Source organism: Gossypium raimondii, chromosome 9, assembly GCF_025698545.1.
Source record: "Gossypium raimondii isolate GPD5lz chromosome 9, ASM2569854v1, whole genome shotgun sequence".
NCBI classification, from domain to species: domain Eukaryota; kingdom Viridiplantae; phylum Streptophyta; class Magnoliopsida; order Malvales; family Malvaceae; genus Gossypium; species Gossypium raimondii.
The window spans coordinates 12,140,440-12,212,528 of NC_068573.1; the positions used below are offsets into that span (position 1 = coordinate 12,140,440).

General features: G+C 33.5%; 1 protein-coding gene and 2 non-coding genes across 3 annotated transcripts; 2 read left to right on the forward strand and 1 right to left on the reverse strand.

Moving 5' to 3' along the window:
• Positions 1-41,873: 41,873 nt before the first annotated feature.
• On the forward strand, positions 41,874-42,376 carry LOC128032554 (protein ALP1-like). The gene is made up of 2 exons (XM_052621163.1): positions 41,874-42,057; positions 42,150-42,376. Exons 1-2 carry the CDS (start codon positions 41,931-41,933, stop codon positions 42,374-42,376), a joined length of 354 nt encoding a protein of 117 aa, XP_052477123.1. The 5' UTR covers positions 41,874-41,930.
• A 2,571-nt stretch (positions 42,377-44,947) lies between these two features.
• LOC128032909 (small nucleolar RNA R71) lies at positions 44,948-45,054 on the reverse strand. The gene has a single exon (XR_008189250.1). It is a non-coding gene; the product is annotated as a small nucleolar RNA R71 (small nucleolar RNA).
• Positions 45,055-64,501: 19,447 nt separating this feature from the next.
• On the forward strand, positions 64,502-64,608 carry LOC128032864 (small nucleolar RNA R71). The gene has a single exon (XR_008189205.1). It is a non-coding gene; the product is annotated as a small nucleolar RNA R71 (small nucleolar RNA).
• The last annotated feature ends 7,481 nt before the right edge of the window (positions 64,609-72,089 follow it).

Sequence of the window (72,089 nt, forward strand, 5' to 3'; positions counted from 1 at the left end):
TTCACATTTCAACTCAAGAATTTTCTGTCTACAATTCACCTTGGCATCATGCAATGTCAACCAATCCATCCCCAAAATAACATCAAACTCATCAAATGGTAACAACATCAGATTAGCTGGAAAGCAATGACCTTGAATCACCAAAGGGCAATTCTTGCAAACTTTATCAACTAACACTTATTTGCCAAAAGGATTTGACACTTTAATCACAAACTCAGTAAATTCGATAGGCAAACTCTTATTAGATACTAAATTCACACAAACATAGGAATGAGTAGACCAAGGATCAATTAATGCAATAACATTTGTATCATAAAGAGAAAATATACCAGTAATCACATCGGGGGATGATACATCCTCACGAGCACGTATGGCGTAAGCTCTAGCAGGTGTTCTAGTTCCTTGTCTCATAGCTAAATCTTTCTTCACACTTTTACTTCTAACTTCACTTCTGGTATTTCTCGGTATCTTTCTTCACACTTTTACTGCTAACTTCACTTCTGGTATTTCTCGGTGGTCTACCTCTGCTGACAGTATTACCCGATCTAACTCTCTGAAATCTTTCTTCTTCCCTCTTCTCAGGGCAATCTTTAATATAGTGTTCTTAAGAAGCGCACCTGAAACAAGCTCGTTTAATCCTCCAACACTCACCAAAATGTCGCCTACAAAACTGTTGACACTCGGGTCTGTTATGTCCCACATTGCCCACACTTGCCATTGAAGTAGCTTGAGCTTGAGCACCTGAATATGACTTCCTACGGTCTCTATGTGAATACCCAGCTGAAACAGTTAATCGTGGATTCATCTCTTTAAACTTCTTTGATTAGGATTGAAATGTCTTACTCATTGGCCTTTTTCTTACATCTCGAGCCTCAATCTTAGCTTTTCTTTTTTCTTTGTTCAGTTCTTCAGCCTTGCAAGCTCGATCAACCAGTACCACAAATTCTTTCAATTCTAAAATCCCAATGAACAATCTGATATCTTCGTTTAACCCATCTTCAAATCTTTTACACATGATAGCCTCCATGGACATACACTCTTGAGCATATTTACTGAGTCTAACAAACTCTCTTTCATATTCTACCACAGACATTTGGCCCTGCTTCAAATTGAGAAACTTTTTACGTTTTTAATCAATAAACCATTGGCTTATGTACTTTCTGAATTCTTCCTGGAAGAAATCCCATGTAACTCTTTCTTTTGAAACCACATATACTAGTGTTTTCCACCAACGATATGCTGAATCCTTCAATAAAGATATAGCTCATTTCAAACACTCTTTGGGAGTACAAGATAACTCATCAAATACCCGGATAGAATTTTCAAGCCAAAACTCTGCCTTTTCGGGATCATCATCTATATTAGCCCTGAAATCTTCAGCCCCTTGCATTCAGATTTTATCAACTGGAGGTTTACTCAATCTTACCAAATCAACACCTTGTGGAGCTACGGGAACTGGTTGGGGAATAGGAGGGGGTGGAGGAGGTTGAACAATCAGATTTGCTCGAACAAATTTTGTATACCAATTATTCATCATATAAAGGAGGGCTTATCGAGCCCCATCACCCTGACTATGTGTTTCAAGTCTACTTTCCTCAGGCACGGTCCCTTGCGCGGGAGCCGATGCATTACTCTCTACATCATCTGTTACAGCTCAGTCGGGATCCATTTACTACATAAAAACACAATTTAAATTATCAAAAATCATCACACTATCACAATATATCTATGGCAAGTATAGATGGACTTTCACACACATTAAATTAATTCGAGAACTAACTAAACCATAGCTCTGATACCACTAAAATGTAACACCCCGTACCGATATTCCTCGCTGGAATAGAGTATGAGGTATTACTAGAACACAAACAGTTGTTATCATTCCAACTAAGAGTTTTTTTACGAAAATTTTGACATAATCCCCTTTATAAATATGTAACCTCACATAAAAATTTTTAGATCGTAACCAAGCCAATTCCAATGTTTCAACCAACATTTATATTTTCAAATATATTTAAATCATACTTAACATTTTAACTATCATCATTAGCATTGTATAAAATAATTTATCATACTTAACATTTTAACTATCATCATTAGCATTGTATAAAATAATTTATCAAATAACATATACAAACATTTAGGCTAAATAATTTGTAACATATAACATCAAAATCAAGTCTTGTATACATGCCATAATTTAGAAATATTGATTACAAAATACCAAAAGTTGTACATAGTGTAGATGAGTTCCCGTATATTTCTGAATTTCGAGCTCAACTGGTAACACTATAAAACAAGGGAAAGGAAAGAGGAGTAAGCATATAGCTTAGTAAGTAAGTATGTAATTAATAAACAAGTTTCTAGCATGTTTTCATAGATAATATAATCTTAATCACACATAAATTCACTATTTATTCAAGTTCTAGCAAGCTATTTATTTGCGTCATAGTCACTAAATCAGTTTTATCTAGAGGTACAAAACTCCAAATTAAGATCTGTAAATTGTCCTTGAAACTAGACTCATATATATCCTTTAGCAACACCTTTTTGATCAGAGTTTCGGGGAATCTGCACTTATCAACCTCTTTTTTATCAGTGATTCAAGGAATCTGCACTTAGCAACCCCTTTTTGATAAGTGATCCTGGGAGTCTACACTTAGCAACCCCTTACATTCAATGAATCCCAGTGTAATCCGAGTGTTCAATCGGGAACCTTATTCTACAACATTTTACCAACTTTTTCAAATTTAACCACATTTTTGTAATCTACATCAAATATTTATTCTATATTCAATCATATCTCAACAATATATTAAATAAAATTAAAAAATGCATTATTCACATACAAACTTACCTCGGTGCAAAATATAGTAATTTTGCAATTTAGTCTACGATATTTTCCTTTTCCCAATTGAAATTGATTCCATGTTCTTCTTGATATACAATATCAAATTATCTTGTTTAATATTCACATTCATCAAAACAGTCCTCGACTCAATTTTTGGAAAAATTACGATTTTACCCTTAAACATTTGCATATTTCCAGTTTTGTCCCAAAGCTCGGAAATTAAACTTCATCTCTTATTATTATGTTTTATGACATGCTGAACATTTTTTCCTTCAATGGTAACATCAAATTCCCACTCTAACACTTACTTATGAACATTAGGTATTTTTACCGATTATGACGTTTTACTCGTTTTCACTTAAAATCGCTTAGCAAAAGTTGTTTAACATAATTCCAAGCTTCATATTCTACCGTAAAACATCAAAATAAACACATTTCACCCATGCGTATTTTTCCAAATATGAACTCTAGATTAAATTATTGCTAGAATAAGCTAAATCAAGTTATCGGGATTCCAAAAACATAAAGAACATTAAAACCGGGGCTTGGGATCACTTATTATGGAGCTTGGAAGCTTGAAAACCCTAACTATGGCTTCCCCCCTTGTAAAATTTGGCCCTAGATTGAAGATGGACAAAAATTGGCTTTTAATTTTGTTTTTAATTCATTTTAATAACTAAATAACAAAAATACCCTTCACTTAAAAATATCCTATTTCACTTATCTCATGTCCATTTTTGCCCACAATTTAACCAATGGTTTAATTGCCATTTAAAGGCCTCCAATTTAAAATTTCATAACAATTGGACACCTCTAACATGTAGAACTCAACTTTTGTACTTTTTTACAATTTAGTCCTTTTGACTAAATTGAGTGCCCAAACGTCAAAATTTTCACGAAATCTTTCTGTGAAATTGTAGTCCACAAAAATATAATGATAATAAAATTCTTTCTCGTCGGATTTGTGGTCTAAAAACCATTGTTCCGACTAGGCCCTAAATCCAGCTGTTACAGTCCTACCGTTGGCTGAGGTCCTGTATTTGTTGCAGATACTCCATAGCTTGTGTGAGCAGCATCGTGTACCTTACATTCGACCCACAACTTGTGTGATCAGACTCATTTCATAGCTTGTATGAGTAATGATGTAAAGGAAAGGTTACGGTTATGTAAAGGCATACTTTGTGTGAGCTTTCTCGAGTATCCGAAGGTAATTCTAGATGGTTCAACAGGTTTGAAAAGGAAAAAATGGTAAGTGTTCAAACGAAATGTATCATGAACTTATGAAAAGGAAATGGCGATCTAAATGATGTGAGTAAATATGTACTTTACTTGTTATGGATGAATTCATTTGAACCATGTAGAAATGCAGTAACTTGTGTATTTGATGTTGCACAGGCATTAAACTTATGGTTTTAGTTGGTATTACACTTATGGTATTTACATTATGAAAATGAAATGGTAAGTTGTGTTTTAAGTTATATGAGCTTACTAAGCATTAATTACTTACGTAATTTCTTTCCTATGTTTTGTAGATTATCAGAAGCTCGATCAATTTGGAAGCTCACCAGAAATCTATCACACTATCCAACATAAATATTGGTAGTTTTTGAATGTTTTGGCCAAGGTTATAATGTCATGTATACGTTGATTTGTGATGGTATTTTTAGTTGAAGATTTGGTATGTTTAATTTGTGCAAGATAACTTTATTGGTACATTTGATGCCTTGCTAGTTTGTGTTATTGTGGCTATCTTATGATGCATGTTTTGAATGGCTCATATGGTATGTTTTGAATTGGTATGATTATGGTAAAGTTATGGTATGTTTTGGAAAGTATTGAATTATACATTGATGGTTCAAATTAGGTAAAGTTGATATGTTTAGGTAAGTTTTGATGATTGCATTTGAGGTTCCTTTGAATGGCATATTGATTAGTTGAATTAGGACTTTTCGATTGGCAAATATATGTATGTTTCGGAAGGGTTTTGCTGTGTTGAAAATGTGCACAAAAGACCTAAATGTTCATGCATGAAATGGTATAGGAAATGGCTTGATTTTTAGGCAAATTTATGTCCACACGGCTTGAGACACAAGCGTGTGGCTCAACCGTGTGTGACACATGGCCTGGCGACTTGGTCGTGTGTCATCTGAGAGTTCCTTTTTATGCAAGTCAGTGAGTTGCATGGCCTAGCACACGGCTTGGCACATGGCGTGTGGAGCAACTCAAAGATTTACACAGGTAAGGACAAGAGTTGGGACACAGCCGTGTGTCCTTAGTTCAAAGGTTACACGGCCTAAGACATGGGCATGTGTCTTAGCCGTGTGAGACACATGACCTAGCCACATGACCGTGTGACCCCTGTTTCCAAATTTTTGTGGAATTTTCCTACACTTTCCAAATGATTTCAAATTGGTCTCAAAATGTTTCTTAGGTTTTTCTAGGGCCTCGAGGCTTCAATTTAGGGACGAAATGTGTATGTATGATTAATTTATGATATGTTTATGATAGAGAATGAAATTATATTTAACTGATCTATTTGTACAATAGTACTCTGTAACCTTAATCTGGCGATGGATACTGGTTAGGGGTGTTACATTTAATGGTATTAGAGCTACGATTTAGTCGATTCTTGAACCAAACATAGCATGTATGAAGTCTAGAAATACATGTCATTATATAACCTATGATAGTGTGATAAATCCCGACTCAAATTGAACTCTATTTTTATATAGATAAGATGTCATCCAACCGAGCCGATTCTGACGAAGTGGAAAGTAATGCGCAAGCCTCCATTCACAGAGTCTGGTGGTAGTACGCCAGTATTTTAGTGCTGGGTAGGAGAGGATAATGAACCCCTCTTCTAGATGATGTCTGAGTGGTTTAATAATGGCTCAACGACCCCCACCCCCACCTGTACCCTAATTGGTCCCTATAGTTACTCAGGGTTTGGAACTAGTGGAAGTAAGCCTCCAGTTGATAAAATCTGAAAGTATGGGGCTAAATAGTTCCATGGTACAACCAAAGACGATCAAGAGAGAGGCGAGTTTTGGTTAGAAAACAAATTAGGGATTTCGATGAATTGTCTTGTACAACGATTGAATGCTTGAAATGTGTTGTTTGTTTATTGAAAGACTCGGCTTATCAGTGGTGGAATACATTGATTTCGGTAGTACTGAGGGATCAAGTAAACTGAGAATTCTTCCAGACAGAGTTCAGAAAAAATATGTTAGCCAACGATTTATCGATAAAAAGAGCAATGAATTTCTAGAGTTGAAATAGGGTTGTATGATCGTAGCCGAGTACGAGAGTGTATTTGCACGACTTAGCAAATATGCTCAAGAATGTGTACCAACGAAAGTTTCTATGTGCATTTAGTTTGAAGACGGTCTAAACGAAGATATTAAGTTGCTAGTCAGGATTCTTGAGTTGAAAGAATTCATTGTAACACCCCTAACTCGTATTCATCGCTGAAATAGGGTTACGAAGCATTAACGAAAACTTTGAACTTAAAACATTCAATTACAACCATTTATAAAATAAATTATATTCCATTCAAACACATGCCTAACGTCCTTTTTTCGAGCCCTCGAGGCCTTAGAAACCCTTTCGAAATGATTTGGGAGTAAATAAAAAATAGTTAGAACTTTATGGAAAAATATAGAAAAATTCATACTATAGGGGTCACACGGCTGAGTCATAGGAAACATGAAAATGTGCACACTTTTTCATACCCTTTTAAACTCAAATTCATTCAAATTTGTAGTAATTCTTGTCGAAAAATATATAATAATTATAAAATAATCAAATTGTACTCAAATTATTAACATGTTGAATTTTAATTAATTTTATAATAAATTTTAATAAATTTTAATCATTTTCGATAGATTCACACAAAGGGTGAAATTTGGTTTAGCAGACACTACTAGAAGCGCAAAACCGAGAAGCGATTTTTAAAGCATCGAGGCGAATTAATTTTTCAGCTGAAGACTGTCCAAATTATCAATATTAATTCATAATATAATTAATTTTAATTTTAATCTAAATTATTTTGGGTTAAATAAATTATTATTAAATAATTATGAAAAGAGGCTGAGTTGAGCTGAATCGAGAAAATCGATCCGACCGAGCATTGGATAGCCCAAAATCGTCCCACGTGTTGAGCCATTAGCTTGTTTGGCTGATTATTTGGCTTTCAAAATAGCCCTTAAAGACTCCTTGAATTTTCATTCAAACCCCTTCACTATTCATGCCTTTCTAGATTTTCCCCTACCTTAAAATAGCAAGTTTGAAACCTTCAAACTTGCCACATGTGTGGCTGGCAATGGGAGGACTCTATGGCTGCTGATTTTTGCTATTTTTAGAAGCCTACTCAACCTATAAAAACCTCCCTTGGCTTCTCATTTGAAACATATCTTAAAACCTCTTATCCTTTCACTTCTCTCTCACTTTCTCTCTTCAATCCCCTTCCGTTGTTCTTCATTTTCTTCCCTATTCCCTTTCCAATTTCACCTCTTGAAAAGAGTCCTTCAACAACCATTAGGGGCAGCATTCAAGTGTTCATGGAAGCCTTAGTTCAACAAGAATAACCAGAGAAGGAGGAGCGGAGCAACTTAGTCAAGCCTCAGAGAAACACCGGATTTGATTCTTGTTCCTTATCCTTTTAATTTTGTTGTTGTTGTTATGAACATGTCTATGAATAATTGTGATGTTGATATGTTGATATGTTTTGTTCAAGTAATATGACTTAAATTTAATTCATGTTAGGTTGATTGCATTTTGTCCACTTAATTTATTAAAATTGTGTTTGTGTTGTTCTAGGCCTTGGTAAGATGTTTGATTAAGTAAAACCATGACTAAGTTATTCTTGCATTACAATTGTAAGGTAACTAATGGATTAATTATTTAAACGGACTGAAATTGTAATTAATTGACACGATACTTAATCAGTGCATGTTTAATCATCTAAGGTAGCAGAGGGTTAAATTAACAACGGTATCTAACAATACATTAGTCTTGCATTACTTGCAAGATTATTGTGGTTAAACTGTTTCAAGGTAAGAATACATTGTTGCCTCACGTAATCTTTTGTGTGCTTATGAGATTGAATTAATTGTTATACAGATATGCGAAAGAGATTATTTTTAATTTCGTAAGTATATATGTGCATTAACGCATTTGCTTATTAAAACTTGTTTAATCGGTTGAATTGACATAGAGATATAGTCAAGAGATAAAAAGATTTTGGTAGGTGCATATGTTCATAAGTTAGCAAATTACCAAGTTGTCGTGAATTTATTCGTAACAACATGAACATAAGTTTAGTAATTCTAAGTGAAGAAATGTAATTAATCTAACACAATTATGTCATCTTGATTAAAGTCATCTTTTGAAATCGTGCATTAGAACTTTTATTTTCTCTTTATTCATTTTACTTAGTTAAAAATCTAAATTTTTAATCACCTCCTCAAATCAAAATATTTTTCTTCACCAAAGTGCTTTTAATTGCATTCATAAATAATTATTTTCACAGTCCGTGTGGGTATGATAACTCGACATTTACTTGTCACTTTATTAGTTGTTATGATTGTATACACTTACACATTTCTGTCGTTTTAGTCACACGCTCGTGTCTTAGGTTGTGTGGGCATTCAAAGTAGGGACACACGGTCGTGTCCCAGCCCGTGTCCGTGCCAGTGTAACTCTTTAACTTGGGTCACATGGTCAAGTCACACGCTCGTGTGCCAAGCCGTGTAACTGTCAAAATAAAACCTTTAAAAACCTACAGGGGACACACGACCATGTCGTGTGGCCGTGTGTCATACACTGTTGAGACACACACCCATGTCTTAGGCCGTGTGGATAAGAAATAGGCCAAATTCAAGCCATTTCTTTCACCGGAATCAAGCACACCCTTACAAGTCATTTTCACCTATATTCAAGCATTCAAAATGTACCTCACATGCATATTCAAGCTAGATCATCATTGTATTTAATTATACAACCAATATGCCTAAAATGCACCTTAATCACAACAATCAAACATGATTATACATTTGCTAAGTTTAACCACAAATCAACTAACCTTTATAACTAATTTTATGCCAACATTTACCACAATGTTCACATGGCAATATCATACTCAAAAACACCAATTCGAATATTCAACACCTATCATCACTACTTTAGCAAACTTGATCATATGTCAACACATCCAAACACACCAAACTAGCCATTTATTAACTCAATGTTCACTATCAATTTCCATACCTCAGTGATCACATTTAAGCATATCAGAACAACATTTCATAGCATGCACTTTATATACCATTCCAACTCCCAACCTTTAAGCATCAACATGCCAAAATATCAACCATTATAAGACCACATATACATGCCAACATAACAACTAATGCATCATCCAAAATACCATAATTACAAGCCAAAAATAATGGCTATATCATCAAGTACAAAACACCTATACATGTGCATATTTAACCATTTTTTGATTATTCTGTTTCTATATCAAACATATCAAAATGACCTTACCTTTGGGAGTACTTCTCACATGCATCAAATCCATTTAAATGTCACCATTCTAACCAATTCCAAATGGTTCCAATAACCAACATATATACATACCAAATTATGTCCAAATGGTCATAATTCAAATAAACAGACTTGACTAAATTTCATATTAAATCATGCCCTAAATGATCACTTTACAAACATGCCAACTCTTACCACTTTGGCCATAAAACCATGTATCAATTTGATCTTATAAATACCAAAATTTAAATATCAAAGTGCCAAAAGCACACCAATCATCAAGGCATCAAATATCATAAGTTTCACAAATTCAAAGTAACATTACATGTCGATATCATTAACTAAACATTAGACATATGTCCACCTATACATGCCATTACAACCACGACCAAAGCATCAAAATCTACCAATAAAATCGATGGATAGTATGATGGATCTCAGACTAACTTCCAACTCAATCAAGCTTCCAATAATTTGTAAAGTATGAGAAAGATAACTATGGAAGCAATGAATGCTTAGTAAGCTCGTGTAAACAATAAACATAATATTACATTTAAATAATGGAATTTATAGGTTAAAAGTAAACCTATACTAATGTCTCAAGATTTATCAAACCATATTCATCAACTCATAAATGAGTAAGTTCATTAATGTCGCATATTTATTGACCATTCATAACATGATAGGATTTCATGAGACATAATATATAATTATCAAACGTTTTATAAGATTTTATATCTTTCTATTTACTTACTTTCCTTTCCGCTCCAAAATGTTTATCATAAGCCTAAACAACATTATTAATTCTTAATTCAATGTATTTATCCATGAAATAGATAGATTCATTCAATTCATAAGCGTTTACAAACATATGAATACGTCATTTATCTCATTAAACCTTTTTATAACATCATAATACATCTCAATTATGTACTTAACGTATCACTCCCTTTTCTTACCCATTTCATATGCATAGTATAAGCATAATCATAAAATTCAATCAAATCCACAAGCTTGGCATAAGCCTAAGCACATCAATAACACATGTTAGCTCATTTAAATATGATTCATATGAATTTGAGATGGATAACCATTATACTTGAGCATGATTCAATTGGATTTGTCATCCATCTCAACATAACATATTTTACAAGTAACTCACCATTTCAAAGTCTTTCATACATACAAGTCTTGGTTCATATAGAACACTTACCATATCCTTGTAAATTCATGCCCGTTGAACCGAATAGAATACCGTTCCATATGCGAGATAGCTCACACAAAGTGTCCTAACATATAACCGTAGTCCTTCAATTCATTTACATATATGCTCACACAAGCTATGAATAAGTATGCTAACCCGAGATGTGAATTGGACTTACTCACACGAGCTGTGGGTCGAAATGTAAGCTACACGATGTTGCTCATACGAGCTTTGGAGTATCTGCAACACATGCCGGACCTTAACCATCGGTAGGAAATTCAAGATCAGCACCCGTAACATATAAACCCTAATGGCATGTCATTTGTATCCTATGAATTCGTAAGGTTCAAACGGGGCTCGATAGTCGCCGTACGTCATTGGCTTTACGTCGTTTCATAACATGATAAATTGTATAATAACATATATATATTGATTCATTTTCAACAAAATCATATATTAAAATTCAATTTAATCAGGATTATACATAATACAGTTCATATGAACTGATCTGGCAAAATTGCAAAAATGTCAAAATACAGGGGCATTTTGGTAATTTTCCATTCTTCTCGATTTTCCACCCGATCTTGATCTAAATTAATAATTTCATTCGATCTATTAATTTAGACAGAAAAACAATGTGATTTATGCAATTTAGTCATTTTGACATTTTTACAAAATTACCCTTAAAGTTTTACTTTTATTCAATTTAAACCCTGAGCCTAAAACATGCAAATTAACCATTTTTACCCAAAATTGAGCCTAGTCAAATACTTATGGCATCCAAAACAGCCCATTATTGCAACAATTTCACATCAAAACCTTGTACTTTTACTATTTCAATAATTTAGTCCCTAATCAGAAAATTCATCAAATATCACTTAATAAAATAATTTTAAATAACAAATAATATCTAAAATTCATCAATTAACATCTAAAATCACAAGGTTCATTAACGAAAACATTCAAAATCTTTAACAGTTTCAAAATCGAAGGCACGAGTTAGCTGGACCTAGTTGCAATGGTCTGAAAAACATAAAAATTATTAAAAACAGATAGCTTAGGGACTTACATGCACAAAATGAAACATGGTCGAACCTAGCTTCCATAACCATGGCTTTCAGTAGAAAAACAAAAGAAAAAGGAAGATGACAACCTTTATTTTTTACTTATGTTTTATTTAATTTAATTAATTATCAAATTACCATTTTAACCTTGATTAATAAATAAAACACCAAAGTCATGTCCATATAAGCCCACTAACTCTTTAAATGGTTTAATTACCATTTAAGTCCCTTTTCATTTATTCAATAAACCATTTAACCACTTAAATCAAATAGTGATCAAATTTTACATCTTTACGATTTAGTCCTTTTAATTAATTAACTATCAAAATGATAAAATTTTTCAATGAAACTTTAATACCACCTTAATGACACTCTGTAAATATTTATAAAAAATTTATGGCTTAGTTTATAGAAACGAGGTCCCAATACCTCATTTTCTAAAACCACTTGACCTTAGGGTCTTACCACTTGAATTTAATAAATCGCTTAAATAACATAAATTATCAAATCAAAAACATTTTCAAAGTCACATTTGACTCGTAAATATTATTATTTAATATTTACCAACTACTCGTTAGATTTGGTGGCCCCGAAACCACAGTTTTTGATACCACTAAAAAATGAGTTGTTACATTCATAGTCTTGGTTGATAGAGCACACAAGGTTGAAGCACTCAATATAGCAAAAAGAAAAGCAGATTTGGAGGCTCGTGATACGGGAAAATGAACTATGGGAAAATCATTCTCGTCTCCATCGGAGAAATTACAAGAATTCCACAATCGTTCTTAAACTTCGGTGGGTTATTGTGGGAGAGATATAGGGAAGCAATATTCGAGCTCGAAAACTTAGGCTACATCTGTAGCGAGTGTGGGTAGTGTCATGAACAACAAGCCTGAATGTCAATAATGTAATGGAAGACACTTCATTGAATACATATTGAAAGACGGGTAGTGTTTTAAGTGTGGTTCTCATTATCATTATCTCCGAGGATGCCCTAAAAGCCTGATAAAGAAAACGTTCAGGATACTCGTTCAAGTAACACACTACGAGAGGGAGACCACCCTAGAACACTGGAAATTTTGGTAATAGTCAAAGTGGAACGAAAGATTCTGCTGTTAGATCTGAGGCATAGGCACCAGCTAGGGCTTATCCGATTCGTGCTCGAAAAGAAGCTTCAGCACCTGATGTGATCACCAATACATTTTCTATCTTTGATACTAAGTGAATGCTTTGATTGACCCATGGTCAACACACTCATATGTATTTATTTATTTAATCATTAATAATAAATTTACTTTTACAACCAATAAAATTCTTACAAATTTCAATATTACCAAGCCATCATATTCCACTGTCACCATAGTGGTCTAATTACCATATAAGGACTCTTACTTTAAATTTCTATAGCTATATAATACATTTAGCTATTAGAACTCAACTTTTGCACTTTACGTGATTTAGTCATTTTTTATCAAATTGAGCATGTAAACAAGCAAAATTTCTTAACGAAATTTTTATACGGTATTAATATTATGCTGTAGGTAATAAAATAATAATAAAATAAATTTTTTGACTTAAAATTTGTAGTCTCAAAACCACTTTTCTGATTTCACTAAAAACGGGCTGTTACAACTCTCATTCTAAAAGAATTTTCGTCCCGAAAATCTTACCAGGAAAGAGGTTCAGATATTGCTTTTTCACAGCTTCCTCAAGTTCCCAAGTGGCTTCCTCTATACCGTGTCATTTCCAGAGAACTTTTACTAAAGCTATGTTCTTGTTTTTCAATTCTTCCACCTCTGTTGGCAGAATTCTAATCGGTTATTCACTATATGACATATCGAGCTGAATCTCAACATCCGTCGGAGAGATAACATGTGAAGAGTCAGATCGGTATCGTTGCAACATAGACACATGAAAGACATTATGTATCTTTTCTAGTTCTGACGGTAAAGCTAATCTATACGCAACAGGTCTGATTCTTTAAGTAATCTCATACGCCCGATAAATCACAGACTTAGCTTTCCTTTGTGACTAAACCGAAGAACTTTCTTCCAAGGCAATACTTTCAAGAATCTCACCGAATTTGAACTCTATGTCTTTTCGTTTAAGATCTGCATACGATTTCTGATAATCTGAAGTTGTTTTCAAACTATCTCGGATTACTTTTACTTTTTCTTCAATCTCACAAATCAAATCAACCCCGTGTATCATTTTCTCACTGAGCTCGGTCCAGTATAACAGAGTTCGGTATTTACGACCATACAGAGCCTCATACGGTGGTATCTTTATACTTGATTGAAAACCGTTGTTATGCACGAATTCGACCAATGGTAAATATTTCTCCCAGTTACCTTGAACTCTAATACACAGCAGACAAAGCATATCCTCGAGAATATGAATTACGCGCTCAAACTAACCATCGATCTAAGGATGAAATGAATTGCTAAAATGCAATCCCATACCTAAAGCTTCCTGTAAATTTCTCTAAAGTCGTGATGTAAACCACGGATCTCTATCCGAGATAATGGAAACTAGCACCCCGTGTAATCTGACAATCTCAGAACCATATAATTCAACTAATCTGTCAAGGGAAAAATCTTTACGTATCGAATAAAATGTGCAGACTTCGTCAAATCATCAACAATAACCCAAATGGCATCTTTCTTTCTTGGAGATAGGGTTAAAACCGATACAAAATCCATAGTAACTCGATCCCATTTCCACTTCGGTATCATGAATGGCTACAATAATCCATAAGGTACTTGATGTTCAACTTTAACTTGCTTGCATATTAAGAATCTAGATACAAAGTCAAAAATCTCGCGTTTCATTCTCGGCCACCAGTACATCTATAGTAAATCACTGTACATTTTATTACTTCCCGGATGAACATACAAGCTACTATTATGAGCTTCGTGCAAGATTCTCTAAATGAGCTCTGGATTCTTCGGTACACAAACTCTACCTCTAAACAATAAACAATCATTGGGTCCTATCTGAAATTCTGAATCCAAAATTGACTCACGCTGTGCCCGTTTAGCTAGCAAATCATCATCACTTTTCTGAGCTTCACAGATCTACTATAAAAACATTTGTCTAACTTTCAACCCAGCTAAGATCAAACCATTGTTAGATAAGGTCAGTCCGTGTTCGTCACTCGCAGAAAAAATAAAGACTTTCTACTTAGAGCGTTAGCAACTACATTCACTTTTCCCAGATGATAATAAGTGATTAACTCATAATCTTTTAACAGTTCGAGCCATCTACGCTACCTCAGGTTCAAATCTTTTGCGACATTAGATACTTCAAACTCCTGTGATCGGTAAATATATGACATTTTCCACCGAACAAATGGTGTCGCAAACTTTTCAACAGAAACACAATAGCTGCTAACTTTAGATCATGTATTGGGTAATTCTTTTCATGCGGCTTTCACTGTCTAGAAGCATAAGCTATTACTTTTCCTTCCTGCATCAAAGCATAGCCCAAACCATTTAATGATGCATCACTGAATATCATGAATTCTTTACCTGAATTAGGCTAAACCAAAACTAGTGCCTTAGTCAACATTGCTTTCAACTAATTGAAACTTTGCTGACATTTTTTAGACCATTCAAATTTCACATCTTTTTGTAATAATTGTGTCATCGGTGTAGCTATCATTGAAAACCCTTTGACAAAGACAATAACTGGCCAATCCCAGAAAACTTCTGACTACGGATTGGTTTCTAATCAACAACTACTAAAATTTTATTCGGGTCAACTCTGATGCCTTCAGTATATACTATATGTCCCCGAAAATCGACTTCTCGGAGCCAAAACTCACATTTGCTAAATTTAGCAAAGAATTGTTTATCTCACAGAGCTTGCAACACAATCGCCAAATGTTCAGCATGCTCAAACTCGTCTCATGAATATATCAAAATGTCATCAATAAACACCACAAAAAATCTATCTAAACACGGTCTGAAGATTCTGTTCATCAAATCCATAAATACTACAGGTGCATTAGTTAAACCAAATGGCATCACAAGAAATTCATAATGTCTGTTCCTGGTTCTGAATGTAGTTTTTGAAACATCCAAATCTTTCACTCAGAGCAAACAATAGCCAGAATTAAGGTCAATCTTCGAGAATACTGTGGCACCTTTCAACTGATTAAAGAGATCATCAATTCGAGCTGTGGATATTTATTTTTGATTGTAACCTTGTTCAACTAATGGTAGCCTTTACATAATGTCATTGATCCGTCCTTTTCTTAACGAATAGAACCGATGCACCCCAAGGTGAAAAATTGGGTCGAGCAAAACCCCTATGTGTCAACTCTTGTAGTTGTGCTTTCAACTCTTTCAACTTGGTAGGAGCCATTCTGTAGGTGCTATCGATATCGATGATGTCCCTAGTACTAATTCAATAGCAAATTCAACCTCTCTGATCGGCGGTAATCCAGGTAACTCCTCTGGAAATATATCAGGATACTTACAAACCACTGGTACTAATGCAAGCTTCGTTTTAGACACTTTGGAATCCTAGTACATAATCAAGGTAAGCATTACAGCCTTTTCTCACAAATTTTTGTGCTGACATAACTGAAATAACCATAAGCAACCCACTCGGACTATCTGATTCAATACAAAGTGTCTCACCATTCTGACATTTAAATACAATAAGCTTTCGTCTACAGTTTACAACAACACCGTGTAGAGTTAGCCAATCCATAACCAAAATAACGTCAAATTCATCAAATGATAATAGCACCAAATTAGCAGGAAAATTGTAACCTCGAGTCATCAAAAGACAATTCTTGCACACTTTAGCAACTAACACATACTCACCTAAGGGGCTCGATACTTTAACCACGAATTCAGTGGACTCAATAGGTAAATTCTTACTAGACACTAAATTCGTGCACACATATGAATGAGTGGATCCCGAATCAATCAAAGCAGTAATATCAGTATAAAAATAGATAAAGTACCGGTAATAACATCTGGCGCAGAAGCATCCTCTCATACAAATAGCATAAGCCCTGGCTGGTGCTTGTGCCTCAGCTCTCACTGCAGAATCTTTAGTAACACCACGACTACCACTCATATTTCTGGGATTATGAGGTGGTCTACCTCTCACAGTAGTATTACTGGGCCTTGTGGTCTGAACTTTCTCTTTCCAGATTTCTTTGGGCAATCTCTAAGATAGTGGTCTAAGGAACCACACCTGAAACACGCTCTATTCTTTAATCGACACTCACCATAATGTGGTTTCTTATAGTGCTTGCACTCGGGCCAAACATCTCTGACACTACCCACACTTCCTATAGATGTAGCTTGCAGTTTTGCACTGGAGCGTCTCGTAACATTGTCTTTACTAGAATAACCCACAAAAGTTGTAGAAAGGTTGTGATATTCTTTTGATTTCTTTGATATTGAATGATATGACCTCCCAGTCAATCTCTTTCTCGAGTCTCTAGCTTCAAAACTAGCACGTCTTTTCTCTTTACACAGCTCCTCAGCTTTATGTGCTCGATCAACCAATACAACGAATTCTTTCAGCTTAAGAATTCCAACTAGAAGCTTAATGTACTCATTTAATCCTTCTTCGAATCTTTTACACATAGCAATCTTGATTGGAATACACTCCCGGGCACATTTGCTCAGTCTAATAAATTTTCGCTTATACTCTAATATAGTCATACGACCCTATTTGAGCTCAAGAAATTCTTTACGTTTATGATCCAGAAACCTCTAACTATTATATTTCTTTTAGAATTCAGTTTGGAAGAATTCCTAGGTGATTCGCTCTCTGGCGCAATAGAAATTAACGTGTTCCACCACTGGTAAGTTGAATCTTTTAATAAAGATAGTGCACATTTAACACATTTAGCCGGTGAACAGGATACCGCATCAAAAACCCTGATTGTATTCTCTAACCAGAATTTATCTCTCTCAGAATCATTATTAGTAGTAGCACAAAATTCTTAAGCCTCGTACTTACGTATCTTATAAATAGGTGGCTTACTAACTCGGATTGGTTCCATACCTTGAGGAATGATGGGAACTGATTGGGGAGCAGGAGCGGGTGAAGGCTGTTGAGCAACCGGGTTCATCCATACGAACTCAGTAAACCATTCGTTCATCATCTAGAAGAAGGCTTCATTAGCCTCACCTCCTTGACCCTCAGATACGGACCTCGTACCACTCGATGTTACTCCGTAAATGGAGGCTTGAGCGTTACTCTCTACTTCACCAGAGTCATCTCGGTTGGACGTCATTACTATATGAAAACATGTTTTACGCAGTTTGGAGATATCACACTGTTACAAGTTATATAATGGCATGTATAGCTAGACTCGTACACGCTACGTTCAATTTGAGAATCGACTAAACCGTAGCTCTGATACCAATAAATGTAACACCCTTAACTTATATCCGTGCCAAAATAGGGTTACAGAGTATTACAAGAGTTTACAATTCAAACGGACAAAAATTTCAAACATTTCATAACATATCATTAAACATATTAAAACAAATTCAAAACATACAAATTGTCCCTTATACGAGCCCTCGAGGCCCAAAATAGACATTAGAAACAAATCAGGGCTAAACCAAACACTCAGAGAAATTTTTAGAAAACAATAAAATTTTCAATACTGCAGAGGTCACACGGCCATGTGGCCAGGCCGTGTGACTCACACAGTCAAGAGACACGCCCGTGTCTAAGGTCGTGTGGGTATTTGAAGTAGGGACACAAGGCCGTGTCATAGCCCGTTTCTGTGCCCATGTAACCGACTAACTTGGGTCACACACCCAAGCTACACGCCCGTGTACCAGGCCGTGTACCCTTTGAAATAACCTCACACGCCCGTGTGTCAGGCCGTTTAATAGCCTGACTTCAAACCCTTTGAAAGCTATAGGGGACGCACGACCGTGTCATCTAGCTGTGTGTGACACATGGTGAGACACACGCACGTGTCTCTATCCGTGTGGACGAAAATAGGACATTTTACAAGCCATTTTACAAAAAATATATATATACTGAAGCCATAAAAGGCACCAAATCCATACATATTCTAGCCTTATATAAATGGTATGATCACAAACAACCAATACGCCCTTAGGCACCTTAAATGACAATATAAAAACATGTATAACTATGTATTCAATATGGCAAATTACTCAACAAAATTATAGACATGTTTGCCTTAATACAACATGGAACTTACTTACCAAAACATACCAAATGATACTAGTCATGACATTCAACCAAAGTGCCATTTCACAATAATTCCAACAAATTACATGACTTATACAATATGCATATTCAAACCATAATTTCAACTTCCATAATTTCAAATACAAAACAAGGAACACATCAACCATGTTAATGTTATTTATATACATACCAAAATATGCCAAACACAAGCCAAATCAAATGGTCATATTTACAACAAAACATATAGGCCAACATTAGCCAAAATACCTATACATGCCATTATAACTGAAATTAAACATCTGAAAGTACCAAAAGAGTTGATGGATAGTGTGATATAGTTCCGACAAGTTTCCAACCGAACGAGCTTCGACTCACTAAAAAACACGAAAAATAAAACAGGGTAAGCATTTAAGCTTAGTAAGTTCGTATAACATAGAATATAACTTACCATTTAGTCACATATTAGGTAAGTAAACAAAGCATATCCCAACACAATTCAACCAAATGCCTAAGTACATATTCACCGACCATGTTAGCCATGTAAACACATACATATATTTAAGTCAATAATCATGGATGAACACAACCATTTCTCAAGTTCCATATACATGTATCATTCATTTCATATATCTATATATCATGTAACATCATTTATATGTATCTCATGTGTATACCTGTAATAGTTCGTATCGAACTCATATCATTTTGTAACAGACAATCGCTTGTTGAACCATTTAGAATACCATTGGATACCCGAGATAGCTCACACTTAATGTGCTAGCTCATATAACTGTAATTCATCAATTCATGTACATGTATGCTCATACGAGCTGTAAATCGATATGCTCATTTGAGTTGAAGATTGGTATGCTCTCATGAGCTATAAATCGGTAACCCTAATGACATGTCATTTGTATCCTACAAAATCCTATGGCTCAAATGGGGCTCGATAATCGTCGTACGTCGTTGGATATGCACTTAGTAATTATATATGAAAAATCATAACATTTATATAATTCAATGAAAAACATATAAACAAAATTTAATTACACGTACTTACCTCGACTAGTATTCATAGATACGAAGGCAACTAATCTGAGACTTTCTCTTTGCCTCGATCTAACTCCGTATAAGGTCTAACTGGATCTACATAGATAAATTTAAATCAATTTACTATATAATTCTTTCAAATTAGCCCAAAATCATATTTTGGAAAAATTACCATTTTGCCCCTATACTTTTAATTTTTTACAATTTAGTCCCTAGCTCATAAAAATGGAAGCTCATGAAATTCCACCACAACCCATTATGAACGAATATCAATTAGGTCCCTAGCATTCCCTATATTTCATTTATTTCACAATTTCACCATGTAAAATTTCTATTTTTTTAATTTAATCTCTATTTAACAATTTCATTAAAAATCTCTTCACAAAAGTTGTTTATCTATCAACAACTAAAAATTACTAGGTTTCTGCATAGTCTTTATCATTTTGGTTAAGGAGGATACTTGAGTAGTGAGTGAGGTAATAGCATCTATCTCAAATAATCCACCCACTCTCCTTCCAGTCCCAACTCTCATTGTAGGGTATTGATAATTATTGTTTACAATTCTATCCAAGATTTCATATGTTTTGTCGTAAGACTTGTCCAACAGAGTGCCATTTGTCGAAGGATAAACCGCCATATGGATCTGTGCTTTTAATCCATTATGCAACATTTCCATTTGGGTCCAGTGCTGAAATCTATGCATAGGAAATTTCCTAAGCAAGTCTTTGAACCTTTCTCATGTTTCATACAGTGTTTCATCCACTAGTTACCTAAAGGAAGTTTTGCCATTTCTCAATTTAGCATTCATGTTTGGTGGGTTATATTGCAACAAAAATCTCTAACACAAATCACTCATTGATTTGACTGTTCTAGATGGTAGAGCATTGAGCCATGTTTTAGCACTATCTCTTAGAGAGTAAGGGAACAACTTGAGTTTTAAGGCATTTTTAGGAACACCTTATTCTCAGAAAGAATCGCATACCTCCAAGAAAAGTCTCAAGTGCAGCCTAGGATCTTAAGTTGGCATACCACCAAATTGACCAATTCATTGAAGCATCTGAAACATGACAAGTTTCAGCTCAAAACGGGGAGCTTGGATTTGTGGTCTAACTATACCACGGTTCAGGTCATCTAGAATGGGAACTACATGCTTTTGAATTGGTCTATCACTGTCATCAAACATCTGAGCTACATGCATCTTACCATTCTAACCTCATTGATTCTGACCCTCTTGATTGTTACCCTCTTGATTCATTGCTTGTTGTTCTCGTCTTCTTCTAAGCAAATTTCTTTCAATCTCTGAATCTAAAGGATAGAATTCTTCAATAGGAATTCCTCTGTGCATAAAGCTAATACAAACCTGTGAGGGTCACAAAACAAACAAAATAAAAATTGTAACTAAAAATGAAATTACAATAATAAAAATGAAAGTTACCAATTGCCAGTCCCCGACAACGATGCCAAAAACTTGTCCCGTGTGAAATGATATGTGCGAGTGAGCAAGCATACACGTCGAATCAAGTAATAAAGTGATGAGTGACTATCGTTCCCATGAAGATTGGATATGTTTATTTTGTTTAAATTATTGCAATTGAACATGAAAGATGATTGAGGTAATTGGTTTGTACTAACATTAAAATTGGGGTTAACATAATAGGAATGAAAGTAAATAAAAATACTAGCATATCAAGCAAATGTAACAACTCAAAACACTTGAACTATGAACCTTGGTAAGATAGGAATATTTATGAAGGAGGCTTGGATTACTCAGAGATTTGTTACAACTATATGAAAATGCCATGGCATTATTATGGTAGCTATTACTCCTCGATCGGGTTAGTCAATAGCTTACCTCTGTCGAAAGCAAAGCCTAATATCACTCATCCTAAATGCTCTATATGTCTATAGACTAAGGATTTATGACCACAGTATTGGTGCAACCCTTTAAATCGTATAAAGAAAGACTCTATGTATAGAGTTTTAACGAGTGTTTAATTCAACACTCACATACATTACTCAACTTCAATCTAGGTACCATAACCCTATCGATATTAAGCCATATTAACATTAATCGTAATAATTAACATTAAGCACAATAATTCCAAGCATCGATTAAAGTTTAAACATTACTCCAACCAATCCCAAGCCATAATAAGTTAGCTCATGGCTGGGCTACACAAAGTTAAGTTTCTTCGAATTATAAATATCCCCAATAATCAGTTTCAAATAGACAAATTATAACAAAAATATAGAGGAAGAATCTTGGGTATAAAACACAAAGTTCAGGCTCGGTTCTTTCCAGTTTGTCTTCACTAAAGCTTTCAACAACTCATTGTGTCTTCTTATAGCATTGAGGCTTCTATTGAAGCTCATAGAATTGTAGATTGCAGTATTCCTTTTCTTTTCTGTCCTCCTGCCCCTCCTCTCTCTTTTTTCATTTTATACTTGATATCACACCCTTAGGGTTAAAGCCACCAACCAATGATTGTTTTTTCCCTAATTTTGAGGTGGATTGCTGTCACACTTCATGCATGTAAGGGGGACCACATGCTGAATACTTCAGGTACTGACTGTGTTTATTTTTTCCTCCTTTGCATTGCAATGGTAACCTCTCGAAATGCCTTGGCAAACCTTCATTTCCTGCTAACCTTCTTCCCTAAGCTTTCCATTCAACCACATAAACCTTTCCACAAGCGATCAAAAGTAAAAATACCATAACATGACCATTAACCCAAGTTCTTATATACATGCTCACTTACTGTAAGAAATGATTATACAATTACCTAAAATGAAGCTAGAATTACTTAAGTGCAACAAATTAACTTAGTCTAAGAGTATGATTTACAACTCTTTTCAAGATTTATCAAGAATAATCTCCTTAAGTATAATGGAGAGCCTAATTTGACATATCAAATTACTGCAAATCAAACTCCCCACACTTAAGTCTTTGCTTGTCCTCAAGCAAACACAAAAAACATGTATAAGATGTCTCTTAGAATATGTTGAACAATAAGAAGCATGGAAATTGAATATTGAATTTGTACAAGACATTTCTCACATGCAACTTAAGATTGATGTTTAACTAACTTAAGTACTCCAAAAACAAATATACCTACTTCACTAAGTTATAGAACTAATAAACTTAGAGTTAATTCAACTTGATTAAATACTTGATTATGTTGTCCACCAACATAAACTATATAGATAGGTAATAGACAAAAAAAATGTGAATCAAAAGCATTTATTAAGCTAATTATATACAAGTCAAGAAGATCATGTAAAGGAAATGTTTACGTCACATAAGTCTTCTAGGTTTCTAACCTTTTGAGGTTTAGGATGATTTGGATTTTAAACGAAAAGATAGCTCAAAATGGTTTCAAGCACTAGAAATAGTTAAACACATGACATTGTTCCCTATTCATCCCTAAAGAAATCATTAAGCTCACCTCCTTATTTCTCATTCTCTCATCTTTCTTATCTCTCCAAGGAAATGGAAGAAAATGTTCAATATTGGTTTATATAAAAAGCTAGCGAGTACTTGTACATTACAAAATGAAAGATTTCTTTTAAGCTTAAAAATGATTTTCATTTGAGTGTTTTCTAAGAATTTGCAGCCTTTGATTCACGATGTTGTTAACACTAACCATGTTTTTATTCCACTCACTTTTCTTTTAACCCTGACATTGCTTTTACTCATTCGTTTTTTATCATTTTAGTACATTTGCAAGAGTCTATATACACTATATCAAACAAACTCTTCTCTTTTCTCTCAAGAACAATTTGAAACCACTAAAATGTTTTTACCTAACCCTCAACATCCATGGCGTAACAACCATTTCATAGTGCATTTTAAGATCAAGGATAGAGAAGGGTTGAGTTTTTATCTCTGTTTAGGCTCAAGGTTTCAAAAATATGGGTTCATCAAGAAATGATAATTTGAGGCTCAAATCATGGGAACTAAAGATAACATAGCATTAAGGCTAGTCATTTAGGCTCTTGGCTAATCAAACAATGCCTTAAGTCATCCCTAAATATTTCACCAAACATAGTTTCAATCATGCCTACATTTAACCAAATGAATAACAATTGATTCAATCATTATTTATCTACAAGAATCTATACAATCTATCATTTGGCACAAATCATACATGTTTACATAAAGCATAATTACCTCTAGTCTATTATGCAATTTAACTTATTGAACTAACTAATCTACTTTTAAAAGAATCAAATTACTTAACATCAATCAAAATTTACATGCTCAAAAGACAATGATACATCATTCAATATCAACAACCAATAATCCCAATGCCAACATATTTCAAGTACCATACAAGAAAAAAAAAAAAACCAAAAGAAAATTTGAAAATTTTTATAGATTTTTGAAACAATTTTAAATGAAACATAAAATAAGCAAACAAAACACATAAATTAAAATTTCTATGTATCCCCTCACACTTAAGTTACACATTGTCCTCAATGTGTCCCCTACTAAAGGTTAGCTTGAGAAAACTCACTCAATTGAAGGCTATATGTAGCAAAATGATGTAGTAGTCCTTAAGCTTCGCTAAAGGTCTCAATGTTGTGTAGCTCTCAGTGGGTAGATCTACATAGAAAAACAAAACAACCATACCAAAAACAAAATAATCAAAATATACAATAAAATAAATAAGTAAGAATACAAATAAAAATTATTAAAGTCCTTAGTAATCAAGGCGGTCCTTGGTTGCTCCGAAGGAGAGATAACTATGGAAGCTCTACATGGGGCGATATCATGAGATCTGAGTAGGAAAAATAACGAATCTAGTAAGTTGGTAAGGTTCTAAGCCCTTCTGTCTAAGTAAAACTTAGAAATAAAATTAAGAGTTTTCTGAAACCATTTTAAGGATTTTGCATGTTTCTAGAAAATTAATTTTTAATTGGGAAAATAGGTGATAGTGTTAGATATTGTCATATTATATTGATGGGTGCAAACCGTGATGAGTGAAGCTTTAGGCCTTGTGGATGGGACACTGAAGTGTTCGAGCATCAATGTTAGGAATAGTGAATTAGAGGAATGGAAGGAATGCAATAGGAAAGGTACCTAAGAAAGATCATGGTTAGGTGTAAATTGTAAATTGTATAGGGTTTTCTAGTCATTTGACCACCTTTTACTTAAAAATAACATTAATATCGAGCAATTGTAAATGAATTTAGTGAATTTTGGTTAAATATCAGTCACATACATGAATTTATGAAATATGCAAATTTGTGCTTTATTATATGAATTTTGTGCATAAATTAAATCATTTTCATGTTATTTATTAATGTGCTATGTTTTAATAATGTAGTGGGACCATGAGGTGATATAATATGGAGGTCAATACAATTCTTGCATGGACATGAACAAATCCACCCTACTTGGACGATAAAACCATGCAAATTTGGGTCATAAGAATGTTAATTTGACCTAGTTAAAGTGATGTTACAAGGTGGACATGTCCGGTTATTTATTGGGTTATGAAATTGTCAAACAAGTGGGAGTCAAGCCCAAATTAGACACAAGCCTGTGGTTGCCCAAAAATTAGCTTTGGGACAATTATTTAGAGGTCCCTAGATTGTGAAACTCATTAATAATCAGCACATGAAGATTGCTCAAGAAATCATCCACCTCATGGCTAAATTTAGCATGATTCCATGCTTAAATCACGTGACCAATTTACCCTCATTTCCACTTGTTATGGCTGGCAATTAATGGAAGAGAACCAAGGGATCTTTGATGCCATTTTTAGTAAATTCAGCCACCAAACTCAAGTATAAATTCAACACTCATCTCACCTTTTCATTCATCCCTTCATCCCTAAAAATCATCCATCATTCCTTCATTCATTACTCATCCATGCATTTTTTTCATTCTCTCATTTTCTTTTTTCTTTCCATAGCCTAGCACTTTAGACAATAAAACCGTGATAAGGTTGTCTCTTGGCCGACCACCTTGAGGAGCAATTAGCGAAGGAGCAACACGATCATCGAAGGAAAAGATCTTCATTCAGAGTTTGTAAGACTACCGATTTGAAAAGAGTTTATTCTTCCTTTACTTTGTTATTTGGATATAATCATGTTTACAATGTGTTTTTATGATCTAGTCATCAACAATGGTAGCTTAAATCTGTTGAGCTACGATGATTGCATTTATTCAATGAAGTTTGTTTAAATCATGTTTATAGTGTTTGTGCCTCAATCAATTAAAGTTATCAATTAAATTCAAGTAAGTATTTCATTCACACGTGATTGGATGCATTTGAATTAGCTGACCAACCTGACCAAACGATTGCTAATGACACAAGAATTGAAAAGTGAATGCTTAATTTAGATCCTGATCCGACTAAATTAAAGGTTCATTGTAACAAGGACTTAAATTGTCAAATATGTAAAATTTAATCACTATTTAATTTGAGTGATTAAATGGTTAATTGAATAAAGGAAAAGGGACTTAAATGGTTATTGGACCATTCAAGGTGTTAGTGGACAATAATGGGCATGAATTTGATGTTTTAATTAATTATTAACTAAGGTTAATATGGTGATTTGATAATTATATTAAAATAAATAAAACAAAAGTTTTATTCATCTTTTTCAAAGCTTGATAACCGATTCTAGATGGGGAAAGAAGCCATTTTCTTTGACTAGAGGTTTTGGCAACTCCACAAGCAAAATTGGTATGTGGTTTTAGCCCTGTATTGTAATTTTTATGTTTTTGAGATCGTTGCAACTAGGTCCAACTAGCGTGTACCTTCGATTTTGAAATTGGTAAAGTTTTTGAATGTTTACATTGATGAACCTTGTGATTTCTAATGTTATATGATGGATTTGGAATGTTTTTTGATAATTAAAAGTATTTTATTAAGTGATTTTTGATGAACTTACCGATTAAGGATAAAATTGTTAAAATAATAAAAGTACAAGGATTTGATGTGAAATTATTACAAATATGGGCTGATATGGGTGCCATGAATATTTTGATATTATAATTTGGCATTAAAAGGGTTAATTTGCATTTTTTGGGCTCAGGGACTAGATTGAATAAAAGTAAAACTTTAGGGGTAATTTTGTAAAATGTCAAAATGACCATATTGCATGAAATATATATTTATTACTATCAAAATTGATAAATTGAATGAAAATTTTCATTTAGATCAAGACCGGATGGAAAATAAAGGAAAATGAAAAATTACCAAAATGGCATTAAACTTTGGTATTCTGTAATTTAGCCAGGTAAGTTCGTATGAACTGTACTTTGTATAATTTTGATTAAATTGAATGTTAATATGTGATTATATTGTAATTAAATAAATATATATAGATATATTAGTATGTAATTTACCGTGTTATGAAAAGACTTAAATCCAACGACGTATGAAGATTATCGAGCTCCATTTGAACCTTAGGAATTTCTAAGATACAAATGACATATCATTAGGGTTTACATGACTCAGGTGCTGGTCCTGAATGTCCTACCAATAGTTGAGGTCTGGCACGTGTTACGGATACTCCACAGCTCGTGTGAGCAGCATCTTGTAGTTACGTTCTGACCCACAGCTCGTGAGCAGGTCCATTTCCACAGCTCGTGTGAGCATTTTGATTCACAGCTTGTGTGAGCATTGATGTACAGGAATTGACGGATTATAGTTATATGAGTTAGCATACTATGTGTGAGCTATCTCGAGTATCCAACGATATTTTAAATGGTTCAACGGGCACTATTCAAATTTGAAATGGTAAGAGAACGATATAAATTATAACATGTACATGTGTGAACATCCTTGATATGATGATACATGAAAATTGTATAGGTTGAGATGAGTTATCAACACATGAGATACATGTTGTGGCTAAATGACTATTTATGTTAATGTGCTTATGTCTTATGCTGATATTGCTAACATGTTTGGTGTGAATGCTTAGGCTTTGGTCAAGCTATTTTTTGGATTGTATTATGCTTACTCATAAGTTATGCATTAAATGGTAAGTGACCAACTGGAAATATGCGTGTGCTCATGAAAGAGTGGTAAGTTTTAAATTATGTAATTTCATATGAAATGGTTTATCATGTGGTTAATTCCAAAAGAGCTATGTTTAAATGCACTAGCTTGTGGCTATGGTTGATGATATGCTTATGCCTTGTGTGTTATGCATATGAAACAGGTGCAGAAAGGAAATGAAATATTAAGTTCATACTTGAAGTGTAAAATGATGAAAAAGGGAATGATTAGTTGAATTGATGTTGTTATTTAAGCTAAAGAAAGTAAATGCAATAGAAAGTAATAACATGCAAATGAAAATAAGAAAATTTGAAAGGGTTTAAAGTTTTATAAAATCTTACTATGCTAGGGGTGATTTGTATATGTGATGTTGTGGATTTATTCACTTTGTGAGTTGTTGGATATGGTTTCATGAACCTCGCGGTATTGGCATAGGATTATTCTTTATATGTATAAATTTCATATTTGAAATGGATTGATATGAGTAAATTTTATACGAGCTTACTAAGCATCCATTGCTTACGTAGTTGTTTATCCTTTACCTTTCAGAATATCAAAAGCTTGATCGAGTTGGAAACTCGTCGGAGATCTATCACACTATCTAGTAGTTATTTCGTTAGATTTTGATGTCTTGGTTAAGGTTAGGTGAACGTATGGTTGATGATTAGTTCAATGTTATTTAAGGAGTTTAGCATGTATATGTCATTTTGGGTGATGTAGCGTTGGTACATTTGGTGCCTTGTTGATATGTGTTAATTTGATAATGTGTTAAAGTATGTTTGAATGATCAAAGTGATATATGATGAATTGACCTCAACATGGTCAAGATATGGTAAGCTTTTGAACTAGATATGACATGGATCTAATATGGTATTGTGATTATGTAGAAATTATGTTAAGTTTTGGCATGGAAACAAGTTAATTGATAATTGGATAAATATGCACATGTATAGGTGTTTTTGGTTGATGTTTTACCCATTATGTTTTGGCTTGCAAATTTGGTATTTTGAATGATTGAAATGGTTGATATATGGATATACGTATGTGGACTTTTGATGGATGACTTTATAGTCTTTATGATGCTTAGATGATGGAAATAGAACATGGTCATTTTGGTATTAAAAATGCAGTTGGTATTTATGGCTTATGATGTTAAATGTTAAATGGTAAATTAAGTACATATGACTGTGGATTTGATATGTGTACGAAATGGAAAGTTTTGGCTAAACTAAGCATTTAGTTATACATGTTTAATTGTTTTGATTGAGGTGCCTTTTGGGCATATTGTTCGTATGAATATGTACCTATATGGATAGCTTGTTATTTTATGGTTTGGTGTGCTTTAGGATGCTAGATCCCGTGTGGTAAATTGGTTATAGGTGTGTGCCTGAATGGGTGAGAACAATGGCTTGGAAATGGCCTACTTTTCGTCCACATGGTCAAAGTCATGGGCGTTTGTCTCAGCCGTGTATGACACACGGCCGTGTGTCCCCTGTAGGTTTTTAGAGGTTGCATTTCAAGAGTTACCATGTTTGGTACATGGGCGTGTGGCTTGGCCATGTGTCCCAAGTCAGTAAGTTACGCGGGCTGGGACAAGGCCATGTTTCCCCAGTACGAATGTCCACATGGCCTGAGACACGGGTGTGTCTCTTAGCCATGTGAGTCAAATGGCCTGGCCACACGGCCGTGTGACCCCTACTGTTTTGAAAATTTTCACTTTTTCTGAAAAATTCTATATGTTTCCGATTTAGTCTCGACTTGTTTTTAATGTGTTTTTAGGGTCTCCAGGGTTCGTATAAGGGACGATATGCATGTCATTGACTTGTTTTGATATGATTAATGGTATGAATTAAAATGTTTACAATTTTTTGTTTGTTTTGAAATTTAAACTCTGGTAAAGCTCCGTAACCCTATTTTGGTGACAGATATGAGTTAGGGGTGTTACATTTATTGGTATTTGAGCTATGGTTTAGTGGATTCTTGGGCTGAACGTAGCATGTTTGAAGTACAGGAATACATGCCATTATATAACCTGTAATAGTGTGATATCTCCCGATTCTGATGAGATTTGTTTCATTTTTAGATAGAGATGTTTTCCAACTGAGCTAATTCTAATAATGCTGAATGGGATACTCAAGTATTTGAGCAAAAATGTTGCTTATGATGAGTAGATACTCATAAAGGTATGAATAAATGTTTTATAATATAAATGCTAATGATGAAATTTTATGTTATGAGTATTTTTATGAGAGTCAAATTGAGAGGCTTTACAACCTTCACCCCTTCACCTATACAGTTTTAATACAACAGAATTCACAAGATTTATCTTGATTAAGCTCACAAGTGTAAAATCAAAGAGTTTAGTGGATGAATGAATAATAATGCAGTCAGATTTAAGAATGGGTTAGCAAATAAAGAGAGTTCTAAAATAGATATTAGATTTTTTTGAAGATCATTCGGGATACGTAATGTCGCTATTGAAAAAGAGGTTATTCTCAAGTAATCAACCTATTTAGGTATGGTATGTAAAGAATGTATTAACTGAAATTTCTTCTAAAATGATTTCCTTGGTGAATGAGATAATGTGGGATTAATGATGATTGTAATAGTCAGTGGAATAATGTTTGAATTGCAAAGATACTTGAATGCAACGGTTATAGTCGAGTAGCTTACGACAATCTCTTCTGGGTATTCTATACGTTCATTTATTCTTAGAGGTAAATGTAATAGTTCATCTTCATAGGTGATTCTTATCATAAGAGAATGCTAGCTAACCATAATGTTAGATAGAAATATTGTTAGTCTGGTTAATTTATAATCGTTATTACTCTATCTTTCTTTGGCATTCTATTCTGTTGTGTTCGGTAGAAGATTCAACGATAAGAGTCATATGATATTATTTTATTTCTTGTACTAGTTGATGTTCTGAATTATATATTTATGCAATTTATGTTGTCTCTGTCACAACTGGTCCTAGTGCATATGAGTGATATTCTTCTTCTGGATTTTCTCTTGTGTATCATCAATCTCTTTACCTTTCCATATGGGTTGTATTCTCGGAGACTCAGTATAGCTTCACATTTTGGATTTCATTATCTTGATTTTCTTATCATTTTTATTATTTAATCTATCAAATATGGTTCATCTATAAAGGATATTCATTGGCCGAAGATAATTATATCTATTACAGTTATAATTTCTAGTTCAATCATAAGAGTACAGTGATACAACTCTCAGGGTTTTAGAGGTTGTGTTTCTGCAATGGTTGTTACTGAAACTACATTCGATTTTTCTCTTTTGTTTCAAAATGCACTATTGATGGTCGGGGTATTATCTATCTATACGGTTGAAATGTCAGTCTTATTATAGCACCGTGGTTTTAATTTATCTGATGGTTCTGGCTCCGATATGGTTCAAAGCTTCGATGTTAATAATTGAAATAACTTTATTATATTCCCTTTCTAGCTTTCGTGAAGGGGTAGGCATTGGCAAAAGTGTAGACGGTGGTAGATCGAGCTTAAACTTGTATATTGGTTCTCATTCCTCAAGTAATCTTGATTTATGTCAATGAGTTAAAATGAGATGTTATGTTTTGTTTGAGTTAATGTAGTTTGTAGAGATCTTTGATTGGTATTCTGAGGGAATTATGATAGATGGTATATCTGGATTATCTCGACAACAAGAAGAAAGAATTATTCTAAATTGTTATTATTCGATTGATAGATCAACTCAATTGTGTTATTCAAAATAGGGTTATTCATTTGAAAAGTTAGGCAAGTTGATTATCGAGCTTACTTCTCGATTCATGAAGAAATTTTACGCATTCAGAGGTAAACTGACGGACAGTCAAAATTAGGGATTCACATTTTAGAAGACATTATGTAGAAATATGTCTATCGTGCTTGTGTTAAATGATATTGCTTGCTAATTTCCATGAAAATGGAACAAATATCAGTTGAAAGTTACAGATGCAAACATGTTAGAAGCATCAGTCAGAGTTCGATAATTCAGATTTCTCGATTTTGATTTGACATTCGATTACTGGGAATTTCTTGGTATTTACACTACTAATGATAAGTGATGATAGGAGAACACCATAATTGCTTAGTTAAGTTCAGATATAGTATCAAGTTTTATTATAAGTTTTGATGTGAGTTCCGAATCGAGGTAAGTTATAAATGATTTATCTGTGGATTACCATTAAGAAGATGACAAAAGGACTCGACTTGATGGCTTTTATCAGGTGAGAAATTTCGAGGACCGAATTTCTATAAGGGGGCAGAGTTGTAACAACTTTCTATTCAGTTGTGTCAGAAGTAGTGCTTTTGGGGCCACCAAATCCGACGAGTAAGTTTGTAAATATTATTATTTAATATTTATGAGTCAAACATGGTTTTAAAAGGTTTTGATATAGTGATTTATGTTATATAAGCGAATTTTTAAGTTCAAGTGGTATGACCCTAAAGTCAAGTGGTTTTAGAAAATGAGGTATCGAGACCTCGTTTCTATAAACCAAGATGAAAATATTTTTATAAATATTTATAGAGTGTCATTAAGGTGGTATTAAATTTTTTGAAAAACTTTAATGTTATTAATTAAAAAGGACTAAATTGTCAAAGATGTAAAATTTAATCACTATTTGATTTGAGTGATTAAATGGTTAATTGAAGAAAGGAAAAGGGAATTAAATGGTAATTAGACCATTCAAGGTGTTAGTGGACAATAATGGACATGAATTTGATGTTTTAATTAATTATTAACTAAGGTTAATATGGTGATTTAATAATTATATTAAAATAAATAAAACAAAAGTTTTATTCATCTTTTCAAAGCTTGATAACCGATTGTAAATGGGGGAAGAGTCCAGGTTCTTAGCTTGTAGGTTTTGGCAACTCCACAAGCAAAATTTGTATGTGATTTTAGTCTCATTTCTTATAATTTTTATTTTTTGGGATTGTTGCAATTAGGTCTAGCTAACCTGCACCTTCGATTTTGAAACTTTTAAAGATTTTTGAATGTTTCCAATGATGAAACTTGTGATTTTTTATGTTAGATGATGAATTTGGATTTTTTTTTTGGTAATTAAAAGTATTTTATTAAGTGATTTTTGATGAACTTACCGATTAGGGACTAAATTGTTAAAATAAAAAAGTACAAGGATTTGACATGAAATTATTACATATATGGGTTGATATGGGTGCCATGAATATTTGGCTGTTATAATTTGGCATTAAAAATGGTTTATTTGCATGTTGTAAGCTCAGGGACTAAATTGAATATAAGTAAAACTTTAGGGGTAATTTTTTTAAAATGTCAAAAATGACCAAATTGTATGAAATACATTTTTGAACTATCTAAATTGATAAATTGAATGAAATTATTATTATAAATCAAGATCGGGTGGAAAATCAAGGAAAATAGAAAATTACCAAGATCCCCGTAGACTTTGGTATTTCTGTAATTTAGTTAGGTAAGTTCGTATGAACTGTGTTTTGTATAATTTTGATTAAATTTAATGTATGCAATTTACCGTGTTATGAAACAACGTAAATCTAACGACGTATAACGATTTAACGAGCCCTGTTTGAACCTTATGAATTCGTAGGATACAAATGACATGTCATTAGGGTTTACATGATTCGGGTGCTAGTCTTGAACGTCCTACCGATGGCTGAGGTCCAGAATGTGTTGTGGATACTCCATAACTTGTGTGACCAGCATCGAGTAGCTACGTTTCAACCTACAGCACATGTGAGTAGGCCCATTTTCATAGCTCGTGTAAGTATTCTGATTCATAGCTCATTTGCGCATTCTGATTACAGCTCGTGTGAGCTTACATGTAAAGGAATTGATGAATTATAATTATATGAGTTAGCATACTATGTGTGAGCTATCCCTAGTATCCAACGGTATTCTAAATTGTTCAATGGGCACAATTCGAATTTGAAACAGTAAGAGAACAATATGAATTATAGCATGTACATGTGTGAATGTCCTTGATATGATGATACATGAAAATTGTATAGGTTGAGATGATTTATAAACTCTTGAGATACATGTTGTGGCTAAATGGCTATTTATGTTAATGTACCTATGTCTTATACTTATATTGCTAACATGTTTGGTGTGAATGCTTAGGCTTTGGCCAAGCTATTGGTCGGATTGTATTATGCTTACTCATAAGTTATGTATTGAAATGGTAAGTGCCCAAATGGAAATATGCTTGTGTTCATGAAAGAGTGGTAAGTTTTAAATTATGTAATTTTATATGAAATGGTTTATCATGTGGTTAATTCCAAAAGAGCTATGTTTAAATGCACTAGCTTGTGTCTATGGTTGATGATACGCATATGTTTTGTGTGTTATGGATATGAAATGGGTGCGGAAAGGAAATGAAATAGTAAGTTCATACTTGAAGTGTAAAATGATGAAAAAGGGAATGATGAGTTGAATTGATATTGTTATTTAAGCTAAAGAAAGTAAATGCAATAGAAAATAATGAAATGCAAATGAAAATAAGAAAATTTGAAAGGGTTTAAAGTTTTATAAAGTCCTACTATGCTAACGGTGATATGTATATGTGATGTTGTGGATTTATTCATTTTGTGAGTTGTTGGATATGGTTTTATGAACCTTGTAGTATTGGTATAGGATTATTCTTGATATGTATAAATTTCATATTTGAAATGGATTGATATGACTAAAGTTTATACGAGCTTACTAAGCATTCATTGCTTACGTAGTTGTTTATCCTTTACTTTTCAGATTATCGGAAGCTCGACGGGTTGGAAGCTCATAGAAGATCTATCACACTATCCAGTAGTTATATCGGTAGATTTTGATGTCTTCGTTATGGTTATAATGGCATGTAATGGTGAACTTATGGTTGATGATTAGTTGAATGTTATTTAATGACTTTGGCATATATATTTCATTTTGGGTAATGTAGTGTTGGTACATTTGGTGCCTTGTTGATATGTGTTAATTTGATATGTGTTAAAGTATGTTTGAAAAATCAAAGTGATTTATGATGAATTAACCTCAACATGGTCAAGATATGGTAAGCTTTTGAAAGGTTTTGAACTAGATATGACATGGATCTAATATGGTATGGTGATTATGTAGAAATTATGTTAAGTTTTGGCATGGAAACAAGTTAATTGATAATTGGATAAATATGCACATGTATAGGTGTTTTTGGTTGATGTTTTACCCATTATGTTTTGGCTTGTAAATTTGGTATTTTGAATGATTGAAATGGTTGATATATGGATATACGTATGTGGAATTTTGATGGATGACTTTATAGTCTTTATGATGCTTATATGATGGAAATAGAACATGGTCATTTTGGTATTAAAAATGCAGTTGGTATTTATGGCTTATGATGTTAAATGTTAAATGGTAAATTAAGTACATATGACTGTGGATTTGATATGTGTACGAAATGGAAAGTTTTGGCTAAACTAAGCATTTAGTTATACATGTTTAATTGTTTTGATCGAGGTGCCTTTTGGGGACATTGTTCGTATGGATATGTACCTATTTGGATAGCTTGTTATTTTATGGTTTGGTGTACTTTGGGATGCTAGATCACGTGTGGTAAATTGGTTATAGGTGTGTGCATGAATGAGTGAGAAAAATGGCTTGGAAATGGCCTACTTTTCATCTACACGGTTAGAGACACGAGCGTGTGTCTTAGCCATGTGTGACACACGGCCAGGAGAAACGGTCGTGTATCCCCTGTAGATTTTTAAAAGTTGCATTTTGAGAGTTACACGGCTTGACACATGGGCGTGTGGATTGGCTATGTGACCCAGGTTAGTGAGTTATACAAGCTCGGACACGGGGTTGGAGATGGTTAGGTGTCCCCACTTCAAATGTCCACACGGACATGTCTCTTAGCTGTGTGACCCCTGTAGTTTTAAAAATTTTCACTTTTTCGTAAAAAATTCTATATGTTTCCGATTTAGTCCGATTTGTTTCTAATGTGTTTTTAGGGCCTCGAGGGCTCGTATAAGGGTTGATATGCATGTTATTGATTGATTTTTCTATGATTAATGATATGAATTAAAATGTTAAAAAAATTGTTTATTTTGAAATGTAAACTTTGGTAATGCTCTGTAATCCTACTTGGTGTGGATACAGGTTAAGGGTGTTACATTCATAATAACTTTGACGAGCTCCATTATCTTGCACAATTTTTATATTTATGTGATTAAATTGTTTCAAACCTGATACATCATTGTTACTTCACATGAATTCTAAGAAACCATTAGCTTAATATGGTCTAGTAAAATGCATATTTCTCTAAGTCAAAGATTTGGAAAGGACTTAATTTGGTTTCCAAAGTCATGAAAGATTGAGTTGTCATGGAATGTTTCCCGAACATTGTTAAGCATGAGAAAAATAAACTAAGTTGACTAGTGTAATTATCTTACCATTTCATGTTATTGATTGTTGAATATTGTGTTTTTGCTCCTAAACTCATATCATACATTTCATTTCATACTTTGCATTTAGATTAATTTGCATTAGGGATCATCTTGCATTTAGATAATTAGTTTAACTTAAACATCATCTCTTAAAATATTGTGTTTTTATCACCAAAATGTTAACTCTTTTAGTTATTTTATTACTTGATAAGGACTATGTACACTTGAACAAACCTGAGCGTTACAAGTTTTTGGCACCATTGCCAGGGATTGTTGCCTTAATCATTTTTTTGAAATTATTCTTTTCAATTTGGTTTTTTTCATTTTTATTTAACTCCTAACTTTATTAATTTATTCTTTATTCTTTATTTTCTGTGAATTACTTTTTCGATGTTTATGAGCATAGATCGAATTATCGATTTATTACCTATAGACCTTGAGATCGAGTGAATGTTTAGACAAAGAAGACGTGAAAAATAAACTCAAAGTCAAGCCAAGATGGACCTTTGAAATCAGAATGATGGACAAGGAAATGGATTTAATCATGTGCATAATCCAATCCTTATTGCTAGTGATAGGGATCGTGCCATAAGGCAGTAAGTTGTGCCACTCTTCAATAAGTTAAATGTAGGAATTAGGAAACCGAAAATTGAGGCACCCCAATCTGAATTGAAACCAATGATGTTTCAAATGCTCTAAACAATGGGCCAGTTTAGTGGAATGCCCATTGAAGATCCACACCTTCACCTTCGATTATTCATGGCGGTGAGCGATTATTTTAAGATAGCTGGTGTGACTGAAGATGCATTAAGGTTAAATTTGTTTCCATACTCATTTCGAGATCGAGCACGAGAATGGTTTAATTCATTTCCCTAAGTTCAATATCAAGTTGGCAAGAATTAGCAAAATGATTTTTGGTTAAGTATTTTCCACCAAGCAAAAACACTAAGAGGGCGTTTGGTTCAGTGTATTACCTAATACAATACAGCCGAATCTGCAGCAGATTACATGACGCCTCTAATCCGGCGTTTGGTTCATTGTAATAGGCATTACGGCGTAAACCAATCCCGACCTAATCCCTTTTTCATTGCTTTTGTAATCCCTTCCCAAATCCTGTAATACCTATTACGTCCGCCTTCCGTCCCCCTCTCTGCTTTTACCCTCCTCCCTACCCGACCCTCTCCTATTCGTCCTCAAAATTTCTCCTTCCATCTCCCACCGCTTTTGTTTATTATTCGTCCTCATCGTTTCTTGGTCTCTATCTCTCCCATTTCCTCCCAACCCTATCTGCAACTCTCATCGTTCTTCAATATTTTCACAAAATTGGAAATACGATAGTGAATCCATTGAAAAAGAGTGAAGCGTTTTTGGTCATCACCTCTAATCCAAGATCGGGTGAGTTTTAATTCGACCCAAATTAATCGCCAATTCTTTTGTTCGACAATCTTTTATCAAATATTTTGCATGGTTATGAATCTTTAGTCTTGATGAGTTTCGTTGAAATTGCTATTTTATTTTGTGAAATTGTTGTTGATTTCATTGGAATTATTGTATAATTGCACTTGTGGCTTTTTATTCTTCAAGAGTTTAATGTGATTTCATGGTTATGAATCTTTTACTCTTCTGCAGCTTTTAGTTAACGAAAGTTTTTCCGGGTTTAATATCCCTTGCTTTCGATGGTGATTTCATATAAATTATATGCGGTGTAATTTATAAATCTGATTTATTCAAAGAGCAACATCAAAAGTTTAAAGCATATACTTCTTTCAAGAAATCATATTTCCATTTTCGTATGACAAATTTTGCATTCATGAGTTGAGTTTCTATTTTCCTCATTGCGACCAAAGATGGCACATTATTCCGTGCAATATTTTTATGTTTTGTTAAAGTTCCAGAATTCAAGAATATGATTTAGAGAGTAGATATCTTGTTTATATTTGTCAAATTCACAAACACTGCAAGCGAGATATGTGAAAACCGGTGAAGTCCATGAAAATCAAAGAGAAGCTTTTGTTGTATTAGTGAAAATTCGTGTGGTTTTCTTTGTTGTTTAATTGTTTATGGTGCGTTGTTTTTTTTTTAATTTCTTGTATATCAGTTTAATATTATGGTTAATAGTTTCGGTTGTGGTAAGGTTGTAAAACGTTATTAATTTACTCGTAAGTGATTATACATTTTAGTGTCGACTTTTGTCATTTACTTGGTTTTGAACCGCTCTTTTGATTTTGTTCTTAAATTTTTGGAAGCTTACTTTGTTCGATGCTAAGCTTTGTCTTAACTATGAACCTCTAGAATCTAGATAATTGCATGCTATTGCTCATGCTATGAACTAGAAATTTTGGTCATGTTTGTTGATTGCATATCTAAAGCAAATGATGTTTCTCCTACATTCTTCACCAAATCATTGGCTAAATTAGCTTATCAATTGTTGTTGTCTCCTTTTGAAATTAGGTTTGATGGATAAATTATGAGCATCAAATCACTTTTGAAGTTAGTTTGAATCTTTTTGCTCGGTTGATGATACATATGCTCGCATTGTGTTGTTTGCTAATGGGGATGAATGTGGGGAATTAGAGGCCGATGGTTTGTTATGTATTAACCGAGTGCAACTTACTACATGTAGGATGTTAGGCACTGAATTTACTTAATATGGTTGGTTTTATGGTTGTGCCATGACTGCTTCCAACATTCTTGAAAACAAAAGAAAAATTATTATCTAGTCTTCTCATATTGTAATGAAAAGAGGACACTTGCTGGTTCGGCCTTTTATTAGGAAGAAAAGGGAGGTGAGAACTAATTACAAATAATGAGGGAAATGAGGAGGCGATTCGGTGTAGGTTATTGAACTTGGAATTGGGTTTAATGGTTTGTCGCTTTGGTATCATATGAACAAAGAAAATCCAGTGAATCCTTTGAAAGCTATGCAATTGGATTTAATAGTTTCATAGTTCCTCTTTTGTGTTCCCGCTTATCAAGATCTGCTATAAGCCTATAACCGATGGCTAAATGTTTTATTTTTCTTATGTTTTTGCAGAAAGAGAGGTTAATAAGAAAGTTCTCAAAGTTCTGGAATAGAGCGAAGGTAAGACTACTCTAGAAAGTTAACGGTCCATTTAAGTACTTAAAAGGTGATTGTTGCATAATTGTAAGTATTGATGATTGGTAGGCAAGGGATTTAATAAACTATCTAGATACTATTTTGATCGATATCATATTTAAAATATGGCTCATGGATGATGATTGGTGTATGGTTGTTCGTGCTTTGATATACTATATTTAGCTATAGCATAAATATTTTCCCCAAAAAAAAGGTTGATCCGAGCACTTTTCTCATTACAGTAACATTTTTCCAACACTTCCACATCGCAATCGTCCCTGATTTGAGCATTACAAAGTTAGTATTGATGTAGCAGTGTTCATTGTTTCCCAAATGAATATGGTTTTGTTTGTATGTTTGTAATGCTCATTAAAGCTTTTGTTTGTATGGTTATGGTTATTGTTGCATGACCATTGTTCTTTTGAATTTATCACCAAGTTATATGTTTTACTATTAGGTAACATTTTTTTAAAGAGCATTATGCCTACAAATAATGGGCTTCAAATCACAATTATTTGTACATGTAAATACAATCATTAATAATAAATTTGTACATGTAAATGAGATAAAAGTTATATATTTTTATGAAATTATATTACCATTTAAAATGTTATTATCTAGTTTTAAAACTTCAATTTCATTATTAAACTAAATCTTCATTCTTCATTTTATTTATTTTGAAATTAGAAAACCTTAACTAAACTAATCATCAATAAAAAAATTTCAATGATCAAACTTTGAACATGCTTTAAGTAACTAATCAATATATTTATACGATATCATTTTAGGTCAATTAATTTGGGTGATTTTAATTAACTAATCAATATATTTAAATATCCAAATTATAATGAGTTTAGTTATAATCTAACAAATACCAACCTTCAAATTTTACCTCAATTAATTTTACCTCAATTATACATAATATATTAAAATTTAATATAAGTTTTTGAAGAAATTAAATGCTCATGGATTATAATTAACCTTTTATGCACGCAATACATGTTATTTAAAACAAATGTTAATTGATTCAAACATTATTTTTCCCTATAATGGAAATAATGTTATCTTAATTATAAAATGGATAAATGGACTGAAATTTATTATTGTCTAATTCTATCTTAGATTTTAAGTCAATTACATTATACATAAAATATTCCTCATTCATAATATGATTTCCTATAATACATAAATTATAATTGTGAAAGTGTAAGGAAGTTTTAAAATTAACATATATATAATATGATAAATAAAATTATACAAATTTTACTTAAAAGTCAAATTTGGTCATTAAATTAATAAATTCTATAGAATTCGAAATTTTAATAATAATAATTTTTGATGAAAAATGCTAAACATGTATTTTAAACTTGATACTAGAAAGATAAGTAACAATTCTTGTAAAAATAAGTCCTCTTCAAAGTTATATATATTTTACAAAATGAAATTACCATTTAAAATGTTATAAAAGTTATAAAACTTCAATTTCATTATTAAACCAAATCCTCATTCTTCATTTTACTTATTTTGAAATAAGAACACCTTAATTAAACTAATCATCAGTAATTAAATATACTCTTTCATTATTATTTGGGTGATTGATAAAGAAATGAAATTAAAGTTGCAACGATATCATTTAGTAGATAATTTTTTGCTTCGTGTGTTCTAAATTTGTCTGTTTATTTTATTTGATAATGTGTAATTGCAACTTCAATTCTTTGATAGTGTGTTCTAATTTTAAAATGTTGCAATAATGGCTCAAATCGCCTTTAATTGCACAAAGTGTGAGGCGAAAAGAATTAGTATTCTTTGTGACAATATGGTTGGAAATCAGAGAATCGCGATTTGGTTCTTATTTAGAATGGGTGCCACCTTAGCCTACATAGACCAAGGATTAGGTCCTATACCGTAGATTTTTATGCAAAACGGGATTATGTGAATAGGCTTGTATATGCTAGTGACGAGACTGTATTGAACAAGTTAGGATGAATAGAGTGCCTTTTTTAATTATGTGAGATGTTAGAATCGATAGGGGATTGAAGTCGACAAGGTTCATGCTTGTTGACGAGCAAGTAGCAATGTTTTACATATCATCTCCCATCACCGAAAAATCGAGTTATCAAGCATCACTTTAGAAGGTCCGGAAACTGTTAGCGAGCATTTCATAGTGTTTTAAATGTCACACGCTTGCAAGATGTGTTATTTAAAAACTTGAGCCAATTACGTACCGATTCTTCCGACACAAGGTGGAAATGGTTTAAGGTATAGGACTAAGTTTTTATATAGCTTCAACAACATTTACTTGATTTAGATTTAAATTAGTATTCTAACTCAAGGTTTTATATCATGTGATATAGAATTGCTTAGGTGCTCTTGATGGAACCTACATCAAGATTAGGGTTCCAACAGTTGATAAACCTAGATATCGGACGCGAAAAGGTGACATAGCAACAAATATGCTAGGTGTTTGTACACCTGAGATGCAATTTGTTTATGTTCTTCCTGGTTGGGAAGGTTCAGTTGCTGATGGACGGGTTCTTCGAGATGCCATTAGTAGAAGACATGGATTAAAAGTTCCTCATGGTAAAGTGTATAGTTAGAGGACTTTGATTTATTCATTAAGATCACACTTTGTGTTTGAATTAATCATTTTTAATATGAAACTTATTTTATAGGTTGTTATTATCTAGTTGATGTTGGATACACAAATTGTGAGGGATTTCTTGCACCATTTAGAGGACAACGATATCATTTGAACGAGTGGCGTCAGGGTTATCAGCCAAGTTCTCCGCAAGAGTTTTTTAATATGAAACATGCCTCAGCACGTAATGTCATTGAAAGATGCTTTGGCTTATTAAAACTTAGATGGGGAATACTTAGAGTCCATCGTTCTATCCTGTAAGGGTGCACAATAGAATTATTATTGCATGTTGTTTGCTCCATAATTTTATTCGAACCCATATGAGTAGTGATCCCATTGAAGCGGAGGTGGGAGAAGGATTACCTACAATTAATGTGGTGGATGACGATGAACCGAATATCACAAATATTCATCCATCGGATGCTTGGGCTACTTGGAGGATGGAACTAGCCAACCAAATGTTCGATGAATGGCAAGCATCTAGAAATTAGTTTGTGAAACTTTTGTGAAACTTTTGTATTGATTTTTGTATTGTACTAAACTACGAAATTATAATATAATTTCTTCTAATTCAAACATGTGTTATAATTTTAAATTTTTGTGCTATGGAACTTTTGATTCATGATATTCAACTTAATTACTTAGATTTTATAAAGTGTTGACCTTTTGAATCATGATATTAAAATAGTAATTAATATAATTTGTTTTTTTTTGTTCTTAAGATCATTATGTCGTGTTCCGAATCAAATGCTCAAGCTTCTCGAGGAAGCAAAAGAAAATGGGTTCGAGGAAGATGCAAGATTAGTTTCAAGATGGTGGACCCGCACAATGTTGGAACATTTAATGTCGATACGGGTTCAAAGCCGGTTATTTGAACGAGTTGGAAAGAATGCTACAAACGGTTTTACCAAATGCAATGTTGAAGGCGAAACCTAATATTGAATCAAGGATTAGGTTACTTAAAAGGAGTGGTCAATCGTCACGACATGCTTAATGGCCAAAACAATAGCGGTTTTGGTTGGGACGAGCATAAATGACTCGTTGTTCTTGAAGATGCGGTTTGGGAGTCCTATTTAAAGGTAAGATTATTTCAAGTCTTTATTATATTATTTTTACCAAACTTACGACTAATATGATTTCCTCATTTTTTAGAGTCACAAAGAAGCCGCCAATTGATTTCGTACTTTCCTTACTATGACCATTTTACTACCATATACGCAAGAGATCGAGCAACGGGAGAGATGCTCAAACAATTCCGATGTTCTTGAAGAAATACATGCGATGATGAACGTATTACTGAGATATGAATGAAGAGAGAAACACATTCTATGATTGCTGTCGACGTCTCTTTAGATGACATGGATGTTTCTGGTACGGATTCGCGAGGAGATCGAGACCAAGGGGGTTCCTCATCTTCAAACAAGAGAAAGAAGAAATCTGATGCTCGTGATAATGTGTTTTCTTCATTTAATGAGGCTGCCACTTTGTTCGGGGAGAAAATCTAGGCCGTTGGCGATCAAATCAGTAGGAGTTTTGCCTCCGAGGTGGTAGTTCAGCAGAAGTCAGAACAACATATGGAAGAGAGAGCTTCAAATTTATATTCAGCCTTATGGTCAATTGAAGGTTTAACCGACGATCAGCGGTATGATGCATTGAGTAAAATTCCCGACCATCCAACTCAAATGATCGTTTTCTTTAGTTTACCTTCAGTTGCCCGATTGGAATGGGTTAGGAGATTTCTTTCTTACCATTAAATATCAATGTTCAAACTTTTTGATGTTGTAAAACTATATAACATATGGATTTTAATGTACAATTTCATTTTCATCTAACCTTTTCTTAATATAAGTTAATTATGTTTATGCATAATATAATTCTCAAGTTATATATTGATTTTAGTAAATTCATATAAGAACATTTTATTATTAAGAATTTTATGAAATTATATATCACTATATAATTATATTTAATATTAATTATTTTAAATTGTATAAATTCATATAAGAAAATTTTTATTATCAAGAATTTTATGAAATTATATATTATTATTAAATTATATGTAATAATTATTATTTTAAATTATACAAATTCATAAACTATAATCATATTAGTTATAATAATTTTAAATTTTATTAAATCATATATTTAATTAAATCATATTTAATATTAATTATTTGAAATTTTCTTTTATAGTATCATATATTATGATTTGAGTAAATTCATAGAAGAATTTTATTTATTAAGAATTTTATTAAATTATATATTTTAATTATAATATATTTAATAATAATTATGTTAATTTATATTTTACAAGTATCATATATTATGATTTGAGTAAATTCATATTAAATTATATATTTTAATTATAATATATTTAATAATAATTATGTTTAAATATGATTAAATTATTTATTATTGATATTAATCTTATTAAAATTTAAATAACAATAACAATAATAATTTACCAAAACAAATTTATGCTAATTATTAAGAATTTTATTAAATTATATATTTTAATTAAAATATATTTAATAATAATTATGTTTAAATATGATTAAATTATTTATTATTGATAATAATAATCTTATTAAAATTTAAATAACAATAACAATAATCATTTACCAAAACAAATTTCTGCTAAGGGTATTCTAGTCATTTTAGTTTTTTCATTATGCTATTACACCTCTATTACACTCAACCAAACACAGGATTACTATTACGCCTCTATTCCATTACATTCAACCAAACAGTTGATTTGCTATTACACAGCTTTTCCATTACACCTCTAATCCAATACACCTCTAATCCAATACAACGAACCAAACGTGCTGTAAGTTGCGAAATGAGATAACCACTTTTTCACAATTGGATGATGAATCCTTGTTCGAGGCGTGGGAAAGATTCAATAAATTACTTTGTAAGTGTACTCATCATGAGATTCCACATTGCATCTAGTTGGAGACATTTTATAATGGTCTCAACGCACACACAAGATTGATGGTAGATGTTTTTGTGAATGGTGCTCTCTTGTCTAAGTCTTATAATGAGACTTACAAGATCATTGAGAGGATCGCTAGTAAAAACTATCAATGACCAACAAATCAAGCAACTTTAGGAAGATGAGTAGTTGGACTGCACGTAGTGGACGCACTAACATCACTCTCAGCTTAGTTATATTCTATTTCTTCAACATTGAAACAATTTACTACTAATAATTCTAATAATTTTCCAGCCCAACCACCAAGTCAATTTTTGGTTATTTCTTACGTATATTGTAGGGATGACCATTCTTTCAAGCATTGTTTATCAAACCCTGAATCAATATATTACGTAAGGAATCCATACCATAATAGAAATGGACAAGGACCATAGTCCAACTTCTACAATCCTTCATGGCATAATCATCTGAATTTTTCTTGGAGTAACCAAGGAAATTGACCAAACAACAACTACATGCAACATAAACCCAATCAATCCCAAGGGTTCAACCAACAAGCTCCAAAACCACCTCAACCTGAGTCATCTAACAGTTTGGAGAACTTGTTGAAGGAATACATAGCGAAGAATGATGCCTTAATCCAAAGTCAAGTAGAAACACTAAAAAATTTAGAGAATAGAATGGGTTAGTTAGCTATGGAGCTTCATAACCAACCTCAAGGAATGTTGCCAAGCGATAAAGAAATTCAAAGGAAATTTGGTAAGGCACATTGCAAGGTAGTAGCTTTATGAAGTGGTAAGACTATGGAGCCCAAAACAATTGCGATTGAAGATGAACCTGCTGAGAAGAAGGAAAGTCAATCAATAGTTGAAATTCCTGCACCAGCAGAGCCAGAACTTACAAAGTCTGTTGAGGTGAAATCTATCCTAGTAAATTATAAAAAGCTAACATCTTCTTTGGATGCAGATTTATCTCCTTAGAAAAGTTGTCTGATTCAACCCAAAGTTCCAAAACCTCCATACCCTCATAAGTTCCAACCAAATAAGTAGAAACATAAGGTGCAATTAAAGAAGTTTTTGGATGTCCTAAAGCAATTGCACATCAACATCTCGTTGGTAGAGGCTTTAGAGCAAAAGCCCAATTACATGAAGTTCATAAGGATATTTTGTTGAAGAAGAGAATACATAATGAATATGAGAATATCACTTTAACGAAGGAGTGCAGTGCATTCTTATAGAACAAGCTACCTCTGGAACTAAAGTACCGTGGAAGTTTTACCATAACCTGTAATATTGGAGAACCTTACTATGGTAAAGCTTTGTGAGACATAGGAGCAATCATTAACTTGATGCCCAAGTCTATTTTTAAACGTTGGGAATAGGTGAAGTAAGACCCATTACTGTGACACTTCAATTGGCAGATCGATCTTTAGCATATCCTGAAGGAAAGATCATGGATGTTTTGGTAAGAGTCGATAAATTTGTTTTTCCTATTGATTTCATTGTCTTAGATTTTGAAGCTGATAAGGAAGTGTTGATCATCTTAAGGAGAGCTTTCCTAACTATGGGAAGATCCTTAATAGACATGTTGTAACACCCTTAACCCATATCTATCGTCAAAATAGTGTCACAGAGCACTACCGTAAAAACATAACTTTAAAATATACATTTCAAACCCTGAACAAAAACATATCAGAAATCATTCATATACATGCATATCGACCCTTAAACGAGCCTTCGAGTCCTTAAAACCACTTTAGAAACTATTCGGGACTAAATTGAAATCAATTAGAAAGTTCATGAAAAATTTAGAAATTTTGAACTGCAGAGGTTATACGGTCGTGTGGCCAGGCCGTGTGACTCACACGACTGAGACACACACCCATGTCTAAGGCCGTGTAACAACAAAAATAGGGAAAAACGACCATGTCCCAGGCCCGCGTACATGCCTATATCATTTTCTAAGTTGGGTCACACGACCAAGCCACATGCCCGTGTAGCTCTCGAAATGGCCTCACATGCCCATGTGCCAGGCCATGTGTTAGGCCATGTAACTGCTGGACTTGTATGAATTAAAACCTACAGGGGACACAGGGCCATGTCACATGGCCGTGTGGACATGAAATTGTCCAAAATCAAGCTATTTCCATCACCAATCCAAACATGTACCTAAAAGCATTTTGTACACATGATCAAGGCCTCATAGCATGACCAAAACCAACATGAAATGATCAAGTCTAAAATCATTCAACCAATATGCCATATAAGACACCTCTAGAACAAACATACATACTTAACTAAACATATGCATTACCGCATTTAAAACATACACTTCTAGTTCAATATGATCTTGAAGCATACCATAATTGAGACCACAAGTAACTCAACATAAACATACCATTTTAATGTCCTAACAACAACTAACGAATGTTCCCTTCATAGAAACTGCAATTATATCAAACATCAACAACTAAAACATGTTAACATTAATCCATTTCTAGCATAGCAACTTAATTCACTCACAAGCCAAAACAAACCACAAGTGCTCACTTTTATACCATTCTAGTTTTACAAAGAAGATACCTATTTACAATATTAATAAGGTACTTAAAAAATTAGTTTTGTATATTGTCATATTGTACCAAAACAACTTATATAGCAATATATACTTGACACTAACCTAAGGAGCACAAAAACTACCAACATCGATGGATAGTGTAGGCTAAAGGTTCGATCTGTCCAAAAGTTAGCAACAACGATATACAAAACAATCCACAAAAACGAATAAGATTATAGAGCTTAGCAAGAACATAGTATGTCATTTAACTTAACAACAATTGAATAAAACTCATATTTTACTCGATTCAAAGTTATCGAAGTGTAAACAGGGGCAAGTATGTGCAATTCAAGGGTACCGAAGTACAAATAGGGGCACGTATGTGCAATTCAGGGGTACCTAAGTACAAATAGGGGAACACATGTGCAAGTCAGTGAATAATTAACTATAAGCATTTAATTACATAACTATAATATGAAAATACAAGTAGAAATTCAATTACATGTTGAAATAATATGAACTTACCTTGACAACTAGAGTGTAGAAATACAATCAAGCTAGTTCGTGCTTTTCGCCTTTCCTCGATTTAGATTCGGTTGAGATTTATCTTGATCTAAATAAGTAATTATATTTAATTAAGTGTTTCAATAAATCTCGACATTCAATTCAATCCATAATTTACATTTATGCATAATTATAATTTTGCCTCTAATATTTTAACTTTTTACAATTTAGTCCTTAAGCTCATAATTTAAAATTTAATCATTTTCATCCCTATTTCATGCTATATCAACCTATATAAACCATTATTTCACAAATTTACCATGAATTTTACTACTTTTACAAATAAGTCCCTAAATGACATTTTCATCAAAAATCACTGTACAAAACTTGTTTATTTATCCACAAAGACTCATAATCTACCATCAAACATCAAGATTTATGCAAGAACATTCATGGAAAAACCCTATATCTTTAACAATTTTGCAAATTAATCCCCGAGCTAGCTAGATTAAGCTACAATGATCCCGAAAATATAAAAATCATTAAAAACGGGGCTTGAAAACTCACCATGCACCCAAAAAAAGCTCAACCGATTGCTCCCCCTTATCTAATGGTCAAAACTGGTTTAGGTTACTAGAAATGAAGAAGATGAACATTTTATTTTAATTAATTTAACCTTTATTTACTCATTTACCTTTTTACCCTTTAAAAACATTCAAAATTTCAATAAAATCTTGTCATGAATATCCACTAACTACATAAATGGTTTAGTTATCATCTAAGCCCTCTTACTTTAATGTTCCATAGCCATTAACCCCCTTAACTAATGGAACTCTACTTTTACAATTTTTACGATTTATTCATTTTTACTTAATTAGGCATGCAAAAGTCAAAAATTCTTAATAAAATTTTAATACGACTTTACTAGGCTCTCATAGACATTAAAATAAAATTAAAAGAATAATTTATCTGTCAGATTTGTGGTCCCCAAATCGCTATTCCAATTTCATTGAAAATGGACTTTATACTTGTATAAAGGTGAACTCACCTTGAGAGTTCAAGACGATCAGGTAACGTTTAATGTTCTTAAAGCAATGAAATTTCCTGATCCGATGGAGGAATGTTGAATGATAGAAGAGCTAGAAATCTTAGTTTCTATGGAATGGTACAATAATTTTGAAGACCCATTGGAGAATACCTTAGAGTCTGATCCATTGGAAGATGAAGAAGGTAATGAATATATGGCTTTGATGGAAGAAAATCCAAAGAGCTATGCTCAACCAGCACGGTTTGAACTGTTAGAATTGGAAGTTCGAGAGTGTGTGCAACTGAATTTGTCAATCAAAGAACCACCCAAACTCGAACTTAAGGTACTTCCTTCTCATTTGAAATTCGTTTACTTAGGTAATTGTTCTACTTTGCCTGCGATTATTTTAGTAGAGTTAACAGAACACCAAGAGGAATAGCTAATCAAAGTTTTAAAGAAATTTAAAAAGACGATTGGCTAGACCATAGCTAATATTTGAGGTATAAGCACTGCTTTCTATATGCACAAGATTATCCTAGAAGAAACGGAGCGAGCTGGAATTGATGGGAAAATGAGACTCAACCTATCATGAAAGGGGTAGTTCGAAAGGAAGTGATCAAATGGTTAGATATGAAAATTATCTACCCAATCTCAAATAGTTCATGGATACATCTAATACAATATGTACCAAAGAAGGTGGAATTACGATTGTTGAGAATGAATGTAATGAGTTAATCCCGATGAGAATTGTGACGGGCTGGAGAATATGTATTGATTACGAAAATTAAAAAAACTCGGAGGGATCATTTCCCGCTGTCTTTTATGGATCAGATGCTAGATCGACTGATAGGTAACAAATAGTACTATTTCTTAGATGGATATTGAGGATACAACCAAATAGTTGTAGCCCCGAAAGACCAACATAAAACCACTTTTACTTCCCCGTACGGTACATTTACTTTTAGCCGAATGCCTTTTGGTTTATGTAATGCACCTACCACATTTCAACTGTAACACCCCTAACCCGTATCTGTCGCAGCAATAAGGTTACAGAGCATTACCGGAGTTTACATTTCAAAACTATCTAAAATTTAAAACATGTAATTCACAACATCAATCATAGCAAAATCAATCAATAACATACATATTGTCCCTTATACGAGCCCTCAAGGCCCTAAAAACAAATTAGAAACGAATTAGGACTAAAATAAAAAACATATGAAGTTTTTAGGAAAAAGATAAAAATTTTCAAACTGCAGAGGTCACATGGCATGTGACTCACACGGTTGAGACACATGCCCTTCTCTTAGGCTGTGTGGACATTCAAAGTAGGGACACATGGCTATGTCCCAACCCATGTCCGTGCCCGTATAACTCTCTGGCTTGGGTAACACGGCCAAGCCACATGTCCATGTGCTAGGCCGTGTACTAAGCCGTAACTGCTTGACTTGCAACCCTTTGAAAGCTACAGGGGACCGTGTGTCACACACGACTGAGACATACGACCGTGTCCCTGGCCGTGTGGATGAACAATAGGCCATTTCCAAGCCATTGTTCTCACCCAATCATGCACACACCTACAACCTATTTTCCACATGTAAACAAGCATTCAAAATGCACCAATTAATGCATCCACAAGCTAAACCAATAATGTATATGTGCATACAACCGCTATGCCCAAAAGGCACCTCAATCACATTAATTAGACATGTATAACCATATGCATAGTTTATCCAAAATTTCAATCAACTTATAACTAAGTTTATGCCAAAACTTACAATTTTATTTACTTATCAAATTCACACAAAAAATACCAAATTGGCCAGTTGACATTTAGCACCATTAGCCATATATGTCTACTACATTCCAAATACCAAAATGACCATATTCAACCTTGTCAAAGAACATTCCATTACACACATTTTAAGTGCCATTTCAACTTCTATCATTTAAGCATCATAAAGACTATAAAATCAACCATCATAAGGTCACATATATATACCAACATAACAACCATTTCAACCACTCAAAATACCATAATTACAAGCCAAAACATAATGGCTATAACATCATCCAAAACACCTATACATGTGCATATTTAACTAATTATCATTTATCTTATTTTCATGCCAAAACATAACATAATTGATACATAACAACCATACCAATTTTAGTAATTTCAAAACATGCATCAATTTGACCATATTAACCACAACCAACAAACAATCAATAGTACCTTAAGTACCTCAAATCCAAGGGAACATTTCATGCCATAATCATCAACCAAAATGACACATATATATACAAAACTCAACAATTAAACATTAGACATAGTCCACCTATACATGCCATTATAACCTTAACCAATACATCAAAATCTACCGATATAATTGATGGATAGTATGATGGATCTCTGACTAGCTTCTAACCTGATTGAGCTTCCGATAATCTAAAAAGTAAAGGAAAAAAACTACGTAAGCAATGAATGCTTAGTAAGCTCAAATAAACTTTAGCCATATCAATCCATTTCAAATATGAAATTTATACACATCAAGAATAATCCTATACCAATACTGCAAGATTCATGAAACCATATTCAACAACTCACAAAGGGAATAAATCCACAGCATTACATATACATATCATCCCTAGCATAATAGGATTTTATAAAACTTAAACCTTTTCATATTTTCTTATATTCATTTGCATTTCATTACTTTCCATTTCATTTATTTTCTTTAGCTTAAATAACAACATCAATTCAACTCATCATTTCCTTTTTCATCATTTTACACTTCAAGTATGAACTTACTATTTCATTACCTTTCCACACCGTTTCATATGCATAACACACAAAACATAAGAATATCTTCAACCATAGCCACAAGCTAGTTCATTTAAACATAGCTCTTTTGAAATTAACCACATGATAAACCATTTCACAAGAAATTACATAATTTAAACCTTACCATTCTTTCATAAACACAAGCATATTTCTATTTGCGCACTTACCATTTTAATGCATAACTTATAAGTAAACATAAGATAATCCAACCAATAGCTTGGCACATGCCTAAGCATCAAACAACAACACATGTTAGCATGCTTGAACATATTTTACATGAATTCAACTTAGATAACCATTATACTTGAATATGATTCAATTGGATATAACATCCTTCATAATAACATGCTTACCATGTATCTCATCATTTCAATATATTTCATGTATACCTGATTTGCTCATATTGAACATTACCGTTTCCTTTCCAATTCATGTTTGTTGAACCGAATAGAATATCATTGGATACTCAAGATAGCTCATGCAAAGTATGCTAGCTCATATAATTACAATCTGTCAATCCATGTACATATATGCTCACACGAGCTATTAATAAGTGTGCTCACACAAGCTATGGAAATGGGCCTGGTTACACGAGCTGTGGGTTGGAACGTAGTTAGACGATGTTGCTCACACGAGCTGTGGAGTATCCGCAACACGCGTCGGACCTCAGCCACCAATAGAACATTGAAGACCTGCACTTGAATCATGTAAACCCTAATGACATGTCATTTGTATCCTACGAATTCCTAAGGTTTAAACGGGGCTTAATAGTCGTCGTATGTCTTTGAATTTCTATCGTTTCATGACATAATAAATTGCATAATAACATCTATATATTAATTCATGTACAATAGAATAGCACATGAAATAGTCAATTTAACTCACAGTTAAGTTTTTATAGTTTATATGAACTTACTTGACTAAATTGCAGAAATGTCAACGTACAAGGGCATTTTGGTAAATTTACATTCTCCTCGATTTTCCACCTAATCTTGATCTAAATTAATAATTTCATTCAATCTATCAATTTAGACAGTGAAGCAATGTGTTTTATGCAATTTAGTCACTTTTTGACATTTTTACAAAATTACCCCTAAAGTTTTACTTTTATTCAATTTAATCCCTAAGCCTCAAACATGCAAATTAACCATTTTTTCCAAATTTAAGCTTATTTGAATGCTCATGGCACCCAAAAAATCCCAAATTTGTATTAATTTCACATCAAATCCTTGTACTTTCACTACTTTAACAATTTAGTCCCTAATTGGAAAATTCATCAAAAATCACTTAACAAAATACTTTTAACTATCAATCAAAATTCCAAATTCATAATTTAAAAAAGTCACAAGATTCATCAATGAAAACATTCAAAATCTTTAACAGTTTCAAAAACGAAGGTACGGGCTAGCTGGACCTAATTACAATGATCTCAAAAACATAAAAATTACTAGAAATGGGGCTAAAACGGACTTACATGCATCCTATGAAGCTTGGACAAAGCTTGAAGGTCTATCAATGGCTTTCTTATTTCTCAATTTTGGCAAAAAACTAAATGAAAAAAGATTATATCTTTAACTTTATTTTATTACTTTTTAATTTGTTTTATTTAATTAATAAAGCAGACATATTTTCATAATAAGACAAAGCCAACCGCCCACTCATATATAATATGGTATATTTATCATATTAGTCCATATACTTTCATTCATTAAGTTATTTAATCACTCAAATAAAATAGTGATCAAATTTTTTATCTTTTACGATCTAGTCCTTTTTAATTAATTAACTATCGAAACGTTAAAATTTTTCAACAGAACTTTAATACCACCTTAATGACACTCTGTAAATATTTATAAAAAATATTTACGGCATTGTTTATAGAAATGAGGTCCCGATACCTCATTTTCTACAATAACTTGACCTTAAGGTCATGCTACTTGAACTTAATAACTCGCTTATATAACATAAGCTATCAAATCAAAAACATTTTTTAAAACCATATTTGATTCATAAATATTAAATAATAATATTTACGAACTTACTCGTTGGATTTGGTGGCCCTAAAACCACTGTTTCTGATACCACTGAAAAACGGGTTGTTACATCAGCGATGCGTGATGACAATATTGATTGTTATGGTAGAAAATTTTGTTGAGTTTTTCATGGATGATTTTTCTATTTTTGGTAATACTTACGATATTTGTTTGAGTAATTTCGCTAAGGTACTATGGAGGTGCGAAGAGACAAATCTTGTCATTAACTAGAAGAAATGTCATTTTATGGTTAATGAGAGAATTATTTTAGGACACAAAATTTCCAGAAATGGGATCGAATTCGATAAAGTGAAAGTGGACATAAATGAAAAATTATCACCACCAGTTAGTATGAAAGGAGTTAGAAGTTTCTTAGGCCATGCCGATTTTTATCGAAGGTTTATAAAATATTTTTCAAAAATTTTTAAACCTTTCTGTATGCTGTTAGAGAAAGATACAAATTTTTATTTTAACAAAGCATGTATAAAAGATTTTAAAGAGTTGAAAAGTCAGTTAACCTTAGCCCCAATAATTGTTAGACCTAATTGAAGCTCACCTTTTGAGTTAATGTGTGACATAAGTGACTTTGCTATTGGAGATGTGATGTGGCAAAGAAGGAACAAAGTATTTCACCCTATCTATTATGCAAGCATAACTTTGACAAGAGCTCAGTTTAGCTACACCGTAACTGAAAAAGAACTCCTTGCTATAGTTTTTGCTTTTGGCAAGTTCCGTTCTTATCTCATAGGTACGAAAGTCATAGTATTTACTAACCATGCGACCATTAAATACTTACTCACAAAAAAGATGCTAAACCGAGGCTAATTCAATGGATACTCTTACTCTAAGAATTTGACCTTGAAATCCAAGATAGAAAAGGTGTTGAGAATCAAGTAGCTGATCATCTGTTGAGGTTGGAACAAAATGAGGTAACTCATTCACATGTTCCAATTAATGAAAATTTTCCTGATAAGCATATCTTTGAGGTAAGTCAAATTAATGAAATACCTTGGTTTGTTGATTATACAAATTATTTAGCATGTGAAATAATTCGCAAGAAATATCATACCAAAAAAGGCAGAAATTCCTTCACGATAGTCGGTATTATTTTTAGGAGGACACATTTTTGTTTGAACAATATGCAGATAACATAATCAGGAAGTGTGTAGCTAGAAGTGAAATTGACGAGATCCTTTACCATTGCCATTCATCTCCGAGTCGGGGACACTTTGGTGGTTCCTACACTGCAATGAAGATCTTACAAGTAGGAGTCATTTGGCAAACATGTTCAAGGATGCGTATGCTTATGTGAAAAATTGTGATAGATGCTAAAGGACCAGAAACATATCAAGGAGGAACAAAATGCCCTTCACAAACATTTTAGAGGTACAATTATTTGATGTGTGGGGCATTGATTTTCTAGGCTCGTTTCCTTCTTCTTATGGTAATAGGTATATCTTAGTAGCTGTCGACTACATATCCAAGAGGGTTGAAGCCGAAGCATACCCAACGAATGATGCTAAGGTAGTCATACGATTACTACATAAGCACGTGTTTACATGGTTTAGGACTTCGAGAGCTATAATTAGTGATGAAGGATCTCACTTCATAAGCAAATGGCTTAAGTGGTTGCTTGACAAGTGCAAAGTGAAACATAAAATTGCCACTAGCTATCATCCATAGTCAAATGGGCAAGTTGAACGGGTGAACTATGAGATCAGAGGAATCCTTGAAAATGTAGTGCAACCTAATAGAAAAGATCAGCCTTGAAAGCTTGATGATGCTCAATGGGCCTATCGAATTGCTTTTAAGACACCGTTAAGAATAAATCCTTATCGGTTAGTATTTGGAAAGGCATGTCATTTGCCGCTTGAGTTGGAGAATAAAGTTCACTAGGCTTTAAAGCAATTAAATTTTGATCTTAAGCAAGCTGGTGAGAAAAGGATGTTACAACATGATGAGTTAGAGGAGTTGAGGTTATTTTCATATGAGAATGCCAAGATGTATAAAGAAATGACTAAGAGATGGCATGACAACCGGATACAACCGTGTGAATTTAGAGAAAGACAGAAAATATTGCTGTTTCATTCGAAGTTAAGGTTATTTTTGGGAAAGCTCAAATCCGATGGAAAGGACCTTATACCATCTACAAAGTTTACCCATATGGAGCAGTAGAATTGTACAACAACTAGGAAGGAATGTTTAAAGTTAATGGTCAACATCTCAAACACTATTAGGATAGTAAAGTTGAGCAAGTTGAAACCTCGTTAAATTTAATAAACCCTTAATTTTTATGTTTTTATTTTTAATAAATGACATACTTAGAAATTATTTTCTTGGATTAATAGATTAAATTAAGTCTATCTAAGGAGATTGGAATTTAAGCAGGACCATTTGTGACCCCTCCTACCTTTCCTGGGAAATTAATTTGATGTAATTCTTCGAGAAAGAATTTTCTATGTAATCAAAAAGTTTTAATTTTAATTTTAAAATTTTAATTTTTATTTGTTTATATTTATTAAGAGGGTCAATTTGGCCCAAGTACTAATCAGTTTATTTTTCTAGTTCAGTTTATTTTTTTAGTACAACAAAATAATTGTAGTTTAGGCTTGAGGCCCATAATAGTGAAAAGGAGAAATTTACCCACTAGGTGTCGTTGCCACGATAATGTTTCACTTCCTGTATTTTACTTCTACATCTTCTACATCCTCTTCTTCTACTTGCACCTATGTCCAACCATAACCACAAATTTTCCTTCCCCAAGTAATAAAAATAATAAATGATGACTATTATAGTGCAATCCAAACATTGTTATGCAATGTTCTAAAATTGTCCTAAAAATGCAGATGTATTTACTTAATTACAAATAATTAATTTCATCTAGAGGCCTAAAATATAACTATTTTCAAGAGTTATCACATGCCCAAACTTGAATTATTACTTGTCCTTAAGCAAATAATGTATGAATATGCATGAATGCAAGGAATTGCCAAAACAATCAGCCACCAATTATATTGTCAAATCATAATGAGCATACTGTGTACCTCTATTCTTAGCAATCTTTTACTGAAACAAAGAAAAATTGCTTACAGTTCTTGTAAACTTGCTTAGCAAATGAAGTGTAGAAAATGTTTCTTAAAGGTAAAACTTCATAAATATTTCAACAATTAAAACTATAGCAGATTTCTTCTGAATATACCTAGGTTATCTCTCTTCTAAACTTAGTTTTATTTTAACATTTATTCAATTTCCAACACAAATTTTCTAGGGAATTCATATTGCCACATGATTTTATACTTGACAATCTCAATGGAGCATACACTAGACTACCATGTATTGTATCATGTCACAAGATGAATATAAATCACTCATGAAACAAAGCTTTTAACTAAAAAGATGGATGAAGCAAACAACTACCTTTTTAGCAATTTAACCTAAAAATTAAGTGGAGTGTCCCTAAAATACATCTTTTTTTACTAAAACTCATATCTGAACTCATTTTTCTAGTCAACAATATAATGGAGCAAACAAAATATTATTGACTTACTCAATAGATTCAAACATTAGATTATTCATATTATTTTACCATGATAAATTATACACTATTACTCTCTGAAATTAAGTCAAGAAGTCCTAAATTTATTCAAAGAAAGCTACTATAGCCTAATTGCATTTATATTTCAATTATTCTGCTTTTAGAAATTCATTTTCAACAATTGTCCTATGCTAAACATGCCTAAACAACTATCACAATATTTTATAAGTTTACAAAGAAGAGTTATTATCCTCATTGAACATCATTGATAATCATATACTCACATAATCAGACAGTTGAACGACAATTGAATGTTATGGAAAAACGATTGTATAAACAATTAACAATGCAATCTATATGCACAACACACCCCAAACCTAAGGGCATTATCCTCAATGCATGAACATGAAAGAGTTAAATGAATAAAAGCTACATGAATGCAATTACCAAATATGAAATAAAATGAATGAAATTTATCAAAATCAAAGTTTTGATGGGAAGAATGTTACTTTACTTGCGTTGTGTAGATTTCCTTGGAGCTTGTTTGTAACGTTGCGGCCGATCCTGGTCACTACTATTAGCTTGAACGGTTTTACCAGTAACCTTTTTGAATATTTTTCTCTTAAGCTAGTTGATGGGCACCTCTTCCTCATCATCATCGGTATCAGACTTTGTGAGTTCATCAATCAGTTAATGAACTGCACGTTCCTAGGCGTCATTGGGGCCTTGAATTGTGGTGTAGGCACTAGTCTGAGTGTTATCCATTCCATTATCATCAGATTCAATGTGGATAGATTGTCCTGGCTTCATCTCTCTCTGGTTCTTGGTTGTGCGTAGGAGCTGTAGTAGGTTCTTCATATTCTGCTTTAGGATTTAATAGCAGTTCCTTACGAAAAATAGGAAATGGTGGCATTGGGCGTAAGAAGTTCTTTTGCAGGGATTCATGAATGGCAATATCACATTGGCGAACATATCCAGAAGATGGCCATCTCCTCTTGAGCTTTTCCAAATTCAACGACAAGCATTTTATGATGTTTTTCCAACACACAAAATTGTTGTTTCAAACCCTCTAGAGCTTCAATCATTCGCCACACAAAATTAGTGTGAGAAGTTGAGGTATCAACAAAAGTAGTCCTAGGAGGAGAAGACGGAGATGTGCAAGTTTGCCTTGGCATTTCCTCGCCAGCCAGTTTCTAAGCAATGTACATTGTAATAGCCCTTTTGTTCAAAAGGTGGTCTTCATTCGGTGGTAGGGGAACCTTGACTCTTTGGTAGAGTGCACTAATTAGTAAGGGGAAATTTAAGGTGCCAACATTTTTTTGGGCACAATGATGAATCTCACGAAAGATAATGTTTCCAACATTAATCTTTTGGCCCACTATTATGGAATGGAGAAGCAACAATCGATCCTTCGAGATTGTAGCATTATGTGTAGAAGGAATGAGATAGGTTTTCAAGAAATGGTACTGAATCTTGCATTGAGGCTTCAATAAGACTCTGCCAACGGTGTAACAGACATTTCTTGAAATTGACCATTGTGTACCTTTCACACAAAAATCAGTGAGAACCGAGGTTAAGTGCTCTGGGGACATTGTCTTCACAAAGTTAGCATGCTCGTCAGGACCTTCATACAATCCATATTGGGCATTGATGGAATCCTCATCAAGTAGAACTGATGCACCGCGCACATATATAAATGCATTGTCAAGAGAAGTAATGTGGGCATAAAACTCTTTCACTACCTTTGCGAAGACATTATTAGGATGGAGACAGAAGATTCCCCATCCATGCTTTTCAACAACTGATGAGATGGCTTATGTATACCCCATGAAGGGAGCATCCTGAATAAAGAATCCTTTTTCTTCAGCAAGCTTATTGAAGAAGGTGTGTGGAGAGGCAGAGGTCGAAGCAGAAGTTGTTTAGGAAGCCATTGAAGAAAATATAGAAAGCTTGAAAATGAAAAGGCTAGTTTTATTACGTTATGAAGGAAATAGAGAGTAAAAGTAGAAAACAAAACGAGATGAAAATGTGGGAAGAAATTGAATTTGCTAGGTAAAAAGGAGAGAAGAAATTGTGACGTGTGCGATAAAATTGGCCTTAATCATGGTCTGACAAGGTAAAACAATTAGCATTTAGCGAGAAAAGAAAATGTATTTAGCTCAAATTTGTGGAAATTAAAAGAATTGGGCTAATGGCTTCAATTTGTATGTATTCTGGCCCAAAAATAAACCTCTAACAAGAAAAAAAAATAAACAGTTAAATAAATTTATTGGGTATTAAATACAAAAAGTAAATAAAGAAAATTTTTGTAAGAGAACAATATTAAGTATTTCTAAGAGAAATAAATTTTTTGTTGCGCATTATAGGAGCTCCAAAATAATGTTTCAGGCATTAACCATTTACTTTGAAAGTGGATCCTATTTCTCCATCTTTAACATCGATAGATCCATGAGGGTATATACGCTCGACTTTGAATGGTCCAGACCATCTCGACTTTAATTTGCCAGTAAATAGTTTAAGTCTAGAATTAAATTAGCAAAACTTGTTGTCCAGGTACATATTACTGTGGCAAAATTTTCTTGTCATGCCATCATTTTGTCTTTTCTTTCTATAGTCTAACATTCTCATAGGTGTGAGCTTGAAATTCATCCATCTCAATAAGCTCTAGTAATCGATGAGTTGCTGCAGCACCCCAAGCCATGTTTAGTTTCTTGATTTCCCAAAATACTTTGTGTTCTAGCTCAACTGGCAAATGACATGATTTACCATAGACAAGCTTGAAAGGTGACATTCCCAACGGTGTCTTGAAAGCTGTCAATAAGCCCATAAGGCTTCATCCAACCTTGCTGACCAATCCTTGAAGTTGGGATTAACAAATTTCTCTAGAATTTGCTTGATTTCTCTATTGGAAATTTTAGCTTGTCCATTTGTCTGTGGGTGGTATGTCGTGGCAATTTTATTTTTAACCCTATATCTTTTTAGAGCGTTGGCAACTAATCGTAGTCAAAATGTGAACCTTCATAACTAAGTAAAGCACGAGGGGTACCAAACCTGGTAAAAATATTTGTATGTAGGAATCTTAGAACTAATTTGGCATCATTTACTGGTAAATACACAGCTTCAACCTATTTGGAGACATAATCCACAGTGACAAGAATGTAGATATTGCCCCAGGATGGTGGAAATGGACCCATGAAATCATTTCCCCATACATAAAATAATTGCACCTCTAAAATATTTTGCAGTGGCATTTCGTGTCTCTTTTATAAGTTAGAAGTTCTTTGAAAGCGATCACAACTTTGATAGAACTCATGACCATCTTTAAACATGACGGACCAATAAAAACTAGATCGAAGAACCTTTGCAGCAGTTTGTATGCTTCCAAAATGTCTGCCATAAAGTACAAAATGACAGTGATGCAAGATACTTTGAATTTCATCATCCAGAATACATCTTTGAATTACATGATTTGCACACTGCTTGAATAAAAATGGCTCGTCTCAATAATATTGCTTGACATTGTGAAGGAATTTCTTTTGTCCTTGATGATTGACCGTAGGTGGCAGCAACCCACTGACTAGAAAGTTAACAATACCACCATACCATGGCAATGCCATAGCCAACAATAATTGCTCATCAGGGAATTCGTCTTTAATCATTTGACTATCACCATAATTATTCCCTGCTTCAAGTCGTGACAAGTGATCAGCCACTAGATTTTTAGTGCCTTTCCTATCTTTGATCTCCAAATCAAATGTCTGCACCAATAATATCCATCTAATGAGTTTGGACTTGGCCTCTTTTTTGTCACCAACTATTTAATGGTAGAATGGTCTGTATAAACTGTGACTTTGGTGCCCACTAAATAAACTTTGAATTTTTCAAAGGCAAATACCACTGCTAACAATTCTTTCTCTATGGTGATATAATTGAGCTGTGAATCTATCAACATACGACTAGCATAATATATAGCATGAAACATCTTGGATTTTCTTTTTCCTAGAACTGCTCCTACAGCAAAGTCACTTGCATCACACATTAGTTCGGATAGTAAAGTCCAGTCTGGTGTAGTGACTATAGGTGTTGTAATTAGTCACTCCTTTAACTCTTCAAACGCTTTTGAGCATAACTCATCAAAATGGTATGGCCTGTTTTGTTCCAACAATTGACAGAGAGGTTTGGATATCTTAGAAAAATCATTGATAAAGAGAGGATAAAATCCAGCATGACCAAGAAAGCTTTTAATTCTTTTCACCGAAGTGAGTGGTGGCAACTTTTCAATTACTTCTATTTTTTCTTTGTCGATAACAATTCCCTGCTGTGAAATCTTATGGCCTAAAGTAATGCCTTCACAAACCATGAAGTGGCAGTTTTCCCAATTCAACACAAGATTTTTTTTCTTGACATTGGTATAGTACTAACTCTAAAATTTTCAAATAGTCTTCAAAAGTGTCGCCAAACACCTAGAAATCATCCATGAATACTTCAAGCAATTTCTCCACCATGTTGAAAAATATTGCCATCATGCAACTTTGGAATGTTGTAAGGTCATTACATAACACAAATGGCATTCTTCTGAAAGAAAATGTTCCATAAGGACAAGTGAATGTAGTACATTCTTGATCAGTTGGAGATATGACAATTTGGTTGTACCTTGAGTAGCCATCTAAAAAATAGTATAAGGCATTCCCTGCTAGTCTGTCCAACATTTGATATATAAAAGGCAGAGGGAAATGGTCCTTCTTCATTTCTTTGTTGAGCTTTTGGTAATCCATACAAAATCTCTAACCTGTGACAGTACGTGTGGGAATGAGTTCCTTGTTATCATTGCTAACTACAGTGATCCCTTCTTTCTTGGGTACACACTGAATAGGGATCATCCAAGAGCTATCAGAAATTGGGTATATAATTCTAGCATCCAACCATTTGATAATCTCCTTTTTAACTACTTCTTTCATGAAAAGATTTAGCCTCATTTGCTGTTCAATAGATTTTCCATGAAAATCTTCAAGTATTATTTAGTGCATACAGATTGTTGGGCTAATTCCTTTGATATCTGCAATTGACCATCCTAAAGCTTTCTTGGATTTTTTAAAGACTTCTAGTAATTGCATCTCTTAATCTGTTGTACGCTCGGTAGAGATAACTACGAGTGGTGTATCATTATCTCCCAAATAAGCGTACATGAAATGCACTGGTAATGGCTTCAGTCAATTATGTTTTATTTAATTCAACAGAGTCTGCATCAGAATTATTGTGCATATGTCCTGCAAATTATTCCTGAATTACAATGTCAACAAATTCAACATCATGGCATCCTTCATGTAGGGTTGCACACTTTAAAGCATCAAACACATTAAATGTCAACTATTGATCATTAATTCTCATGGTTAATTCACCTTTCTGTACATCAATCAATGTTCTACAAGTTGCTAAGAAAGGTCGTCCAAGTATTATAGGTACCTCTTTATCTACTTCACATTCCAGAATAATAAAATCTATTGGAAAAATGAACTAGTCAACTCTTACTAGTACATCTTCAATTTTACCTTCTGGATGGACATATGATCTATCAGCTAGTTGTAGTATGACTATAGTAGGTCTTACCTTTCTTATCCCAAGTTTCCTGAAAACAGACATAGGCATTAGATTTATACTTGCACCTAAATCGCATAATGCTTTACCTACATAATGGTTTCCAATTGAGCAAGGTATAATGAAGCTCCCTAGATCTTTTAATTTTGGTGGCAGTTTATTCTTTAGCATTGTTGTGCACCCTTCAGTAAGTGCAACAGTTTCAAACTCCCCTAAAATTCTCTTCTTAGATAGGATATCTTTCATGAATTTCACATAGTTAGACATTTGTTCTAATGCTTCCACCAAAGGTATATTGATGTGTAATTGCTTCAAGACCTCCAGAAATTTCTTGAGTTGAACATCTTGCTTCGACTTTTAAAAAGCTGGGGAAAAGGTGGTGGTGGCCTACCTTCCATTTGTTGAGGCTGCTTTGCCATGACATTTGTATTGGCTTTACAAGATGAATTTGCTTCTATATGCTTTTGTTTACTCCCATATTTTGTAGTTTGTTCCACTACTAATTCAAAAGTTGCACTTTCGGGAACTTCTAAACTTTCCTCCTCAGCAAAGGCAACGTTCACAACTCCTGGCAGCTAGGTGCCACTCCGGAGTGTTATGGCCTTACATTTTTCCTTTCCTTGAGATCAAGAACTTTTTTGTGACTAGGCAATGCTTCTTGTTGTCTGGAACTTAATGCAATGGTAATTTTTCCCACTTGATTCTCCAAAGCTTTTAAGGAAGCTGCTTAGCTCTAAAGAATCTCATCATTCTTATCCATATACTCCTTTAATAGAGCTTACATAGTTGATGTTGAAAATGACAAAATTTGTTGCACATTTTGCTGCGGCATTGGTTGACCAGCCATATTTTGTCGATTAACATTGCTGGCATTTCCCATTCCTTGATTACTCCAGCTAAAATTTAGATTTTGTTTCCACCCTGGATTGTATGTTTTTGAATAGGGATTGTTGTTGTTACGACTAAAATTCCCCATGTAATATGCAGAGGCTAGATTGGATAGGCATTCATCAAAAACATGATCTTCTCCATAGTATACACATGCTAGTTGTGCAACCTTCATCTCCTGCAGTATAGAGGGTCTTTTCATAGTTTTAATTATATTTTTAAAGATGATACCTAAGCTGTTAAAGATGTAATCGTATCAAGTATCATTGTAACTTGCTCCAGCAACTCTTCTACCAGTACCAACTTTGGTAGTGGGGTACTGATAGTCATTTTACTATTCTTTTCAGAATTTCGTATGCTTCATTGTAGGATTTGTCAAGCAATGTCCTATTAACAAATGCATGCACCACCATTCGCGTATGAGCATTTAAACCATTGTAGAACATTTTATGTGTCCAATGCTAAAAACCATGCATCGGGAATTTTCTAATTAGTTCCTTGAAATGCTCCCATGCTTCATATAATGTTTCATCTTCCAATTGCCCAAACGATGTAATGTCATTCCTAAGCTTGACATTCATGTTTGGAGGATTGTACCTAAGCAGAAATCTCTAACACAGTTCATTCCAAGATGCCACCGATGCTAACGCATTCAACCATGATCTGGCATGATCTTGCAATTAATAAGGGAACAATTTTAATCTAAGGGCATCTTCAGGGAGACCCTATTGCCTGAATGAGTCACAGACTTCAAGAAAAAGTATTGAGCTTGATTATGTGGCCTAAACTGCCCTACCATTTGCAGCATCTAAACTGTATAGAGTACTAAGAAGATTCTGTCAAGTATTCGCTTGCATCAAATGATTCAAGAGCTTGCATATTTAACCTGTTCACAATTAAAATACATCTAAGAACACAACACACAATCAACTATGTCTATAGCTTGCATGCATGTATTTAAAATAAGCATAAATTGAATGAAACAATGACATAGATAATCTCAAATCATAGGCATTAAAGATGATAAAACATTCACTCAAATAACTCCAACCCAGAAAAGATTTAGTTCATGGGTAGAAAAGTTAAATCAAAATAAAATCATTCATCAACATTCTCAAATAAGTTCGAATCACAGAAATCAGGAAAATAAAGGCAGAAAGGCGAGAATTCTAGCCACACTCTAGTTTTTCTTTGATCTTCAGATTGTATGTGAATCCAGAATAATTGCCTGTCCCCTTCTTCACGTCTGTATTTTGCTCGCTTAAGTTGTTTCCCTTTCTTTCGCTGGAATTCTCCAAAAAACTGAGAGAAAAACTGCTGTCACCAATTTTCTTCTCACACCAATTCTCCTTTATCATTTTTCTTCTTTTCTCTTCTTCTTTTATTGGGTAGATCCGTCCCTCTCAGCACACATTTTTTCTCCTCTTTTTCAGGGTGGTTTTTTAGTACACGTCCAACTAGCTGAGAGTGACATGGATAGAGTGCTGAGTCATCTTCCTGGAATTTCTATGACCATTTTGTTGACAATCAATCTCACAATTTGCCACGACAATGTTTCACTTCCCATATTTTCCTTTTGCATCTTCTTCATCCTCTTCTTCTACCTGCACATGTGTCTAACCACAACAACAAATTTTCCTTCTCCAAGTAATAAAAGTAATAAATGATGACCATTATAGTGTAATCCAAGCTTTGTTATGCAATGTTCTAAAATTATCCTAAAAATGCATATGTATTTACTTAATTACAAACAATTAATTCCATCTAGAGGCCTAAAATATAACTCTTTTCAAGAGTTATTAACCGTCCATAGGGTCTCCAAAAACCCTAAATTTTCCACCACTTTTCCCTTCCTCATTAATTTACTGCCCAAGTAATTGCTTGTAGCTAAATTTTGGCTATAAATTTACCCTAATCCATCACTATATAAACCCTTTCATACCATCATATTTTTCACAATCATTCAAGCAACTAGCTTAAACCTTAGCCACCCATTCTATTCCTTTTTCTGTTAGCCTCAAATTCCAAAACTTTTCCCAAATTTCTTCCCTTGTCACAAGTCCCTCCTATCACCGCATCAATTTCATTGCCAGAGTAGCCTTGTCATCACCGCAAACTCGTAGTCGTTGCAAATCCATCACCTTCGAAAACCTCCACCACACACACTATCGATTTGTTTTCCCTTCCTTTGTCGAAATTTTGCCTATTTTTAGGAAAAAATCACCATGTCTTGCAAAAGAACCAAATCTTCCAAGACTTCTGCCAAAAATCTGATTGTGATTCAAAACGAGGAAGTAAGGGAAAAATTTGGTTCCATCTTCATGAATAAACCCATGATGGCAGAAAAATGTTTCAATTTGGAGAGCAATGACAAGATGATCATGCTATTGTCAATTCGAAAGAGGATTGATGCTTTAAATTGGGAACAATTCTGTGATGCATTCTCAATGCCTGATGAAGATTTAGTGCAAAAGTTCTATGCCAACTTGACCATGTCAGATGCTAATGAATTTCTTATTCATAAGAAGAAGGTACCCCTTACTTCTGAATCCATTAATGATTTGTTTAACTTTCCTGATTTTGAAGAAGATGACTACTGTACCATGATGACTAATATCAAATAGGATTTTCTTCAAGAATTTCTTAATGTGGTTACAAATCCAGGATCCTAATGATTATAAGAAAGTATTGTAGTCATCCTAATGGCTAAGGTATGGTTTTACTTTATTTGATATAGCTTCATGCCTCCCTCACATAGTTCCACCATCTTGATGGGCAAATGGTTTTGTTGTATACGGTTATGATAGAAAGGTCTATCAATGTTTAGAGAATTATTCTTAAGGAAATTCAATATTATACTAGGAAAAAGGCAGGAAGTGCCTACTTTTCATCATTGATTACTTCGCTTTGCTTGAGGGCCCAAGTAAGATCAAAGGCAAACTTGAAGGACTGTTATGTTCAAGGTTACATAACAAGGCATGACTTTGAGAGGTTAGTGAAAATGTTGGATTATTAAACTAAGTTGAACCAATGAGCCAAACGAACCAAAATCAGAAGGGTCATCAACCAAATCTAAATCGGAAGGTGACTCAGTTGATGAGACAAAAGAAGTAGAAACTAAAGAGGAGACAAACAGTCCTGAACCGAGGGTGGAACCAAATGTTGCTGAATTAGTGGAGCCAAGTTTTAATCTTGAGATGACCATTCTTACTTCTTCAAACACCATGAAGAATTTAGAATTTTTAACTATGATGGATATGTGGAAATTCATCCATAACCAACAACAAGCTTACTGGAGATATGCAAAATTTAGAGATGATACCTTACGAAATAATTTAAAGAATATCTCTAACACTTTTGTTCCTGAGTTCCCAGATCATATCTTTGAGACATGGCAAGAGAATATTGTAGGATCAAGTGCAACAAAGAAAGGAAAAGGAAAAAGATATGGAGGATGACACAAATAAAAAGGGGGAATTTCTTATCCTTAGTATTTATTTTTAAGTGTTTATTTCCATTCCTTAGTTAGTATTTTGCTTTCGTGCAATAACTAAGATATTTCAAGCATGAATAAAATAAGCTCAATGCCTCTTCATTAGAAAAAAGCAAAGTGTTGTGGTAATGAGAATGAACATGTCTAGGATTGGATTGTTGAGAAAGAAATGGTACTTAAGCAGTCTTCAGGACTCACCTCTCTTTCTTGCTATCCTACTTGGTGTTCTATTTTCATTCATTACTTTATTTTTGCAATGAGAACATTACTTCTTTTTAAAAGGGGTAAGGCAATATTTGTATAAATTTTTAAATTTTCAAGTATGTTTCAATCTTTTCACATAAATATGTTGAAATAAATGAATGTTCAGAAAGAATTTTTGTTCATAAGTTAGTCTAAATGCAAGCATGATTTCTGATTTTATTTGAGTTTTTTAATGTTATCTTTAGTTATGGAATGCTTGTGTATTCTTAGGTCTTATGTAGCCTTTTACCATAAAAATTAAACTTCTTTTGAAATAAACATGCATGTAGGTTTAAGTTTTTAGAATTGACTTAGTAACTTTCTTGAGGGAAAATCCTAGGAGACATAAGAATATAAACTTGATTTAGGCACATTTCCTTTAGATTGTTTGAGCCTTTCAAGCCTACCATATAAATTTTGACCCTTGAAACCTTAATTTGAGCCTTAAAGACTATTTTATTGTTATTTACCTACATCAAAAGCCATGCTACCATCTTTTTAAATTTTATCTTATTTTTGCACTTATCTTAATTATACTTGTGTTGGTAAGCAAAGATCGAGGAAAAATACAAAAGGGTGTACATGTTCTTCATATGTTTAAATTAAAAAAAAAAAGCTCTATTCAAATGTCAAGCAAAAAGAGCAAAATAAATACTCAAAGTATTAAGAAGTATTGGGCATATGTTTCAAAATCAAGTTTGGGGGGTGAAAAAACCCATGAGCAAGAAGGATGTAACTCGAATTGATCCTAGGCAAAGATAGGGTTAAGATTATTGAACCTAAAATTCACCTCTCTTTATCCCTACCTTAAGCCTAGCCTCATTACAACCTTAATTAGACCTTTTGATTGCTTTCTTTGATTAATAAGGAAACTTTGATCGAATGGTGAATGTTATGTATGATCTTGAAAAGCATGCACTCTATAACTTATGTTAGCAGTTTCCCACTTAGAATAAAATTTTGAAATGATGTTTGCATATGAGTGACTTATCAATGAAAAGAGTTTGTGAGCATGATCTTGTTGATGCATAATTATGTGTAAAGATTGATGCTGCTTAATCTTATTGCAAAATTGCCTTAGCAACAGTTGTGATTTACATGAAACATTACTCGGGACGAGCAATGGATTAAGTTTGGGGGTGTGTAAACTCTAAATTGTATAGGATTTTCTAGTCATTTTTACCACCTTTTTACTAAAAAATAACACTAAGCCCGGGCAATTGTTAATGAAATAGTGAATTTTGCTTGAATCTCAATCACGGACAAGAATTTATGAAATATGCAAATTTTTGTTTTATTATATGAATTTTGTGCATAAATTAAATCATTTTCATGTTATTTTTTAATGTTCTATGTTTAAATAATGCAGTGGGACCATGAGGTGATATAATATGAAACTCAGTAAAATTCTTGCATAGACATGAACAAATCCACCCTACTTGGATGGCAAAACCATGTAAAATTGGGTCATAGATATTAATTTGACCCAATTAAACTGATGTTACAAGATGGACATGTCTAGTTATTTATTAGGTTATGAAACCATCCAACAAGGGGGAGTAAAGCCCAAATTTGGCACAAGCCTATCGTTGCCCTAAAATCAGCTTTGAGACAATTATTTCGAGGTCCCAACATTGTAAAAATTAGTAAAAATCAGCAAATGAAGATTGCTCAAGAAATTGTCCACCCCATGGCTAAATTTAGCATGATTCCATGCTTAAATCAAACAACCAACTCACCCTCATTTCCACTTGTTATGGTTGGCCATTAATGGGAGAGAACCAAGGGATCTTTGACGCCATTTTTAGTAAATTCAGCCACCAACCTTAAGTATAAATACCACACTCCTCTCACATTTTCATTCATCCCTTCATCCCTAAAAATCATCCATCATTCCTTCATTAATTACTCATCCATTCATTTTTTTATTCTCTCATTTCCTTCTTTCCACGCATAGCACTTTAGCCAGCAAAACCATGATAAGGTTGTCTCTTGGCTAGCCACCTTGATAAGCCATTAGCAAAGGAGCAACATGAGGATCGAAGGAAAATATCTTCATTTAGATTTCGCAAGACTATCGATTTGAACAAAGTTTATTCTTCCTTTACTTTGTTATTTTGATTTAATCATGTTTGCAATGTGTTTTATGATCTTGTCATCAACAATGGTAGCTTAATCTGTTGAGCTAGGATGATTGCATTTATTTAAAGAAGTTTGTTTAAGCCATGTTTATAGTGTTTTTGCCTCAGTTGATCATCTTTTCAATTAAATTCAAGTATGTATTTCATCCATAAGTGATTGAATGCATTTGAATTAGCTGAGTGACCTTGACTAGACGATGACCAATGGACATAATAATTAAAAAGTGCATGCTTAATTTAGATCTTGATCTGACTAAATTAAAGGTTCATAATAACTTTTACGAGCTCTATTATCTTGCATAGTTTTTAGATTTATGTGATTAAATTGTTTCGAACCTGATCTATCCCTTTTACTTCACATGAATTCTAAGAAACCCTTAGTTTAATATGGTCAATGAAATGCATATTTCACTAAGTAAAAGATTCTGAAAGGATATAATTTGGTTTCCAAACTCATGAAAGATGGAGTTGCCATGGAATGTTTTCTGAACACTGTTAAGCATGAGAAAAATAAACTAATTTGAATAGTGTAATTATCTTAGCATATTCATGTTATTGATTGTTGAATTTTGTGTTTTGCTGCTAAACCCATCTCATACATTTCATTTCATACTTTTCATTTAGATTAATTTGCATTAAGGATCATCTTGCATTTAGATAATTTAATTTAGCTTAAACATCATCACTCAAAATATTGTGTCTGTATCACCAATTTGTTAACTTTAATTTTACAATTAATTGATTAAAATACACAGTCTCTATGGAGACAATAACTCTTTTACTTATTTTATTACTGATAACAACTGTGTAAACTTGCACAGACCTGAGCATTACACTATGCTACGGTTCCAATTAGAGGCTATACACCAAGATGAATAAGACCATAGCTAAAAGTTGCTATGGCATCATGACAAAAATGAGTAAGACCATAGCTAAAAGGTGTGATGACATCATATGAAAGCACGCTGAAATGGTAAATAGAACTAAGACCACAGCAGAAAGACGTTATGGCATCCTTTGGTAGTTCGCTGAGATAGTAAACATGCTGTTATATCGAGTAAGACCATAGTTAAAAGATGCTACGACATTATAGATAGACCGCCAGGATGATAAACACAAGATATTCTGATGGGGCAATAAACACAGGATGAAAGGGAGTAAGACCTGAGTTAGGAGAGGACAACTAGTACAGTCCGTTGGGATAGTAAACATAGCGTAAGGCTATAGCTCGACTATGGAAACCAATGGAGTCTGCTAGGACAACCAACATGGGACCAGGTGATAAAAATACAGCACTATTACAGCATCTTGTGGAGTCTGACTAGACACTAAACATGGAGTAGCCCGCCGGGACAGTAAACACGGATGGACCTTCAGAATGGTAAAAGTGGGAACTTTTGAAAACAAGGTAAAAGGTAAGTATAAAGTAGGAAAAGACTACTAACATAGCAGTTATGAAGGTAAGGAAAACATGTGGAAGGTAACCTAACAGGAGTAGTCATAGGAGTGATGCACTAGTGGTACCTGATGTAAGAGCAAGCAAAAGTGGTATAACCAAGGATCATAGATAAAGATCTTGTAATAAGAGTTTTCAAAGGATGCTTAGAGAAACCCCATACGTTAGTGGGTTGTCTTAGGAATGTAGGCTAGAAGGAAATGGGAGGTTATATAGAGACAATCGATGAAGAAGGATATACGTGAGGGTAGATATGTTTTTCAAGACTATTACTCTTTAAGGAGGAATCTTTAAAGAAGTGTCATCAAAATGGAGAATTATAAAGTGATGCAGTATGAAGGACATGAACTCTGAGGGCCACAGGGGTCTATAGCTGAAGGGCGTGTTATGCCTAAGGGTAGGGTAATGTATCTAAAGTGGATTACAAGTAGTAATCTAACCACTAACTAAACCAAGCGGTATCTGGTCTGCTAGGGTGGTGCGGGACCTGGACTGTTACACTAATGAAAGGAATGGAAGAATGTCATAAGGGAATAGAATAAGAAAAAAGTTCGTCATGGACTAAACAGTTTTCGAACACTTACCAAGGGCCTTTAGGTGACAGGCTGGAGGACAACATTACTAGGGTAGAATGGTGGGAAGAAGAATTCCAATATGGGGATAAGTGGATATAAAAAATAGGTAAAGAAATGATGGAGCCAGTGGAAGAGAGGAGGCATT

Coding starts and splice junctions, on each gene's coding strand:
- LOC128032554 (XM_052621163.1), top strand. CDS start 41,931: ATGCTAGGTGTTTGTACACCTGAGATGCAATTTGTTTATGTTCTTCCT. Junction 42,058..42,149: donor TGGATTAAAAGTTCCTCATG/GTAAAGTGTATA, acceptor CTTATTTTATAG/GTTGTTATTATCTAGTTGAT.